Here is a 72089-nt window from a genome sequence, read left to right on the forward strand (position 1 = left end):
GCAGTTATGTGCGTGGTCGGTCTCCCTTTGTGATCTATCCAGACACCCAGGTATTTATATGCGGTGACTAATTCCAAAGCCCTCCCCTCAATGAACCGAGTGCTCATTCTTGTTTTCGAGGAGGAAACTGTCATCACTTTGGTTTTAGTAATGTTGATCTCCAGTGTGTTGGTTTTGCAATACAAGACGAGGGAGTCAAATAGTCTTTGAAGGCCCACCTGGGTTTGATCGAGTAAGAAAGTATCAAGAGGATCCCTGATGAAGACTAGACCAAGAGAGACCTGACCAAGAGACCACCGCCTATTGTAACACTTACTGAAAGTAGAGGACACCATGGAGGATATGTCCAACACCTACACTGGCTGCACAATGAATGTGGCAGCCCAACACATCATCCAAAGGAGACCACATGATGTTGTAGCCCTTCCAATCGCAAGGCCGGAGCTACGGAAGATGCACCTTGTTCCTTCTTGAACATGCCAGCTGCTTAATGTCAGGCTAGACTGTTCTACGCCATGAGGCCTTTCGGGCACTTGCAGAATTTAGCACGTAGTGCTGCTCAAATGGACTCTTAAGGTCATAACAAGACTTTGTTGCATAGTGAGTACCATGGGCCACGTCTGAAAGTCACCTCTATTATCCTATGGGTCATACTCAGCCCCATTGGAAAGGAAAAGGTGACTCAGTGACACTGCCCAGGACAATGCTAGTGCATCTGTCTCGAGACTGCAGATGTTATTTAGTGCACTATTGATATTCTTTGTTCACTTGTATTAAATACTGCTTTTGAGCAATCAGCCTATTGGGATTACTGTTCCTGCTTTGCGTCTAGCCTCTGTGTATACCTTGCACCTACCTAGCCTCTGCCATGAGAAGTCCTGAACTGCATCACCCACACTATCGCTAAGAGCCAACTGCGGAAGTGGTAGTACATTGGACTAACTGCGCAGGACCCGTAGTAGATCAGGCCCAGGTAGACCAGGAGCAAATGGCCACAACCCCCATGGTTGGGCCCAGTAATCCATGCCTGCCCCGTGGCCCTCTGATGGGGTTGTCACATTTTACATGAACCCCTTTCTCCTTAAAATTTTATTTCGCTTTGCTTTGCTTTAGTATAGGTTTTTCAAAATACATGTCTCAGCCTTACTGTCCTTATCATAACTTCTCCTAATAAACAAATCAGACCTATGGCACTTTACATACCTTTTCCCAATTAACCAATTAGACTGATAGCCGTTATCATTGGCTAGTCACCATAACCAACTCAGGCCTACATAAGTTCTGCTACCAGGCAATCATTAGACATACAGTATGAACATTACAAATATGTAGTAAATTCCAATTATCAGAACAAAATACGACCCATCCTAAGTGCAAATCTTCTACCCTTTGGGTTTCTTGTAGGTGTTATCAACACCAAAACACTTTCCTACTGAGATAATCTCTAACAAATACCTATCTACAGGCTTTAACCCCTTCCATGCGGCCACGATTTCCCCGGTGTGCTGGACACATCCGAACAGGGCGGGGCCGTGACGAACCCCAGCCGTCATCAGCACACGAGCACCGTAGTGCATGACGGCTGGGGTTCGTCACCAGCATGGAAGGGGTTAATGAAGTGGAAATCCATCCACTCTCAAATGCCTATTTGCATTAGGATATTGGTTTCTCATTAAATAAGCCAGACCCACTGCGTTGTCAATACTTTCCATAATAAAAAGAGCAGACAATTGGCATCTGACATACCTTTTCCCAATGAACTTATCATATTGATAGACTTAATCTTTAGCCTGTAACCATAACCAACTGTAGCGTATTGTATTGAGGATAAGTGTTCCTACGAGGCAGACGTCCTGCAATACAGTATTAAATAGACAAATATGTACAAAATTACACTTGGTTAACCAATGATTAACACAGTGCAAATTTTCTTCTCCTAAGTTTCGTGGGAGAGGATAACAGCACTCAAACTCTTATCAAATATTGATCTGCAGTCTGTGACATTGAGCAATAATGATTCACCCTTTCGATCTTTCTTGCTTTGAATTATGCAATTTTTAATCTATTTATTTATTTATTAAATATAAAGCGCGGACCAGTGCCTAATGTGTAAACAAAAATAATAATAATTCGTGCCAGGGTGCAGCTTGCACCACCTACTGCCCCTGCCAGCGCTGCCAATGACAGCGCCAACAAAACTACTAACCATCACACTCCTACATATTCAAACTTTTCCAGGCGCTCAATTCTAGAAGTATGACTTAGATGACAGGTATTAGTCCTTTTTCATGTATATTGAATTAATAAATGAATGTTGTGCTCACTTAAAAATTAGACGGACAGCGCCACCTTGTTGCAGACTGTCACTCAATTAAGTGCCTGATTCACAAACATAAACTTACATTTATGTGTAAGATTAGGATTGTTTGCTATTTAAAAAGGGATTAACAAGTAGAACCTTTACCAGTGCGGAGGGTCTGCACATAAAAAGATTTTGGGGCTGATTCACAATGGGCCTCTGCAATCGTGGTGGAGGCCGCAAAGTTGTGGCAGGGTGGTTTGGACTTGTGGCAGGACCTCCGGACTGCAGTTATTCATTGATGAGATCCCGCAATGAGCGCAGGCCCTCGGCCACAACTGCTGGGCCTACAAAGACTCCACACTCATAGTCCATAACCCTAGACGAAGGGGTACCTCAGGGTTCGATTCTTAGTCCCATTTTTTTCAATATATATGTATCCTTCCAGGCTAGGCTCTTTATATCATGTGGTTTTGATACCATCTCTTATGCGGATGACACACAACTGTTAATCACTATGAACACCGATCCTTCGCTAACCAAGGCCAAATTTAAGAATTGCATGCTAAAGATTGTGGAGTGGCTGAATGCAAACTTCTTCCAGCTCAACACAAACGACTGAGATTCTCTTGTTTGGAAAAGCCCACGCAGAGTGGTCTTTTAACTGGTGGCCCCCAGAATTGGGACCCACCCGATTCCTAAAAGATGCGCAAAAAATCTAGGAGTCCTCTAGTGCGCTGGCTCCACTAGCTGCCCATTATAAAACATGCCCTATTCAAGCTCTTATGTCTGGTCTTTAATACCTTGGAGGGAAGGGGTCCAGACTATCTGAAAAATAAACTTCAGCCATGTATTCCCACCCAGCTGCTTAAATCTAAGGACCAGTTACTTCTGTGTCCCAAACGTATTAACTAAATCAGACAGGGTGGTTGCGCCTTTTCCTTACTGGCACCCTATCACTGGAATAAGCTGCCACTCTTAATTCACGACTGTTCTGACCTAGTTCAGTTTAGAAAACGTCTTAAAACGTAGCTGTTCAACCTCTAAGCAGACTGTGCCAGGCTAATCTTTGACTATTTCTGCAGTGCTGGGAGATCCCCCAGGGAATGATACGTTGCGCTTTATTAATGGTAAAAATAAATAATTAAATAAAGATACTACTTGTAAATCCCTTTGTGAATATCAACAATCCTAAACTTACACGTAAGTGCAGGCTCTCAGTATTGTTGTCAAGCACCGGAAACCACCGTCTAGAATTAAGCACTAGCATGGACCTAGCCACATGGGCAGCGGAGTGCTTTACAGAAAACCAGAATCAACATACAGTGAATGAAGGAGGTAGATTAAAGGGGAGAAACATAGTCAGTATGGTATGCGAAAGGAACAGAAACTGTATAGGAGGATTAATTTATAGATGAGTTCGGAATAGGTGAGTTTTCAGGTTACTTGCAAAGTGGAAGAAGTTGGTCATTAGGTCTTCAGGCACGTTTTGCCAGAGTGCCGGGGACAAACATGAGAAGGCCTGCTTCAAGGTGTTGATTTATTTTGTTAGTTTCAGAATTTCTTTAAAACAAAAAAATATTTTTAATCATTTTTTATAACTCATGTGACCAATTCTAACAAATACATCATAAGCATCCACATCTCCCCGTCATGTCATTAGGATATGAAGAAAGCAGAGATATGCATCAATAGTGCCCACCCAGCGCACTCAGTGCACCAGAGGCACTGTTATTTCACCACTGTGGTATAAGTTGCACCAAATTCATCCTGCTGTGTCATTAAATAAACAATCAGAGGGCCCCATAAATCCTTAGGCATGGCATGGTCTCGGCAATTCCTCTGCTTACAGTTCCAGTTGAGACCTGCAATACTTCGTGTTTGACAGCCAGACCTTTCTAGAAGGCTTAACTCTACCACCCCAGGGGAGTGCCACCCTCCTTTTTGCTAGCAGGAGCTGATCCAGTGGGACACCAACCTGTAGACAAGTATCACTACAATACACACATTCGGGCCCATAATCCACTCTCACTTACAATATCCGATTGATGAATCCTCCCTGGAGATCAATTTTAGGGCTTTTCTATATGTCCTATCTGCCTATCAATTTGAGTCTATTTAATTACTAAGCCGTTTCTTTTACATGGATCTATTTTAGTTGATTATATTTGGTAATTTATTACCATAACACATGTACCAGTTTTTTTCATTAATTGGCCACAGACTCAGTTTCAATTTTAAGTTTTATCTGAAATATTTTAGTGAATCAAATACAAATTACAGTGTTAACTCCATCATTCTGAAGAGGTAGGGTTTGGTTTACCTAAATTAGACTATACATTTTAATGACGAGTACCTCAGGAAAAAGAGGACAGAGAGAAAAGGCACATCAACAAAATACACAGATTATATTTACCTAGGATGGTGCAAGATCAGACCCCTCTGGCCAAGAGTTTGGGCCCCTTGGAAAATAACAGGTAACAGGCTCAGGACAGGATTAGGACAGGACAGATCACCTCTTCTGGATTTAACACCAGCGTCAAACCCCTCTCTGATACTAGTTTCCCTCCTTGATTCTTCTGCAAAACCCCTTCCTAGTTCCCTCGCCTCCTCGATTCTTCCGCAAAACTCCTTCCTAATTTTATTTATTTAAAAAAATTCTAAGTCTGCTTTCAGGTATTTCGATCACCATTTGGACAGCATCTCTATCTCTCAGCGTTCTGGCAGCGATCAGGCTACTTCCTCTAACTAACGACCCCAATTATACCTTTTGATGGCATGTTCCACCCCCAAATATTTCAAACTCGTGTAAATTGGGAATTCTGATTGGACAAGCCAAGGGGATGATCGTCACACCATACTAGTTTATTACTTTTTCCTAAGAGCATTGTCTTATGTTCCCGCCCATTAATTTTGTTTCACCCAAGCTCTATTCCCACCAGTTTTCATATTAATTTATAACATTGTATAACATTTATACATTTGTTCTTTGAGTCTTCAGGATATTCCTTCATCTTTCAGAACATGAGAAAAGGTCCTCCTTGATCGAGTTCCAAGACTTGAGATCACGACTCCGAGGTTGTTCCTAAATGCGCCTGCGTGCACGACCCACGTGGTTATTAGCCTCGTTTCTCATTTTAGGACCAATTACAAACTAACAGAGAAGTCAGAAAGACAAGATGTTCGAATCAAATAAAATGGTTTCACGGTATACCTCTTATTTCCACTCTAATCCCATTTAAGAAAAATAATTCTTTATGCATTAGCACTTAGCATAAAATACAGTTTAGCTTCAAGCAGAGCAGATGAGTTCTAAAGCGGCCATTTCGGTGTTAGTGTGCAGAAGCAAAGCTTTCCCTCCAAGCGTTATGACATCATGCAACTGGTGCATGCACAATTCAATGCCCGCATTTTTTAGCAGCCATTTTAGTCTCATTCAAGTTGTTAGTAGACACATGGGCAAGCTTCCCCTTCCTTTACCTTGTATATGAATTTTGTGTAAATTAGTATTACAAACATTTATTAGTACTTTATTATAATTTTATGACAGGATTTATCCAGCAAGTTGCTTACGTGCAAATCTTTGCTCCATCAGAGCGCCACTGAGCCGAGATCCTTTACCAGCCCCAACAAATAAACAGGATTACATTCAATAAGCTCAGATACCATATTCATGAGAGCTTCTGTGACGTGAACCCAATACTGCATAACTAAGTGACAGGACCAGTCTGCGCCCGTCCGCGTCTGGACTGCGCCCAGAGCCAGAACGCCTGGCCCCCGCAGATGCCAGCCCACCCGCCGGACTTACGACGACGCCACACTCAACGCACTCAACACCGGCCGGATCCCCGGATGCTACCGAACCACCCCGCGACGCACCCACGGACCCTTCTGCTGCCAATCCTGCAACTTCTCCTGCATCCGGACCTGCACCCCACCCGCCAAGCCAAGCACCAGCAGCAACCACCTGAAGTGCATCCTGCTCAACACCCGCTCCGTCCACAGACACGCCGTGGAACTCTGGAATCTGCTCGACACCACATCTCCAGACGTCGCCTTCCTCACGGAAACATGGATGAAGGCCTTCTCAGCGCCCGACATCGCCATCGCCATCCCGGACGGATACAAGATCACCCGGAGGGACCGCGTCAACCAGACAGGAGGAGGCATCGCCATCGTCCACAAGAACACCATCCGCATCACGACCAACTCCGACGACACCCTCACAGCCGCCGAACATCTCCACTTCCAGATACACACCGACCCCAAGACCACTCTCAGAGGCACCCTCATCTACAGACCCCCAGGACTCCGCACACAATTCAGCGAAGACATCGCAGAATTCATCAGCCCGCACGCCCTCTCCTCCGCTGACTACATCCTCCTAGGGGACCTCAACTTCCACCTGGAGAACAACAAGGACAGCAACACCACCACCCTGCTGGACAACCTCGCCAACCTCGGACTCAAGCAACTGGTGAACACCCCCACCCACTAAGCCGGACACACGCTTGACACCGTCTTCTCCTCCAGCAAGGACGTCTCCTTCAGCCACTCCACCGGACTCCACTGGACAGACCACAGCTGCGTCCACTTCAGCTTCAGAAGGACCACGACCCATCACCACCCGCAACTGGTTCCGCGCAGGAGCTGGAACAAGACCACCTCCGACCAACTCTCCACATACCTGAACCTGAACCCTCCCGCCAGCTCAACGGACCCCAACCAGGCAGCCAACGACCTCACACAGTGGATCACCAACTGCGCTGACGACCTCGCACCCCTGAAAAAAGCATCCCAGCAGACCGAAACAGAAAAGAGGCAACAGGTGAAAGGGCGCACAGCTAGTGATTTAGGCTATATTAAAGTTACAAATAGCTCCAATTGCTACTAGGCAGAATAGGGAGGTTACCTGTCTCCCTAACTAATACCCTGATTCCAGGTAATTGAAATGATTCAAATTTCCTGCCGAGCAAATAGTATATATATTGTTTACACTCTCAAACACCAAAGTCACAATGTTCATAAATTGTCCGTTAGCCAGTTAGACACCAGAATCCTGGTATAGTTTGATCCGTGTTTATTTTCAATTCTACTTCACACGATTCAATTATTCTATCATCAGATTCACAATATTCACTGTAGTCAGATCAGCCTTATGAGCAGGTCAGCCGACACGTGTTTCGTTGTAAAAACAACTTCATCAGGGCTGCAAGCCAAAAGAGTAAAATATAAACTTTTATACATAACTAAATGCACCTAATTGTACAATGTTGAGAAAGTATTATTATTAATTAATCTAACACCTCCTAGGTGAAAGTAAAGGCACATAGTTCCCAATACATTAGTGTCTCAAAATTAAAAGAATGTGATTCCCGGTGTCAAGTAATGGTACACATCAAAAACTTTCGGGTCTATCGCCTTCAGTAAAGGGCCTGTAAACTTTTACATACATTAAACTGTTTATATCTCAGGTTTTACAAACTGAAAATTACATTAGACATTTTCTCATTATTTAAAATCTCTGGAGTGGTATGGGGAAACCCCCTGCTCTGTCCTGATAATCACCGCCATTCTAACCCCACTCAGGTAGGTAAGCTATTAGCTATAGCAGATATTTTACTCGTGAGACTTAATTATATAGGGAGTATATGAGAGCAGCTTATTTCTATGGTAGTATATAAACCAGTCTACTCAAAGTCTTTAGACCTGTTCTCCACAAAGCGGACTCATTTTTACAACTAACGGCGAAGCTCTGTTACCTTTCTATTATTCTCGGTATCAGTTCAGTAGCGTAGTCCTTCAATTTCTTTTAGATTTATTTATACGTTAATTCAGCAGGTTCTGTAAAAATAAGAGGACGTGACTATACGTCTATGTCCTTGGTAAATGAGTGTTGATAGTTTTCATATCAAACATTATAGCTTACCGATCAAGCCGCTGTGGTTCACTAATATCTCTTTTGAACGCGGTATCAGTTTCTGTATTTCAACTATAAGAGAGTAAATTGAAAAGTCGAACCTTACCACTATATTCTGTGTTGTGGTTAACAGTTTAAAAACGTATTTACAACTGTTATTACAATAGTGCTCACCTCATATGAAAATCTTAGTCTCCTTTCTCACGTATCTCTCGTATCTTTTTTGTTTATTCTCTTATTTATATGTCAAAATCTATAGAAAAAATGTTATAAGAACGATTTTAGATCTCTATTCGTTATATTGTCTAAGATATCACAGTTTATTAAAGGCTTAATAGAGGCAGTTACACTCACCTTGTAAGAGTGTCTATCTTCTCTTACATCTTCCTGTGTTCTAAGTTACCGGCGTCTATTTCGAGCGCCATCTTAGCTAAGTAGATGTGTATCCAGTCTGTACCGCGTGTTACTGTTTATGGCGGCCATCTTGTGTAAGTAGTAACGCGGTTTAATGCGCTACTTTGAAAAACTATCTACAGATAGTTTTGTTCGCCATGAATTATTTATTTACACTTATTTGTGGGCTGATATTTATTGTCTGCGACAGGAGTAAATTGAATAATATTATTTTCATAAATATTTACGAGAGAATTATTCAACACGTTAAATTCCATTTATACCTCGTGTAACAGGAATTATTTTTTACATTTCGAAAATATCATTATACCATTGTGGCTGTTTTAGTTTTATGCTATCCGCATAGCAGTAGATACCAGAACCTACTTGCGATATATATAACCTCTTTCCGCCATATTGGAGTGGTTAGTCTATCAGTATAATTCAGTGGTAAAGAAAATGAAAGAGAATTTTATAGTATAAAGTTAGCGTGGCGGTGACCTCCAGTGTCAAAGCTGTCGGTACCACATACCATTCCATTACAGTTTCTACTTGTAATAAGATGCTGATCACAACAACATAGGGGGATTAAAGGCAAAAGCAGAAGTATTATCACATCTTATCGAATTTCGCAATATGTTAAATACCAATAGTATATAACAAATTAAAAGAAATGTTGTCTATTCACTGATGGTTTCATTATCTTAATGATCACCTAAGTAGTATTGAAGCTCAGAATCTATGTTAAGACCATCTTCAACTGCTCGAAGGACCATAATCCATCTTGCCTCTCTGCGTCTTAAACTCAGTAGCCTGTTTCCACCCCGTCTATCTAATGTCACTTGTTCGATTCCATGGTATAAAAATTTATGCCTTACAGTATCATTACCATTTTGAATCAGATGTGAGGAAATTGGATACCTGGTATCACCATTCTTAAGTGCTCGATAGTGTTCGATCATACGGTCTTTAAGTTTCCTCACAGTACTGCCTACGTATATTTTACCACATAGGCAAGCAATAACATATATAACATACGGTGTTTCACAGTTAATAAAAGATTCAATACGGAATGTCCCAGTATTATTATATTCAAATGTTTGCACTTTCCTCATTGCCCATCTGCATGAGCTGCAGTTTCCACAATGATAGAATCCTTTCGGACATGTCCGAAGCCAGTCACTTTGGCTTGTTGATGTTATTAGTTTTGGATAACTTGGGCTCACAATATTAGCAAGAGACATTCCCTTTCTGTATGTTATACTTGGACGTTCTGTTAAGAAGGGCTTAAGATCTTTGTCAGAAATAAGCATTTGCCAGTATTTATTCATGATATTGAAAAGTTTGTGACTTCCTCTACCAAAATTGGTGATCATACGAAGTTTCTGATTGTTAGTAGGGACCTCAGATTTATTTTTAGGTTTCAAAGTGTCAGCTCTCTGTAATTTATTGGCTCTACGAACCGCTTTGGTAATTACAGTCTCCGAGTATCCTCTATTTACAAATCTCTTAGTCATGTCTTTGACATTTAAGTGAAAATCTTCATCTTTAGAGCAGTTCCTCCTTGCTCTAATCATTTCCCCATATGGGATCGAATTGATTTGGCTTTTTGGGTGGCAACTATCTGCTCTAAGTAATGCATTGCAGCTGGTCTCTTTTCGAAACATACGGCTGCCCAGTTTATTATTTTCCACAAAAAGTTCGATATCTAGAAAAGTCAGTTTTTCTGTGCTATAATGAGTGGTGAATGACATGTTCATATCATTTGCATTCAGATACTGAAAGAAGGAGTCTAGTTCATCTGATGTGCCTCTCCAAAATAATAAACAGTCGTCAATGAATCTACCCCAGTAGTATATGTGGTCGATCCATTGACAGCCTTTAGGGCCCCAAATAAGCTCCGCCTCCAGTCTCCCCATAAAGAGGTTCGCGAAGGACGGAGCAAATTTGGAACCCATCGCAGTCCCAATCTTTTGTTTGTACCAGGTAGATTCAAATAAAAAATAGTTGTTTTCAAGTACTATTTTAGTCATCTCAAGTAGCATGGATGTATGGTTCAGATATTCCACTGGCCTGCTATTTAAAAAGGTTTCTATGGCTCGTATTCCTTTGTCATGATCAATATTAGAGTAGAGAGATACTACATCCAATGTTGCTAGAATCATGTCATTCTCCCACATCACATCATTCATTATGTTAAGAACATGTTTCGTGTCCTCAATATGTGACGGTAAGTTCTGCACGTAAGGTCTTAGGTATGAGTCTATAAATTGAGAAAGTTTCTCAGTTGGTCCCCCTATGCCTGAGATTATTGGTCTCCCTGGCGGTTTCTCTTTATTCTTATGTATCTTGGGAAGACAGTACATGCAAGGGGCTTTAGGGGAATCTATTTTGAGAAATAGGTACTCATCGTGATCTAAAAGACAGTTCTCATACCATCCCTTCAGTTTCATATTTATTTGGTTCTTAATCATTTCTAAGGGATTAGAGTTAATTCTCTCATAGTATCTGCTATCTCCCAATTGTGACAATACTTCTCCATTATAATCATTCCGATTCATAACAACAATGTTGCCACCTTTGTCAGCTCTACGTATCATAAGTTGTGGGTGGTCTGTGAGTTTGCGTAACGCTTCCCTTTCATCCAATTTTAAGTTGTCAAGAAAGGTTCTTTTATGTTGGTGCTCTCTTTTAATCAGATTATCTATCTCCAAATTAACAGATTTATAAAAGGCGTCAACCACATTACCCGTGGACAACTGAGGTGTCCACTTAGATTTTTCTTTAAAACCACTCCTAGATGATAGGCTTGGGTTTATCTCTAGATCAAGTAAAAGAGAGTTCATAGTTATTGGGTCTTCTTCTGATTCCGTCAAAGATAGCAGTAATTTTGTATCGTACAATTCCTGGATAGTTAATTCACTCAAGACTCAACTCTGGAATCTGCTCGACACCACATCTCCAGACGTCGCCTTCCTCACGGAAACATGGATGAAGGCCTCCTCAGCGCCCGACATCGCCATCGCCATCCCGGACGGATACAAGATCACCCGGAGGGACCGCGTCAACCAGACAGGAGGAGGCATCGCCATCGTCCACAAGAACACCATCCGCATCACGACCAACTCCGACGACACCCTCACAGCCGCCGAACATCTCCACTTCACACAGTGGATCACCAACTGCGCTGACGACCTCGCACCCCTGAAAAAAGCATCCCAGCAAACCGGGCAGCAAGAAGGTTTCCTGGTTCAACAACGATCTCATGAAGTCCAAGAAGAACTGCCGCACCCTCGAGAAAGCCTGGCGAAAAGACCCGACTACAGACAACATGACTGCCCTCAAGCACGCCACCCGCAAACACCACCAGCTGATCCACGACACCAAGAAGACAGCATTCAAGGAACGACTAGACAACAACGCACACAACAGCAAAGAACTCTTCAACATCGTCAAAGAGCTCTCGAACCCCAGCGCCGGAACCAACGACATCACCCCCTCGCAAGAACTCTGCGACTCACTGGCCTCGTTCTTCCACAGCAAGATCGCCGACATACACAACAGCTTCGGCACACAGCCCACACACCCTACCACTGAACCGACGCCCACCACCACCACCACCCTCCGCGCCTGGACCCTGGTCATAACCGAAGACACCATCCACACAATGAACACCATCCACTCCGGATCACCAACCGACCCATGCCCCCACCACGTCTTCAACAAGGCCGCCTCTGTCATTGCACCCCAGCTCCGAGACGTCATCAACTGCTCCTTCATCACCGCCACCTTCCCGGAGAGCTGGAAGCAGGCCGAACTCAGCGCCCTCCTGAAGAAACAATCAGCAGACCCCACCGACCTCAAGAACTACCGCCCCATCTCGCTCCTCCCGTTTCCTGCTAAAGTCATCGAGAAGACCGTCAACCTACAGCTTGCCGCCTTCCTCGAGAGAAACGGATCCCTCGACCCCTCGCAGTCTGGCTTCCGAGCCAACCACAGCACCGAGACCGCCCTCATCGCAGCCACTGACGACATCCAAACCCTGCTCGACAACGGGGAAACAGCTGCCCTCATCCCCCTGGACCTCTCCGCAGTGTTCGACACTGTCTGCCACCGCACCCTAGTACAACGCCTCAGCAACATCGGAATCCAATAGAAGGCTCTGGAGTGGATCATCTCGTTCCTCGCCGGAAGAACCCAGAGAGTCCGCCCCCCCCCATTCAGATCCGAGGCCACCGAAGCCATCTGCGGCGTACCACAAGGATCATCACTCAGCCCCACCCTCTTCAACATCTACATGAGCCCCCTCGCGGCCATCGCACGCCAACACAACCTCAACATCATCTCCTACGCCGACGACACTCAGCTGATCCTCTCCCTCACCAACGACCCAGCCACCGCCAGAACCAACCTACACGAAGGGATGAAAGAAGTAGCCGAGTGGATGAAGAACAGCCCCCTGAAACTCAACTCAGACAAGACGGAAGTCCTCATCCTGGGACCATCTTCCTCCGCCTGGGACGACTCCTGGTGGCCCCCCGCCCTGGGCAGCGCACCCAAACCAACAGACCACGCACGCAACCTCGGCTTCATCCTGACTCCTCCCTCTCGATGACCAGACAAGTCAACGCCGTCTCATCATCATGTTTCAACATCCTACGCATGCTCCGGAAGATCTTCCGATGGATCCCCACCGAAACCAGGAAGACGGTCACCCAGGCTCTTGTCACCAGCCGACTGGACTACGGAAACACCCTCTACACCGGAATCACAGCCAAACTACAGAAGAGACTCCAACGCATCCAGAACACCTCCGCACGACTCATCCTGGACATCCCGCGTCACAGCCACATCTCCGGACACCTGAGAGACCTGCACTGGCTCCCCGTCAACAAGAGAATCACGTTCCGACTACTCACCCACGCACACAAGGCCCTTCACGACCTAGGCCCCAGGTACCTCAACAACCGCCTGACCTTTTACACTCCCACCCGCAAGCTTTGTTCGACCAGCCACGCCCTCGCCGCCGTTCCACGCATCCGAAGAGCCACCATAGGAGGAAGATCCTTCTCCTACCTGGCAGCCAAGACATGGAACTCCCTCCCCATCCACCTCCGTCAGACCCAAGACCACCTCTCCTTCAGGAAGCAACTCAAGACCTGGCTGTCCGAGCAGTAGCAGACCCCCCCTCCCCCAAGCGCCTTGAGACCCTCCGGGTGAGTAGCGCGCTAAATAAATTTCTTGATTTATTGATTGATTGATTGACCAAACCACATGTAGAAAATCCACATCTACAACCCCAAAGTGCACGCAAAGTGTATCAGCTCTCAATCCAACTTTGCAGACTTTAACAGGGGTGTAATATATTTAGGGCAGGAATTTTTAAATGAATGATTCTCAGATTGCAATTCGATGTATGCATGTGTAACTGCATGCTGCAGATCTTCAATTCGGCACTTTCAATGGGGCAAGTGAGTACCTCATTCTATTTTTATAGCGTGTTCTCTGTACCCTGAGTGCGATTTGCCCCTACTGAATTGTACAACTTAGTGATTGGGGTCCACATGTAAGAACTTTTGAAATTGAGAATTCCTAATTATAATTCCACGCAAATCACAATTGGGAAATCACAATTTCAAATGCATAAAACTTTTTAGAGTTTTATTTGCAATTCCAGGTGGGTCACAAATAGGCCTACCTCATTAATATTCATGAGGTAGTTTGCAAATTACGACCCACTGGGAATCGCTAAAATCACAGGGATGGTGGCTTGGTTGGGAAGCAGACCACCAAGTCTCTGTTTGTTTTTAAATAAAGCAACGTTTTTATTAATGCAGACTGTTTTCCTTAAAGGAAAACAGATGCGTCCCAAAAAGAAAAATGAAACTTTTCATTTTTGTTTTTTAAGAGTAGGCAAAAAACGTTTGTGCATGCATTCACAAGGGGGAAAGGGTCCCCTGGGCTTACGTTTGTGAATGGCTTGCCACTAAACTGAATTTGGAGGTAAAAAGGAAATGTTTTGCGGCCACATTTCAATCGCAAAACATTTTTTCGGTATGATAAGCACTCGACCATCGCATTTTCCTCTTACATATTTTCCTTTGCATTTTTAGAAGAAACCTGTCAACACAGATTGTCGTGTCATATTTCCCCACTAATTGACAGCTCTTTAAATGGATGCAATATATCACAGCTACTTTCCATCCATATTTATCTCTTCTCTGAAACAGTGCCTGGCTGGGCCCCATGTGAGTAATTACCTCCTCCCAATACTACTTTTTGAGTCACTTCCAATATTGGTGTGCACTTTACCACTCTGACAGTGTATTGTTATCGATTCAGGTAATCGGTTCATCACACAATGTTATGAACCACCGCCGTCTCCACAGTGTGGCAAGCCTCAGTTCCTGAGTGGGAAATTCTCACACATTCCTAATGTGTAATGAATGTGTTTCCTGATGGCAGGATTTTCACATAGATTCATTTACGATAAGTCAGTATTGATTAGATTACGTTTTCTTAATGTACTATTTTTAAAATTTTTGTAAGCATGATGTTGTTGTCTTATTTCTTCTTAACACTACACTTGTTATCCTGCTAAATCATTGCCATGCCCATCCTCAGCCTTTGTGACAGCACTCTACTGCTGAGTATCACCATGCCCTCCCTTCATTGTTGACAACTCCCCTGCTTACACATGGGTAACTCATCTTCCTTGCACCTGTCATTACATGGGTGGGTCATCTTCTTTGCACCTGTCGTTAAAGCGTGTAGCAAGCCCCTGACAGACACACCCTCACGTGCACAGCTTCCAGCAAGTTCCAGCCTCCTATATAAGGAAGCCAAGTCGCCCTAGCCCTCGCTTTGCCTCATTGCTGCAACACTTACCTGGATTCCAGTGCTCCTGTGCCATGGGGGTTATGGGGGGCAGCCCAGCACCGCGAGGTCTGCCCCCCGGGCAGATTGGAAGGTGGTGGGGGCGAGACGGGAGCAGCCATTTTGTGGCTTTGGGCTGCCTTGGGAGTATCCGAAAGGCAGCCCAATTTCAAAAAGTAGCCCAAGGCTATTTGAGGGAGTCCAGCGGTTGCCCAGCCACCATTTTAGGTTCTGGTGACCTGGTGGCTGGGAGCGCTGTAGGTTAGGCAATTTTTGTCAGGCCTGTGTCGTTTGTGGTGGTGCTTTTGCATAGATTTGCGATGTCTGCTGAGGATTTCCGAGTGCTGGAGGCCATCCGCCTGCTCAGTGAGGCAGGACGGATAGACTTATTGGTGGCCCCCCCAGGGTGGGGCGTACCCCGTGAGGAGCGCGTCGGCATGTGTGTGGCGGTGGCTGTTTTGGCCTGCTCGCTGCCCCGCAAGAGTGTCCGTGTGCAGGTGAGGGGCAGGGCCGCGCGGATGCCAGGGGCGCGGCCTGGACGTGGGGTCAGGAGGCGCGGGGAAGGAGGGGGCCCACGTGAGAAAATAGCAGCTGGGGAGCGCAGTGGGCGCTCCCCGCCACTGACGCGGGATCTCGCTGACCGCCCCGCTGCTTTGGGGGCGGTCGCAGTAATGCCGGGGGTCGCGCTTGGGGACGGTGTGGAGGCTGTGGGTGAGGTCCTGGTTTGTGGGGGCGGCCCGGGCAGGGGATTTCGTTGCAAATACGCTGGAAATACAGGTGCTTTTGGGTCACCTCAATTTCGCTTGCAGAGTGGTGCGTGTGGGGAGGACCTTCTGTAGGAGATTGGGCAGAGCTTTGGCAGGACGGAGGCCACCGCATCACCACATACGGCTGTCTGCAGGCAATCGAGAGGACTTGTGGATGTGGCAGTTCTTTTTGCAGAATTGTAATGGGATCCCCATGCAGAGGGGGGATGACCTGGTCTGGGATGTGCAAATCTTTTCAGATGTAGCGGGGAGCGACGGCTTCGGTCTGTACTGGCAGGGGAGGTGGTGTGCGGAGAAGTTTCCCCCAGAGCTGTCTTGGTTGGTAGGAGCATTGCATTTCTGGAGCTCTTCCCATTGGTGGTGGTGGTATCGCTTTGGGGAGACTTGCTAGCCCACAGACGGGTGACCTTTGGATAATATGGCGGTGGTGAAGGTGGTAAATCGGCAGTCGGCCAGGGATGGGCAGGTGCTGAAGCTGCTGCGAGTGTTTGTGCTGGGCTGCTTGCGCCATGATATCGCTTTTCGCGCGGTGCATGTGCCTAGGGTCAACAATGACATAGCAGATGCTTTGTCTCGTTCGAAGTGGGGGAGATTCCGTGGGTTAGCCAAGGACGTGGATTGGGACCCGACTGGCATCCCGCCGCAACTGTGGTACGTAGGCAACACAGGATGTTGCAGCTGGTTTTAGGGTCCTTGGCGGTATCAACGAAGGTAATACAAAATAGGGAACCTCAAGTGGACTATATTTAACGGGGTCCAGTGTACATGAGCTGTTCCACGCCTCCGCCGAGGCGCTAGACGTATGGGTAGGTCTCCGGACCGGGCTGCTCTTGATAGAGGCACTATTCCTCACCAAGCAGCCCCACGGGAACAGACTGCGGGGCCCACTAGGGATTCTCCTGGGGTTCCCCTGAAAGAGCAGGACCTTCTGGCCTGTCTCCCCACTGACCCAGAGAGGTTGTATTGTTTATCCTTATCTTTTCTGTTTTTTATACACCGTGTAGTACCAAGCACTTTTAGGTCCTAAAGAATTGCCAACCAGGCAAGAAACATGTCGACCACTGTAGAGGGTTGAGGTAGACCACTGTGCCTCTTGCAGTCCCTATCTCCCCTCCCACCCTTTTAACCTAGGGAGCCAGCCACGCGAATAAAAGTTTTTGTGGACTGACACACCTAATTTTAAATCACCCCACCTTCACGACTACACCTTCACCAGACCCCTCACATGCACTCAACCATTGGCTGGAACAAAAGATCTCCAAAAAAGAGCGCCTCCTCGGCGCCCGTCGGACATTGCAGCGCCCGTCTGACGAGGAGCAGGAGACCGATGATGAAGCATGACATCTAACTAACTGGATGTGTGAGGTCTTCTAGTTCCAAAAAGGGAACACTTGTCCCCTGTCTTTGCTCTTCTCCCATTGATACACCTATTGCTATTACATTTCCCTGGGGAACTTTGTGGTATATGGTATCAACGAAGGTGACTTATATGACAGCATGGGGGAGTTCGTAGCGTCTGGTGCGAGATGGCGACCTTCAGGGAGGGGGAGACAGGAGGATGTTATACAGTTTATCCTGTCGCTAAATGAGAAGGGGCTCACGTGCATTACGATAGCGGGGAAGCTGTCGGGCATTGCTTTCATGGGTAAACTCCTGTGGGGTTACGCACCATCTGCGGGGGAGCTCGGCTCTCGTATGCTGAAGGGTTGGGCCTGAGAGTGAGGGAAAGGGTGCTGGGTCAGACAACCATTGTCTTTGGATCTGCTGGAACAGGTGTTAGGGGCATTGCCTGGGGTGTGCTCCGACGAGGGAGAAAACCGCTTTTTTGCAACATTAATGTTGTGGATGTTTGCGGGGGCTTTTCGGGTGTCTGAATTGTTGGGAGCCAGGGGAGATGCTGGAAATCTGTGGTCGGAGGTCTCTTTTAGAGGGACTGAGGTGTGCCTTTGGCTGCGTAAGTCTAAAACAGACCAGCGGGGCGTGGGCCGTTGGTTGTCCTTGATGACTGCTGGTGTAGAAGGGATATGCCCTGTGAGATGAAGGTTGAGACTGAGGGCTGGGGCGCAAGCGGACGGGGAGATTTTCAGGCATGCGGACAGGCGGAAGGTGACGGGCTCACTGCTGCTGGAGATCTTGCCCAAGGCGTTAGATAGGCTGGGTTTGGATGGCAAGCATTCCTTTCCGATTGGCGCGGCGTCGGAGGCGCACAGTTGTGGGTGGGGGCGAGGCGACATCATTCGTTTGGGTAGGTGGTCGACGGACTGCTACAGGCGCTACGTGCGTTGCGTTTCTAGCAAATGATTGCGCAGTTGGGTGTTGCTCCTGTACTTACTCTTATTTCTCGTTTCAGGTTCGGTGGCGGGTCCCCTCGCCAGGGATATGGCAGTGTGGATCGTGGGCCATTCCTTTGTTAAAAGGGCCAGAGTGCAGCCCCGGTCCAGTTATTTCGGAGAGAACCTCGGGTTTAATCCTAATGTTTTTAATGTGTGATGGAAAGGGACTGGGGGCATGCTTTGGAGGGATTTGATGGCAACACTTAACGGTCTGTTGGTGGAGGGTAGGTGTCCAAATGTTTTGGTCCTCCACTTAGGGGAGAACGACATGGGCCGAGAGACGGGATTGGTGTTGATGAGGGCCATCAAGAGGGACCTGGAGGAGATTAAGAGGCAGTGGGCAGGTTGCACTGGACCTAATGTATTCCGCGCCGAGTGTGGAGAGGTGCATTATTATTATTATTATTATTTATACATCTTATAAAGCGCTTGGTTACACTAGCAAGTGTGTCCCCACGCTAGTTGCTTACAGCTGCTTCAATAGAGTCTCGGCATGATTGAGGAGAGTGTTTTAGGCCGAACACTATTCTTTGGGGAACAGGGCTGTTTAAAGCTCTCTTCGGAAAATGAGCTCGGAGGTTTCCAGACATAGCCTCTCTGGCAGCTTGTTCCATATTCTAGCAGTCATGACTCTGAAAGATTTTCCACCCATTCTAGCTCTTTTAAACTTCGGGACCTGAACCTGCCCAGTGCCACAGGATCTTAACTGGCGGGTAGGCTCGTACCGATTAAGAAGGCTATGCAGATACCTGGGGCCTTTTCCATGGAGGGTACGATGTCCTACACAGAGGGCCTTAAAAGTCACCCGTTCCCTAATCGGGAGCCAGTGGAGGGTCCTCAGTGCGTTTTGTGCTGATGCCCTTCTAGGCAGTTGTAGGATCAAGCGGGCAGCTGCAGTTTGTATACGTTGTAGTCTCAGGAAGCATTTTACACTGGCCCCTAGATATAGCACATTTCCATAGTCCAGCCGGCACGGGCATGAGGTCCAGTGTTTTCCTAAGGACCCGTAGCATGCCAAAACAAGTGCTTGCCACTTGTTTGGTCTGGTGGTCGAAGGATATGTTTTTATCTAGCCAGACGCCTAGATTCTTTACTAGATTACTGGGTGTGGGCAATTCACCCAGCTCGTCTGGCCACCAGGCTGAGGTCCACACTGATGGGGATTTGCCTACAATCAGTACCTCCGTCTTATTCCCATTAAGTCGGAGGCAGTTGTCCGCCATCCACTTGGCCAACTCTTGCAAGCAGATCGCAAAGTTGGCGGCACATTGCTCCTCTGGTTGCGTCAAGGTCACAATCAGTTGCGTGTCGTCTCCATATGACACTATCTCAACCCCAAATTTGTCTGTGATCACTCCAACTGGGGCCACATACAGATTGACTAAGGTGGGGCTGAGACTGGAGCCTTGTGGCACTCCCTGTTTAAGTTGTATTTCTTTGGACCTAAAATGTCCCTGTGTGACCTGGAAGCTTTGGCCTGTTAAAAATGATTCGAGCCACTCCCATGCTTTGCCTCTCACTCCTCCCTCCCTCACTCCTCCCTTTTTAAGACACTGTAGCAGTGTGTGATGCGCTACAGTGTCGAAAGTGGCACTGAGGTCGAGGAGAATCAATGCCGCCGTCCGGCCTTTGTCTGCATATCTTGGTAGGGCTTCCGTTGAAGATAGCAGGGCTGACTCAGTCGAGTGTAAAGCGCGGAATTCCGATTGCGAGGGGTGGAGCAGTCCGTTAGTCTCAGCAAATGCAGAGAGTTGTTTATTGACTGTTTTCTCCGCGATCTTGGCAAAGTAGGGGAGAAGGGAGATGGGCCGCAGATTTTCCAGTTTCGCTAAACTAATGTTGGGTTTTTTTCTCAGAGGAAGGACTATTGCTTTCTTTCATGTAATAGGTACTTGTCCTGATTCGAAGGAGAGAGCAAGTAAGTGACTGATATAGGGCTCCAGAGTGTTTATGCTGCCATAAAGTCTTTTTGGAGGTGCTGGATCACTCGATGATCCTGATTTAATGCTTCCTGCTATGAGGCATATTATTTCCCGTGAAGGTACTAGAAATACCGAGAGGCAATTACTATCCTGTCTAGTCATGGGAATTTCCGCCCTCCCATCACCTACTCTAGCTGCATCCGGAAAAGCAGAGTAGATTTTGTCTACTTTACTGGCAAAAAACTCTGCGACTTGATTGCAAGCTTTGACTGATCCATTTATAGGGGCTGCTAGTGGGGCGAGATCTGATAGTTCCCTGTATACTAGAAACATTTCCTTCATGGAGTTGTCCGCATCCTTGATTCTAGTGCAGTAATAGGTTTTTCTAGTTTTCCGGATAAGGGCATGATATTCCTTTAAGCCCTTCTTATATTCAGCTCTCTCTGTCTCAGAGAAATACCTCCTCCATTTTCTCTCTAAGCGTTTACATTTCGTTTTTTGTCCCCGCAGTTCAGTGTTGAACCAGGGGGCAGATTTTGATTTCCTCACCGGAGCATTCCGAGTCCATGGCGCCGTGTAATTTAGCGCCTTTTGGATTCGCAGGTCTAATGCTTCGCAGACAGAATCTATTCCCTCACCCTCGGGAGGGCCTCCTAATGTTATTATTTTATTAAATGCCTCTGTGGAAAACTTTGCCCATTTCCTGCGTTTGTTTAAGGTACTGGTCCCATTCTGAGGGCCGTTGTCCGGGACCGCTACCCGAAAAGAGACTAGAAAATGGTCTGACCAAATCACAGGAGTAGGGGGCGCTATGGTCAGGGTGTCCCAGTTAGCGTAAATAGGGTCCAGAAGATTACCTTGGCAGTGAGTGGGCATTTCTGATTTTAACAGCATCTGTATGCCTGCCAGATCCTGTCTGATTTCCTGAGCTTCAGTGTTCAGAGGATCGTCAAAATGATAGTTTAAGTCCCCTAGGAGAAGGAGTCTCTCATGTTTGAGGGCAGAAAGCGTGAGGATCTCCATCAGTTGAGTAGCAAAACTGGCTCCAGGCCCTGGGGGACGATATATCAAAAATCCCTTGAGACAGTACCCATGGGGCACTGTGATAGAGAAGAACCCTGTCTCACTGTTTGCAATATCCATCTCTTCTAGGGTGCAGGCCAGATCTTGTTTGTGTATTATCGCAATTCCTCCCCCCTTCCCCTTCTTCCTATCTATTCTCTGTATATCATATCCCGGAGGGAGGGCAGCCCGCACATCTGGTGCAGATGTGGTGTTAAGCCACGTCTCCGTAAGGAATAGTACATCCACCTGATCGTCCGTCAGGTAGTCATATACTTCCATCTTATGTTTCCCTAGGGAGCGGCAATTTAGAAGGGCGAGATTTAATATTTTTCCCTTACACTTAGTCCTAAGTTGTCTGTTTACGGCGGAGGAACAGTGCGCACACTTTTTGTCTCCATTCTCAATGATTATACTGTGCAGAAAGGTGTTGTCTATGTGAGGACATAAGTTTCTAAGCTCTAGGGAGCTATAGTGCTTTCGGAAACTGAAACCCACAGGGGTTCCTGCCCCTGGCCCCGGTCGGTCACGGACGGGCACAGATGGGCTTGGCTTTGGCGCGCCTTCGGCGCGCTTCCGCCGCGCCCGCTGCGCCCGTCCGCTGCGCCTCCGGTTTGGGTCAGGCATTTAAAGCGGAAGTGGAAGAGGGTGGGAGGGGCCAGGCAGCTAAAGCGCTCCCCTTACACCTCCCCCAAGATGGCGGCTGTTCCTCGGTTCCTGCCCCGTAGCAGCACCTTAATCGGCTGCGGGGGGGCCAGCAGAGGTCTATGTGCACCGGGTGTGAATCGCGTGCAGAAGCAAGTACTAAACAGTTATTAAAAAGCTCAAAGTCACAAAATCGACGATCAGCCAGCACAATATTTAAAAACAACGTGCCTCTTTACCTCCCGGCTTTCCGCCTCAAGAGGGAAGAGTTTCAAGCATTAACACTGCGCAATACAGATGACGTTTGTATATGCTCGCCAGAGGGCGGGAGGGGCCAGGCAGCTGAAGCGCTCCCCTTACACCTCCCCCAAGATGGTGGCTGTTTGCTCGGTTCCTGCCCCGTAGCAGCACCTTAATCGGCTGCGGGGGGGCCAGCAGAGGTATATGTGCACCGGGTGTGAATCGCGTGCAGAAGTAAGTACTAAACAGTTATTAAAAAGCTCAAAGTCACAAAATCGACGATCAGCCAACACAATATTTAAAAACAACGTGCCTCTTTACCTCCCGGCTTTCCGCCTCAAGAGGGAAGAGTTTCAAGCATTGAATCCCAGGGCAATAGATAAGGCAAGAAAGAAGGTCAACGTCGAAATGCTGCGGTTTTGCAGGCATTTAGGTTTTTCGAGAATATTGCACAGGGACATTCGGTATGATGCGCTAAAGTTGTTTAGGGGCGACAGGGTTCACCTTTCACGTCTTGGCATGGATCTTTACTTGTTAGAATTGAGAGAGGTGCTGTCCAGACTGCTTGGAGTGCGTAGAGAGTGAGCTGGGGGTTTTGGTGGGTTTAACGGGGCAGTGAGGGGGGGCAGGAAAAGGGGGAGGCGGCGTAGCCACCTATCTTCCCGCCTTTTCCTGGGTGGCGGAGTTGTTTTTGAAGTTGGCCAAGTTTGGCTGTAGTTTGGTAGTTTATCGTTAAGTTTGGGGAGTTGGTGTACAGTTGCGGGGTAAGGTTAAGCAGGTTGGAAGTTTACATTAGAGGTTCGTTAGTTACAGTTGCAGGAAGGCAGATAGGATTGTAGGTCTTGGGAGGGTAGGGTTTTAAATGTTATGGGATAAGATTGTGTATTATTAAATGTATTGGAAGTTATGCATTGTATGTTGCAGGGTGTTTTTTTTATCATGTGGGGATCGTAGGGGTGGGAGGAGGAAAAGGCAAGGGGTCAGGTAGTTCGATGTTTAGAGAGGTTTTAGTTTTGTAAGGCAAAGTGCCTGTTGGACTTGGCCCTTCTGGCAGGTTCACCCCTAAACTTTTTGCTCTTTAATTGTGACCTGGTGATAGTGATTTTTGGTTTCTGCGCACTTTACCACTGTGTCCCAGGGTAAAGTGCGTGCTTGTAGTGAGGTTGGCCTGCCCTCCCATAGGAATGCATGGGGAATGTATGTGTCCATGTCAGTTCCTGATGCATGGGGAGTGCAGATGCGAGTTTGGTATGTGCGGACTCGTGTGATTAAATGCTGCGCGATGATGTGTGCGGCATGATTGTGTCTAGTATGGAAGTGCCACTTCTAGAAGTTGGCATGTTTGGGTAATTTAGGTGAAATAACTGGCTGGCTTGTGATTGGCTGGAGCAGGCTGGTGAGCCTGGCTCCATGAGTCATGATGGGTCTGCCCCGGTGGTGAGTGGAGAGATCTGCATGAGTGATGTGAGGGAGGAGTGCACCTGGGACCTGAATAGGGCTGGGCTTTCCCCACACAATGCTGGCCCTGCCCCCCGTGGTGTGGCTAATGTCCCTAGCCTGGCCAGTGAATGAGAAGAGGGGGTGAGCACATCAGAGTGCTCCAAAACCAGCTGCAACTGGTTTTCCCCCCACCCTGCAGAATGTTGTTCTTGCTGATCCTGTCTTAAAGGGGGCCTGCTGCTGCTGCTGGGCACTAGGAGGACCGCCACAGGGACTGCCTCCCTGCCTGGAGGGCCCTGTGAGCTGGCCCCTGGGCCCAGCCTTTGCCCCCCTCATCTCCTAGAAGACGTTTGCTGGACTTATGCCTTTGTTTTCCTGAGACGCCTGGGCAGCGCTGGATTTGTCCTGGGGGAGCGCTTCTGCTTTTACCTGCAGCACGAAGCTGAGATCGTCCTGCAGAGGGAGTCCCCGGCGTGAGGACCCCGCCAAAGAGAGCCGGGTGAGTGAGGGCTCCACCTCCTTTTTCCAGGTTTCACTGAGCAGACCCGCGGGTCGCTCCGACGTCAAGGGGGCATTTGTTGGCTCCGACGTAATTGGGGCAGCACCTCTGTTTTCATCCGAAGAGTTACGCCGGATCAGAGGCAACTCTCTTACCTGCTCGCTCCTCGACCCATTAGCAAACGACCTGGCAAAATGCCCTCATTGTAACTTCGTATTCAGTCATGAGACTGTGTCTTCAGTGCCTCTGATTCTACCTTACAAGTTTTGGAGCATTAATTGCCGCTCTCTGCCAAAAAACAAAGATCACATTTTTGACCTCTTGACTTCCGCCCCAGCCAGATGCTCTGTTCCTGACAGAAACCTGGCTTCATGCCAGCTTTGGTCCGGATGTGGCTAGTGCTCTGCCACCCGGCTATGTTATCGTCAGACAATACAGGGATTCTGGGAAAGGTGGCGGGCTAGCGATCATTTTCAAGGCCACTTACTCTTGTCAATTGGAAGCTCTTCCATTCCCCGACTGTGAAGCCGCTTCATTTAAACTTGCAGTCTCCTCCCAAATTACACTTTCGGGAATACTTATCTATCGCCCCCCCCATAAATCTACTCAGTGGCTATCATCGTTTGCCGAGTCAGTAGCCCCACTCGCATTGAAGTCAGCCAATTTTACGATCCTGGGGGACTTAAACCTTCACTTAGAAGATACTCAAAATAGCTTAAGCAGCATGTTCTTATCCGACTGTGAGGCTATTAACTTAATACTTTGCAATTATGGTCCGACTCACCAGGCTGGTCATTTACTGGACCCAGTTATTTCAAACATCTCGCTCGACTGCAGTGCCCCTGCTCTTCCTCTTGACTGGTTAGACCATTTCGCCATCTACTTCAGCCTGACCGTAGAGAATGTCAGGAAAGCACCTCTACCTGTCACTACGGGCAGTTACAGAGCCTGGTCTAAACTGAATATTCCCGCGTTTAATGCCACACTACTTGCCAGCCGCCCTAACTCCAAGCTAATGTGTACTTCGTTGAATCCACTGGCTGTCCTCTAACATTAACCGCCATCTGCCGTTAAGCTCCAGACGACCCATCACACATCTCCCTCCAGCTCCATGGTTCCCGGAGAGATCCTGGAGAAAAACATATACCCTAAGTGATAAACTGATTTATAGTGATAAACTGATTTATCGTTCAGCGCTTAGGAGGTACCACCGAGCCTGCAGGAAGGCGAAAGCCTCCTACGTCTCGGAGTCCATCAATAGTGCCACTAGCCGGCCAAAAGCTCTCTTCTCAATGGTGAAGAAGCTATCAGGCTCAAATTCATCCCCCACCCCACTGGCTTTGGGGGAATCCCAATGTAATGAAATCGCCAATTTCTTTATTTCTAAAGTTGATACGATTTATAAATCGCTCTCCTCGGCTCCCTCTAGGACACTGCATGCTTTTTCCATCTCGGGCACACATGGCTCTTCATTCCATGTGGTACAGATTTCAGAGTGGCCCCAGTTTCATCAGAGCTCACTTCGTGACTGCATGGCCAAGGTAAACTCAGGTTCTCCCCTTGACCCAATTCCCATTGATATACTTCGACAGCTTTCTCCTGACCTACTCTTGGTCATCCAAGAGCTCTTGAATTCCTCATTACGAGAATCCATTGTCCCAGAGGAATGGAAAAGAGCCATGGTGATTCCACTCTTAAAAAAACCTGGTGCGGATCCCAAGACATTTTCTAACTACCGCCCCATCTCCTTGCTGCCTATTTTCTCAAAGATCTTGGAGAGGCATATCAATACACACCTTACCTCCCACGTCGAGGCTACAGGCTTCTTACACCCGTCTCAATCTGGGTTTCGTACCCATTTTTCCACAGAAACCCCCCTCCTGGGGGTTACCGAGAACTTGCGTTCTCGCCTCGACCAGGGCAAAACATCGGCGCTTATTCTCTTAGATTTAAGCACCGCATTTGATACGGTTTCGCACCCTGTTATTTTGAAAGCATTGAAGGCATCCGGGGTGACTGTCCCTGCACTGGCCTGGCTTTCCTCCTTTCTGAGCGGTCGTTCATTCCAAGTCTTCTCTTCCAATTCATCCTCCTCTGTTCGTTCGTCTGCGCATGGGGTGCCCCAGGGGTCCTCACTGAGCCCCATGCTCTTTAACATCTATGTGAGGCCCCTGGCAAGCATTGTGGAAGACGCCGGTCTTTCCCTTTACTCATACGCAGACGACACTCAAATCATCTTCTCCCTCTCCCCGGCTAAGTCGTGTGCCCCATCCGCTCTCAAACTGGGGCTTAGCCGAGTGGCAGAGTGGATGAAGACTAATCTCCTGAAATTGAATGGTGATAAGACGGAGGTGGTCATCCTGGGCAAACATAAACATCTCTGGGGTCGACAACATTGGCCGCCTGAAATGGGCCCACTACCCCTGCCTGTTGCGCAGGTACGGAACCTGGGCTTTGTCCTGGATGATTCACTTTCTATGCGGCACCAAGTAGTCAGAGTGGCAGCCTCCTGTTTTTCCATCCTAGGGTGGCTTCGCAAAATCCTCTGGATGCTCCCGGACTCGATAAGGCGCACCGTAGTCAAGGCTCTGGTCATCTCGCGCCTGGACTACGGTAATGTGCTCTACCTTGGAGTCACCGCGGAGTCCCAGAGGAAACTCCAGTTTATTCAGAACTCGGCCGCCCGCCTACTCTGTAAATTTCCATGGAGATCCCCCATCACCCCGTATCTTAAAGATCTACATTGGCTCCGCATTGAAAGCAGAATCAAATTTAAGGCCCTTTGTTTTATGCACAAGATCAAGCAGGGGTTAGCTCCAGCTTACCTCCGGTCTCTTGTCCAACTATACTCTCCTTCCTGTCTTCTCAGATCCTCTTCTCAAGGGAACTTTCTGATTCCACGTTTCAAATTGACAAGAATGGGCGGACGCTCCTTCTCCTGTCTGGCCCCCAAACTGTGGAACTCTCTTCCAGTTGCATTGAAACTTGAACCTTCCCTGACTAAATTTCGTAAAGATCTTAAAACCTTGCTTTTCCCTCAATGATAACTGCTAGACTCATGTCAGTGCTACCTCTAATCGGCGCCGGGAGACCCCATGCGGGTAGCTGTGCGCATTATAAGTTTAATTACAATACAAGAGAGCCCCGCCCGCCACCATTGTCACCACCCAGCCCCCCAGGAGCAGGACCGGGTGAAAAGGAGGGCGCCGCCCTCGCCGAGAAGCAGCGCCGAAGAGAGCCGGGTGAGTGAGGGCTCCACCTCCTTTTTCCAGGTTTCACTGAGCAGACCCGTGGGTCGCTCCGACGTCAAGGGGGCATTTGTTGGCTCCGACGTAATTGGGGCAGCACCTCTGTTTTCGAGCCTGAGAGGCTCCAAGGACCCCGGGGGCAGTTGTGTATTCCGAGTTCCCAGGAGGGGGACTCCAACGTCTGGGGGCATTCTTGTTTGGAGCCACAAGGCTCCTGGGGGCATTTATTGAGTTTTTAGTCCCCCAAGAGGGACTTCAATGATAAAGGGGCATTTCTGGAGGTAGAGCGGCCCCGGCTGGCAGTGGGCCGCTCCACCCAGTGGTGGCACATTTGTACAGAGCCACGAGGCTCCAAGAGGGGCATTGTTTTCCCGAGTCCACAGTGCGGGACTCCCAAGTGATTGGGGCCATCCTATTGCTGAGAGCCACGAGGCTCCCCACCTCCTATGTTGTTTTGGGCCCCCTTGCCTACGTGAAAAGCCCAGAGGAGTTCTACAGCTGCCCAGCACTTAGTGGACAGCTGCTTCGTTTAGGCTTGCCCCTATGCGCATTCCTTCTGTTGGCAGCCTGCCCTGACATTGTGGACACAGGGCGTTTCAGCCCCTGAGAGGCCAGTTGGCCTGTGGACAGTTCTGGTGTTGTGCCCTTGCGAGGGTACATGTTTTTGGCCCGATGTGATCCTTGCGCAATTTGTAACGACCTGCCTAGTGTGATTTCTGCATCATGTATAATGTCTTTGTGCCTATACCTCTGAATGTGTTTTTATGCTTAGGTGGTTGTTTTTCCTGGTATAGTTATACTAGTCAGTTCATGGTTCCCTGCGTGATATTTTCCTAAGGTGGTTAGGGTTGCGTAGGTGGTACTTACCTTTGACCAGTGATTACTGGTTGTGTGCTACATTTGCTATTTGGTGCTACAGTTATTATATGTTCTATGTTCTAAGCGTTATTCCTACACGTATTCTATGTTCTACAAAGTGCTAATTCTACCAAGTGCTAGTTCTAAAAGTGCATATTCCTGACAGTGGTCCAGGTGGCCCTGTCCCATGTGTATAATCCCCTGTAAATTCTGCCCGTGCCTCTGGCACATTGTAAAGTGTGTGTTTCTTATCTAATGTGTTTGGTATAATACAAAGGCGATTTTTATATATAACCTTGTTTGGAGTTTCCTTTGTGGTGGGCCTTGGGTGTTGTTGCTGGGTGCGCGCGCAAACACTTAACCTACATTGCCTCCGGGATAAGCCTTACTGCTCGCGTCACGTTACCTAGAGGGTGAGCAGGGGTTATCTTTGGCGTGTAACTCCCTTTCCCTGACTAGAGTGGTGGTTTCTGTCTGACTTTGGCGCAAGCCTTAGCCAACCGGGTACCCCATTTCTAACAGTGCCAGTTTAAATAAAATTGTGATGTGCACCTGTTTCAATAAAGTGGCCTTTTACACACACAAATGGTTGTCGGTGTGGCTTGCCCCCTCATCCCTCCCAAGGAGGGTTTGGGGATCAGCCGAGCACCGCGAGGTCTGCCCCCGGGCAGATTGGGAGGGGGTGGGGGCGAGACGGGAGCAGCCATTTTGTGGCTTTTGGCTGCCTTGGGAGTAGCCCAAAGGCAGCCCAATTTCAAAAAGTAGCCCAAGGCTATTTGAGAGAGTCCAGCGCTTGTCCAGCAACCATTTTAGGCTCTGGTGACCTGGTGGCTGGGAGTGTTGTAGGTTAGGTAATTTTTGTCCCTGCCCACCCTCCCCGGGCTTTTGGGGTTTTTGGGGGAGTATTTTAGGGTAGGTTTTTAGGGCCGTGTTTGGAACAGGTGCAGAGGGGATGATATTATTGTGGTTATGTCGCTTGGAACAGGTGCTGGCGGAGTTGTTTTTGAAGTTGGCCAAGTTTGGCTGGAGTTTGGTAGTTTATCGTTAAGTTTGGGGATTTGGTGAACAGGAGCGGGGAAAGGTTAAGCAGGTTGGAAGTTTACATTAGAGGTTCGTTAGTTACAGTTGCAGGAAGGCAGATAGGATTTTAGGTCTTGGGAGGGTAGGATTTTAAATGTTATGGGATACGATTGTGTATTATTAAATGTATTGGAAGTTATGCATTGTATGTTGCAGGGTGTTTTTTTTTTATCATGTGGGGATCGAAGCGGTGGGGGGAGGAAAAGGCAAGGGGTCAGGTAATTCGATGATTAGAGAGGTTTTAGTTATGTAAGGCAATGTGCCAGATTAAATAAAATTGTGATGTGCACCTGCTTCAAAAAAGCGGCCTTTACACACACAAATAGTTGTCGGTGTGGCTTGCCCCCTCACCCCTCCCAAATTCTTCTGTCCTCGACTTCCTCTTTGGAACTCTTTCAGCTGCTTTACTTCATCGTCCAGCGCTTCAGCTCACCCGGGTTCGCAGCAGCGCATCGGAGCGGTCTCCAAGGAAACGAAAACAAACAGGAAGAAAACTATAAAACAAGATAGAGAGAGTTAGTCTTGTATACTACTCTGATCTAGAAGAACATTTTATTTTAGTGTATTGCGCAGAGAGGCTTTTATCACAACCTGGTAAAAACTCCTATTTTTATTTTATCGCCAGAGCAAGAGGTACATTTATTTTTTTGGGTGGCGCAGAACTTCTTCTTTAGAAAAAACGTGGTTAAAGTGGTTAAAGACTATTATTGACTTTGTGATTCAATTTACATTGTTTTATGTGCCTTCTCTGTATAAAGGAGCAATAACGGTTTCACTCATCCGCTCAAGAGAGACAATCATTAACCCTTTCCAATAAAACCAGCTGAGGAAAACTTGTATGTACTGCAAGGAGCAGTCACATCTTCCAGCAGTAATATTTTATTTTCAATTTTGATGTTATTTTGATACCTTATTGTGACTTACTTTATTGACATAACTTTATATGTTTGCACTGTATATTGAAGGACATTTCATCCTCTAACACTTCCCTGGGAATTCCTACATCTTCACATGTTCATACAGTAAGTGCATCTGTGTATTCTATTGAGAATATTGATGAATACGCGTCTTGTGATTGCAGATGTCAGCTTACGTATGTCATTGCAAATTAGTGACTCTGTTGTCCCCTCTAATAGAAGTTACAGTACTCATACCATGCCAAAATCCAGAGTATAGTCCAACCCTGTCCTGAGCTGCAAATTGTAATTATAATTGTAATTTATATTTATATAGTGCGTTATCACCAATGGTCTCTAAGCGCTGAGAGAGAGGAAGTTCTGCATTAGGTTGACGATGGGGAGGGTAATTTACTGTATGCCCCAAAGTCAGAGAAGGTGCAAGTCTTCATTCCGGAGACTCACTGATCCAGTGCAGTTGTTTTTCTCTTGTTTCTTTCCTCCAATTTCACCCTCTCCTTGTGGCCTTTCGGGGCACCAGTGTTTCTTTGTACATTGTTGCCAGATTAGGTCGCACGTGGCGTGGGTTCTCTCATCTCTCCCCAAAGGAACAAACTGGAATTCAGGTGAGTGGCTGACATAACACACAATTACCTTTTCCTTAGATTCTTGACCTTCCAGTTGACTGAACCTTTCTTTCAATTATTATATTTCAGGTGTCCCTCATTGTTAGGTCCTGATGAGACCACCTATTGATTGTGGGTTCGAACCGCCGCTGACGCGTACTTAAAACAAACCATTTTACCCAGCTCTCACCAATGTTTCAGAAGGCTGTGAATAATTATTGTATACTTACCAAATGGTCGTTTTTGTATATTATGAAACCTTATCGTATGTCACAATTTGTCACTTTAGTATGTAGGTTCTAAGTTCACGTGAGACACCAAGCACTTCCTTCTTGATTTTGCATACATTTTTTACATAAATAATATTGCATTTTATTCATTGGTATTCTGTGATTCTTCTTCTCTATCCCCGACTCGACCCCTGCCTTTAAGGGACTTTTCTTGAAGCAAGGAGGTGGCTTAACATATACAGCTGCCGACTTTAGAGTTGGAGAGCAGGGTTCGAGCCTCAGCGTGGGCTGTATCACCTAATCATAAATAAATAAACAGCTATTTTGTAGGGGTGTGGGGAGAGACAAATAAAAAAAATACAACACACCTGGAGGGGCGAAACAGATAAAATTAAAACAAACTGTCAAATGTAGCATCTGAAACAAATGGTGCACAGAAGCAAACGGAGGAGGTGGCTCAACATATAACGCTGCCGACTTTGAAGCTGGAGAACAGGGTTTGATTCTCAGTGTTGGCTGTAGTAATCATAAATAAATAAACTGAAAACTCGGGTGGGGAGAGACAAATAAACAAGCATTGGCAATGTAATAGAGGAGGGGTGCAAGAAGGCATCGGAGGGGGAGGCAAGTAAAGAAAGTAGTCTATGCAGTAATGGGGCGAATAGCCGTGGAAGGACACAAATGAAGACACGTTCATCAAAAGGAGAGACTAACAAGCCTACAACCAATCTGAGGCAGCATTTCAGACTCAAGCCAATGGAAATGAGGGGTCGAGATTGGGCGGAGCTTCCAAGAAGCTTCCACTCTATAGTGTATACTGCATGTCCAAACGAGACAGCGCAAGCGCTGCCTAGGCAAGGCCTAAAAATATCCCTGGGCATGTAACGTTGTTGATTTAGCGTTATTTTAGATTTTATGGGCCTGATTCACAAAAGCATTTATGAGTATGGGAAGTGGTACTACAGTAGAAATCATTTACATACTCTTACATGCCATTGGGAAACGTCGAACTCCCTCTTAGTAAAAGTATAAAAATCAAGGGCCTCGTTTACTATATTTTTAAGCACAGCAGCGCATTAAGTCTTGCTGCTGCGCTGCCGTTTGTAAAAATAAAAGGGCAGGAAAGTGCCATGTTGAGAAAATACGTCCCTTTTCTTCTCCCCTCCCCTGGCGCACAAACAGCGACTTGGTGCAAGGGTACCTGCATTGCAGGGATGATTGTTTATGTGCAGGACAGGAAGCTTTCCTGCATATAAACAATCGTTAAAGGCGATTTGCTCCTTCAAGAGTGGTTGCACCACTCCCCTGGAGAGGCGTAGGATGCTGAGGCATTCCCAGGTTTACGACACTTTGTGAATTTGGGAATGTGTCAGGTTCTATGGATGCTGTGTGGGACCACCCACAGCAACACCCATGGAACAAATGCGCCTTTCACGCAGAGTAATGTGTGAAAGGGACCTATATTTACAAGGCCATGAAAAGTCACGCAGGGTGACTTTACGTGGCCTTGTAAATATGGGCAGGCACACTGCGCCGTCTGTGCGTCTAAAAACGTGAGGCACCAGCAGCGCAATGGGCTTCTAAATGATGCCCTCAGAAAACACAGTCCTTTCTGTTCGTATTATTTGTGAAATAATATTTCCTGAATATTCCCATATTTGATGCTTTAGAGCCAACTCACAAACTCATGTAAGTGTACATAAAAGAGTATAACATGAGTACTTCTTTACATAGTTTACAATTCCTTAGTGACTAGGCCACAGAGTATCTACTGCATAGAATACATACATCTATGTTAGTCAGTTTTATGAGTCATTTTATTTATTCAACATGTATTTTCTGAAAGATTATCCCTTTTATTTATAAAACGTATGCTATCATTGAGGGGGCGGGGGGTGGGTTGACCCCTGTTCTACCTCCCAGTTTTGAAGAGTTCAGATCGTCATTTTTAAAAGTTGCCTGCTAGGCTACTGTTGAGAGCCGATGCCCGGGCTTCAGTACAGGCCACAGTCTATCTCCCATGGACACATGCTCTATACCCACGTACTTTCTCATGCCAGTGCTACCACCTATTGAAGTGATAGATGGGTTATATGATATGACCAGACTATAATGCATGTCATGGTGAACAAATAGCTTGATGTTTCTCTATAAGATCACTGTTTTGTATGTCCTGTACTATACAATGAAATGCCAATAAAAACGATTTTACAAAAAAAAAGTCATTGAGTGGGGGGGGGGTTCTAAGGTCATATTGTGGTGAGCATCTGACAGGAGAAAGGAACATTTTCGTGAATGAGGGAAGCAAAATTCTTCGCACCAGCCCAAATTTGATCTTTCTTGAGAAGGGATCTGTTCTATCTTCCAGCCAAGCTTTTTGTGGTGGTGGTTCTCCATACAGCCGAAAAGTCTCAGAAACAGGTGCTCCCTTTTATTTCATTTACTTAGTTTTTATATAGTGCTTCATGCTTTCATAAAGGTCCCTTGCAAGCACAAGCGCTTTGGGTAAGGGATTCCAATAAGTGGGGAATTTCTTCAGGTTTGCTTTGACTTTCATGTCCATCTCGTCGTTCACCGACACATCTTCAGTCAAAGAAGGCTTCTCAGGCTAAACAGCATAGGATCCAAAACATGACTACGACAAATCCCCATTATCCAATTGGAACAGCAGGTTTCTCACCACCTTAAGCATCAGTAGCATAAAGAAAACAAACACGCAGAGCCTCAGGAACATGAGGCCCCAACGACCAGATTGCTCCGGATTAGGAGGAGTCAGGTTATCCACGAGACTCAGCAGTACAGCTGGAAGAGGGTCGGAATCCTGGCACGACTCGTCGTCCTCATCATAGTTAGGAATTGGTAGGGCCATAACGAACAAGAGGAAGAACGATGCGTGGACAAAAGAAGTCCAAGATTTAGTAAAGGCTGGATAACAGGACCCTGGAAGTCGTGAGCACTGCTTTTAATGACCGATTCCAGGGTCTAATCTGACCCTCTGAAGGAAGAGAGTTTCTCTCTATAAGACTTCCCCCTCTCCTTATCCCATGTGAGGCCCAAAATTATCCCTAAAATGCCTTATCCCAGGTCCTCATGGCGAGCTGGCCATAGAATCTGTTGTGAGACAACAGGCCCAGTTTAACAATCCGGGCCAGTGTATCTCCATGTGCTTACAACCATTATGCATTAAAGTACCCGGGCTGGGAATAACTACTCAAACCCAGAATAACCGGGTAAAAAAGGTGAGGTTTTCCAAGAGTCATTGAACTTTAACATTCACATTTACCACCTACTTTGACAAATCTGGTATATATGAGAGGGGCTGTGGGCAGGGTAGGTTCAGGGGCTGCTGGGGATGAGCAATGCATGTTCTCCTATGCAGTAGGTGGCGGGTGAGGTTGGGGCCAGGCTGTGCCTCGGTGGTTTTACCAGGTTTGGAATTCCACCTGGCATAATTGGGCCCAATATTCTCACACTCAGTAATAGTGAGTGTGGGAACAATAGGTCACTCAGAATCACACAGGATAGTATTCCCTATGCAGTTACTACCCCTCCTGACTCAAATGAGGATGTTGGTGTCTTCCCCATGTAGGAAAGCTATCGCAACCTGCAACAATAACACAGGAATCACCAAGTACCAGCTCCCACTCGCTCATGTGGTCCTTTCAGGAGTCAACAAGACCTCCTTTGTACAGCTTTGAGAAATACTCATCAGAAAAACATCAGTTTTTCGAAAAAACTACTGCAAGAAGAGAAGTAGAGAAAGAACTCTGGCCTCCACTCAGTAAAATGACCTCAGAGCATACTTGTCAAATTTTACTCGTTCCATACCAAGTCAAGGGAAACATATGCAGTGGAAGCACCTCCGCTAAGGCGGAGGAGCGTCGCCACAGTGCTTTTTGCAGTGGAAAATTAAATGATAATAACTCTAGGTAATTAAAATTGTAATTTTCCTGCTGCAGCGTCTAGTCGGGTGGGGCGTTGGGTGGGGCTGATCTGCTCTGCTCTCAGAGCAGGTGGAGGAGTGGTGGGCACTATGTAAGTGTGCATGAATATTTGACCAGCCCTCTGCACCTGGCCAAACATTGATGCACACTTTGCGTGTTCTCTAAGCAGGCTGCATTACAGCTTGCATTAGGAACATGCACAGCCTCCCACTCTGGCTGAGCACCGATCCACAACGCTCAGACAAATCACAACACTGCATTGCAGAGTTGTGATTGGCTATCGGGAGGCTGGGTGCTTCCTGTTACCTGCTTCCTTTACAGAGAAGAAGCCAAGAAGAGGATGCAAGAGAGGCGGCAGTAGGTGTTTTTTTTAAAAACCCTCCTCCCCTTCTTCTCCCCTCCCACACTCCCCACCCCACTGCTGCTTACCAGGAGCAGCCGCGCCTGAACATATGCCGCATTTTCTGGCTGGAACCACCAAAATATTGAGATCACCTCTCAAGTCTAATGCAGCAATAGTAAAGTCTGCAGAGGACGAGCCAGTGACATCTGGCAGCACCAGTTCTACTCACGTAATTCCTACTGGTGGGGGAAACCACAAAGAACATCACTCTGGTCAGAGGAGGCAATATAGTCAAACCAGCACCCACCCATGCACACAGGTAGCTTAAATCCCTGCAGCAAGTTTGCCGGTGTGAGGTGTGGTACGGCAGCAGTTGGACTGCGTCCAAGGTCTAGAGGCTTAAGGAGTGCTGCAGAGTATCGCTGGGCCGTGATGGGACCAGAGATCCTTGCGCTGGGGCAGCACAGGCATGGACTGGGTTGCCATTTTGCAAGCCTGCTGCACACGTCCGATGCTCGTCCATGATGCAGCTGTCATTCAGTAGGTCTTAAGAGGTGGTAGAAGTCGAGGGTGCCATAATGTTATTTCCTGTGCTGAGGGGTGATGGGCAATGAAGTCCTCTTGCTTGACTTCTTCTTTTAAAGACTGCTTTGATGACAAAACCTGTAATCTACTTGTGCCCAGATGTATTTTAGGACATTTGTTGACGTCACTTCCTCTGCAGGTGGATGATGGGAGATCCTGTGATGTCACTTCATTTGCTGATTGGTGATGGGAAATGAAGTCCACTTGCTTGGGTTCATCTTTTAACCCCTTCAGCGCTCATGACGAGCTGAGCTCGTCATGAGTTGTGCCGCTCGCACGCTGATGACGAGCTCAGCTCGTCATGTAACGCAGCTTTTTGAAAAAAGCAGCGCTGCGCGAAAATAGCCGCCGCACGCATGCGGTTAAAGAGATCATATCATTAATAACATCACTGAAACATTTACAATTAAGTTATTGATGATAAAACTGTGCATGGTGGCGTTTGATTTATATTGCATGAGTATAATATTGCATTCACTAAACAGTCTTAATAACACCACAGGGTAACTCTAGGTAAGTCTCTGTCAAGTTCAGAATGGTATATATATATATATATATATATATATATATATTTATGTGTATGTATATATATATATATATATATATATATATACATATATATATATATATATATATTACAGCACGGTACAACTTAATCAAGTCGCAAGAATGGTCAGCATGCTGGTTTCCGATTTCCAAAATTATTTATTGCAAACCCCCCTCGCCCAGACAGACGCGTTTCGCTCTACTAGCTTCGCAAGTGTCTAAAAAAAATAAAAATAATAATAATAATAATAATATATATATATATATATATATATATATATATATATATATATATATATATATATATATATATTCGCAATAAGACTTCAATAAAGAAGACGCCGCACACCACTTGAAGGTGATTACTTCAGTTATTTATTTTCCTGTAGGTTCCCCACCTACGCGTTTTGGACCTGCACGGTCCCTGGTCACGGTTAACAAACATTTGTCCATCATTAGTGTTCATTATTTATACACAAGACTCCATGTAGCTTTTTATGATGCATTATGGGCTTTGTAGTGATAAAATCGTGGCTCTGTTTAGAGCTTATCTTTGTGTTTTGGATTACCGGAGTCCGACAGTTTACACCATGTGATCATAGGCGATCATTAAAATGATTCACCTTCGCGCAATAGTTGCGACTCGTTGATCCATGTAACGTTTCAATCCAGACTGAGTGTCAATGAGTCTATATTGGCTAAGTGCCTGTTTGTGACTCTACCCATGATATTGTTTATGCCGGGCTCACAGTTTTCCAACACTTAGATAACAAATAAAAAAGGTAAAATTGTAGTTCACATATCTCTCTCTTTTTATCTGTTCTTACACCTAGAGTTTATAAACATTTTATCTATATATATAATTCACTGAAAAAACCATAGGTTTCACACCAGTTATAGTTAGCTGGAAGTTTTACTCGCATAAAACCATTGAAATTCCCACGTTATAGTTAGTTGCACTCACTATAACTTGCGCGGGCAATGCACTGCTGATGACGTCACATATTACATCACTCATGACATGGTCAGTGACATCACTCATGACATCAGTAAAGAGAAGGACATTGAAAGAAAGGAAATGAGGGATAGTAATGGAACCAGAGAAAAAGAAATGGGATGGAGAACTATGAGAGAGGAGCAGTGAAGTAGTTGTAAAAGAAATGATAGAAGGTAGATAAACACAAGTGAACATAACACAAGGAGAGTGAGGCACTGAGGACATAGAGGTAGTGAACGAAAAATAGAGAGAAAAGGTCAAAAGAAAGGAGCAAACAAAGATAAGCGAGGGAGAGTGGGTGATTTATAGTGATAGAGTGCGACAATACTGCTGAGTGAGTAAACAGGAATTACTAAAAGAGCAAAGGAGGAAAATACGGAAAAGGGAAGTAAAGCAGAGAGACTGAAAGCTGAAAAGTTATGCAATGGAGAGAGGAGATGCAGACAGTTGAAATGAGAATGAGGGGTTGTCAAAGAAGTGGAGTAAAGGAACGGGGGTTACAGAGAGTGAGAGAAAGGCATTATAAGTGAGTAAAAAGAGCTGAAAGAGGATGGAAAAAGGAAAGTGAGTGTCAGACAATGGGAATACAATTTAATGTACACAATCCAAAGTATAGAATAACTTGTACAACATGTTACATAGTTTATTTTAGCTGTTCTCAGAATATATTGAATTTCACTTAAAACAGTGAGTTCAAATTACTCATCATATGACAGCGGGAAAAAAAAACCCTTAGATACTGACAAATGACAAATGTACACTAATCTTTGATTGACTTACTTTTCCTTTAGGCCAAATAGTATATCATGGAGGTCCTTTTCTCGTTGCAAAGTACTCTGCTGTTTACTAAAAAATCCATTTCATCGACTTTCTAGAAGAAAAGCTCCAAGAACATCTGAAATATTTTCATTATTTTCATATACTCCTTTTTTTCAGTCATGACTCTTTACTCATTCCTGTACCTTTCCTTTTGGACAAATAGTGTCAGATGTATGAGTATATTTTCGGAAAAGGGAGATGCAAACGAAGCCGACACAGGCAGGCTGCATCTGACCCCAACAATGACAGCAGCAACATATCAATAGACCGTAGCAATGCTCGTCCTTGCAGACCAGGGGCTCACGGTCCTAAATACGGATTTAAACGCTGCAACACGAACCGAACTCAGAAACCAGTAACAAACCACACCCTGTGGAAGCTGTGGCATTCAGGTTATTTACAAAACATGCCAGGATGCTGGATGAAATATTGTAGGATATCGACATTATGAGTTGCTTGAAGGAATATGAGGAAATCAAGATAGAGTCGGTATAGAGTCCACAAGATGTTGCCTTGCTCGCAGTTTCACCACCAAAAGCCATCGACAATAAAATAAAAATGGTGAAAGCTTAGAAGAGTTGCACATTAAAACTTAACTATGCAAATAAAACCACATGCTTAAGATAGGAAATGGCCATCCACTCTACTGGTGCTCGTGCAAGCTGTGAGCACCCATTCAACAAATTCAAGAATAAAGAAATTCTGGTGGGCAGGGCCCTTTCAAACTCATCCATTCACCTTCTGGTTCCTACTTGAAACTTTTCAACAGAAGAAAGCCAAATCTGTTGGCAGGGAGTGAAATGGAGGCTCTCGAAGTTGACGACATTAGACAAAGAGGCTACTGAAGACTTCTTTAGTTCATTTGATAACAAACTGGAAAAACCTGGGCAGCAAACCGATGTTTTTGGGATCCAGGAGGTCCCGGAACTCTTGGGACATGAAGTATTGACCACGTTGGCAGATCGCAACAATGCACGGAATGACAGCTCTTCTCTGGGCAGAGGTAGTACTGTTTGGGAACACTGTAAGAGTAGCTTTCTGGACACCAAAACACAGAATGGCTTTCCTACCAAAGATCAGTTTGTCTCACCTAGGAACGCAATCCCAGATAACATTGCCTTCGCGGAACAAAGAGAGCCTTCTTCTTTTAATGTCTTCAACTTGTGTCAGCGCCGGAAGGACCGGCCTCATTCTGTGAATGATACACTAGCAAATACAAAGAAACCCTCAAAATTTAAGCGAGGGCACAACCGATCGCGTTCAGATGCTAGCCATGTGAACTGGGGAATGGTCATCAAGCCAGCACCTCTGCAGCGCTCCTCAAGCCAGGGTACGCATCGCAACAGCCTATCTGTAACATCACTTCGCAACAAGGAGATTGCCTCTGTAGATGCTGAAGGAAATACAGAACAAGACAAGCCTACGTTCCCAATTATTCTGAAGAAGGGACATGTGGAAATCAGAAAGAACCATGACAACCACTGGCAAAATTGTTATGCTGAGCTTTCGCCTTATAAATTATACCTCTACTGCCTCGACAGCAGTGGCAACCAAAATCTCTTCACTGAGTTCCCGCTTTCACATTTCCAAAGCATCACTGTCACAGGTAGCCATGAAACAAAGTTGGTGGATGCAGTCTTGCTGGATAACACTCAACTGCAGCTAAAGGCGGATTCCCCGTGGGAGGCATTAGACTGGGGTCAGAAACTTTGGGAAGGAGTATGCTCTTTGGCTGTAGTGCCAGATTATGTCAATCATGAGCAAAAAGCAATGGACAGTTCCCAAATGTTAGGTCATAACAGTGACTTTACTGAAGTTCATGATCTTCAAAAGGAGTCCAGTAGCATTCTTCAGTCAGCATTCTTGACCAACAGGCCAAAAGAGTATCCAAAGAATATTTTCAAATTGGGTACACTCTACAGATTAACGGTTCAAAATAACTGGAAAGCCTTTACATTTGTTCTAACCCGGTCCCACCTGATGGCATACAAGCCCAGTAGACTGGATGAAGATCCCCTACTGAGTTATAACACTGATGTGTGCCTGGCTGTCCGAATGGATGTTCTCGATGGCTGCGACTCCTGTTTTCAGGTTGTTTTTCCTCAGGATACTCTACGCCTCAGAGCCGAGACTCATCAAAAAGCCCAGGAAAGGATGGAAGCCTTAGCATCTGCTGCTAGTATTGCAAGACGTTTGGATCAGAACTTGCAGGTCACACTTAGACCCAAACCCAAAGACCAGCCTAGTAATATTATGAGTGGAAAGAGCAAGCGTCAGTCAGTTACCACAAGCTTCCTTAGTATCATGACCACATTGGCCTTGGAGCGAGGACTCACTGCTCAGAGTTTCAAGTGTGCTGGCTGTCAGAGACCCATCGGCCTGAACAACGGAAAAGCCAAGGTGTGCACCTACAGCGCGTGGTACTACTGCACTACATGCCACGTGGACGACAGCTTCCTCATACCAGCGCGCCTCGTGCACACCTGGGACACGAGTAAACACAAGGTGTCCAAGCAAGCAAAGGAGTTTTTGGAATACGTACACGAGGAGCCGTTAATCGATATACAACAAGAAAATCCAATGCTGTACAGGCACGTTGAGCCGCTTGCAGTTGTTCTACGTCTAAGGCAGCAGTTGAAGTCTTTGCGGGCGTACCTGTTCAGCTGCAGAGCAGTGGTGGCAGAAGACCTATGAAGAAGAATTTTTCCCCGGGAATATCTTCTCCAGCAGATCCACCTGTATTCCCTTGCAGATCTGCAACAGGTAGTTGACGGTAAATTGGCTCCTTTCCTGGGGAAGGCGATCAAGTTTGCCACCTCGCATGTGTACAACTGCAGCCTTTGTAGCCAAAAGGGTTTCATCTGTGAGATTTGCAACAACGGCGAAATTCTTTACCCCTTTGAGGACACGTCCACAAGCAGATGTGAATGTTGTGGCGCTGTCTTTCACGCCGAGTGCAAGTCGAAGACCGTCCCTTGCCCGAAGTGCGTTTGACGGGAGCTGCAGAAGAAGCAGAAGTCCTTCTGGAAGCGGCTCGACATGGACGAAAGCTTTGAGGAGGCGTGCAGCAAGTTTGAGCTGCCTTACCACAACACCTGACTTTTGGTCCTCCTCCCAATCACCTGCTTCTTGAAAGCTCCCAGCTCTTCACTTTTTCACCGACTGCTTCTTAGTTAGTGGTCTAAGCTGAGATCTCAGTTGGGAAAATAATCCAGTCGGTTACACTGGAGTCTGACCTGCCTTCTCTTTCCTTTCGGACGGGGAAGCCTGGGTGGCTTCCCTTGAGGGCCAGCTGAGTTATACTTGGCAGTGGACATCAGCGACCACTGCCCACCCATTAAAAATGTGTCTCACTTGCACTGCTTCCATTCCCTGTGGCACGCGTTTCCAGTCCATATTACTTTGGTTGACCACAGAAACTTCGCTGCAGAAGACACTTGCCTTTTTTTGCACCATCAGCAATCCCTCAACAACTTAGTTATGTAACTTATCTATTCTTAGTGTGCTCCAGAGCAGCATTTACAGAAACCACTACGAAAAGGCATGCCTCCCAGACGCATTATGTAGCATTGTACCGTACGGCTTCCTCCTCTTTCTAATATAATGTTTTAAGAGCAGCACTTTACTTGTACAAGACTGTGCACCTTCCTCCCCTGTTCTCCGCCATAGCTCCTGAGGAACGATCCTTGAAATGTGCAAACTCGTGACAAAGTGATTTTTAGTTCATTGCCTGACGTTTGTCATCTGGCGGTCGGCATTGGTGTTGAAAAAAGGGTGGCACTACCAACCAGAATATACGATCCTTAAGTATTGCCCGGCGGTGTCGCCTCTTGAACCCATAAAGAAGTTAAACTATTGAAGAGGCAGGCGCTGGAGACTGGAAGGCAGGAAACAAGATTTTTATTCTCTCCGGAGGAGAACACAACGAAACGGACAGAAGGTATCGTTCTGAGGTGCTCTAACTGCATCCCTGAGGCCTGGCCTCTTATACACAAGTTTATCTCTTTATTGCACGTAACACATTCTCGTCGGTACTTTGATGTACGGAAAGACATCCTCAGACTCCCCCCTTCCCAACCCGTTCCCACGCAAGGTTACAGTGGAAGTCCCTGCCCCGTTCACAACAGGTGGTGATCATCGCGCAGCTGGATATTCCGCCGATTCATGGAGTGTGTGGGGTTCGATCGGATCTCGTAGGGCGGGGGGGCTTTGATCAACCCGGGGATCCCTTGCTGGGGGGAAACTTTCTATTGTACGGGGAGGGGCAAGGAACAGTATCGGCAGAGCTGGGTATCGGCTTGGGAACGAGGAGGACGAACGGGCACACGGGAAAAAAGGGGGTTTGCATCAAAGGGCCGGGGATCATAAATGGGAAGAGGGGAGGTGTTGCGCTGAGAACAGGACGAGGGCCCGGGGCAGAGCAGCGCTGAAGAGGGGTTTTATGATTCGCGGCAGGTGCAGGCAGGGGGGTTGTCAGTATGCGGGGGATGCCGGCGAAGCTAGGAGGGGGAGAGAGGCGCGCTGGCTCTCGGCGAGAGCAGGGAAACCATGGTGTTCAAAATGGCGGCTGTTTTACGCGCACAAAAAGGTTAAGGAGAGCAAGAGGGCGCCGATAATGTTGACGGTCTCAGCCCAACTTTCAACAGTCCCCCCCTTTTCAACATATCTAGCCAACTTGCTTTACTCAATGTCAATTTTCATCAAATTCCTAACTTCGGTATCATACAATGCTCTCATGTGTTCGCTTCCAAAGTCCACAGTTTTGGGAAAAATACAACTCGCACATAAAGAACACATAGGTGGCAGACATTGAATTCCCAAGCACAGGCCACATATTACAACTACGGGAATCATGATAATGGTGAGCAGTCTCCAGCCCCAGCTTTTGACGGTGTCCCAGAACCAACCACCAAGCGACCATTCTTCTTGCTCTTAGTGAACTTCCGAAGAGAGTCTGTGAAGATGTTCGATGGCTTTGTACACTGAGGGTGAGTTGTCCGGTATGTATGTGCAACAACTGGACCCAATAATGCGGCATGCTCCTCCACGGTCCGCCAGAACCACATCTAGAACGAGGCGGTTCTGAAGAGCCACCAAACGGACCGCTTGGAGCTCGGCAGTGTTGTTGGCAAAGATGCCCGCTGTGATGTTCATGGTCGTCTCGACTGCCTGAGTCAAATGTCGGATGGCACGGCTGTTTGCCATCGGGCCCCAGAGGGGGACGAGTCCTTTCATAGCATCGAGGAACTGCGCCCCTGTTGAGTCGGCTTGTTCAATGTCTTTGGCTCGTTTTTGCCTGTGGTGATTCGCTGGGGCTACATAAGTCGGAGGAAGGACGAAGGAGATGTAGCAAGTGCCCCCCCAGCCTTTGGGGAGCCAGGTGTAGGCCTTCGTGCCGCAGATGAAATACATGTTTGGGGATGACACAAAGGAAGGTGGATCCGTGGAATCCAAAGTTCTGGTAAAGCGGCAAGCGCTGTGACCCACCAGCTGTGTCCCAAGTCCTTCTACACACATGTGGCCTGTGACGTTGATGACCGACAGGGCCACAGTCAGAGTGGCAGCCGTTCGTTTCCGCAGATAGGAGAAGGTGGGTCTGGTTGGATTGTTGAACACCTGCATTTCGATTCGTTCTTTAGCCGGGATGTCCATTTGGATCGAGTCGCTGGGGGTCAGCGGGCAGAAGTGTGTCTTTGTCTTGTTTTGCCCGGCCCCGTGAGAAGAATGTGCTGCAGTTCTGCTGGAGGTGGCATTGCCCGTATAGCTTTCTTGCAGGAGGATCAGCCAAGCAAGGCAGGAGCCGTGGACAGAGAAGGGTGAAGGGATGAATGGTATTGAATGTCCAGTGGCATGGGGTAGCAACCCACAGATCCAGCAGTTGGTGGTATTGGTGGCAAGATTGTGCTGGTGAAGTAGCTGCACGAAAGAGTTGTTCCAAAACTCCTTTCGCCTCTCTCTTAGTTGAGGAGAGAGCGAAATTAGATAATGGTCCTTCATGGTGGTAGGCTGAGCAGTGGTTAGGAATGTTTCGTGAGCAGGTGCATGTTCTTCCAAAATCCAGAGCGTGGTCATGAGGAGAAAACAGAAGAGGATTGTGATGAAGAGTGCAATTGTCTTTGAGCTATGGAGTCTGTCTGTTCTCGGATTTCTGTAGTGGGTATTTCCTGCTGTCCCCGTCGGCTTCTTGTTTGGCGCTTCCATCATCTTCTTATCTGGCGCTTCCATCATCTTCGTTTTCAAGGTGCTCGGTAGTGGGCAGGACCACAGACTTAGTTTTAGCTTCTCTCCAGGTAACCCTTGGTAGTTTGGGTCACCGTTCTGAGATCCTTTAACCTAGTCCGTGGCCTACTTAGCCGAAGCTCCCTCCTTTCGACGCAGGAAATACCCTTCTCGAGATGGCACAGTGGGGTCAGGATGTTTTGAAAGTTCAAGTGTCTCAGTATCAGGATAGCAGTTCAACGATGGTCGGTCCTGGTTCAGGAGCTCTTCTTGGGTGTTGACGGTGTCTGTCGTGGCCAGGGCTGGAGAGACCTTTTTGCAGTGATGAGCGTGCAGCCAGTGTTTCTTCCCCTCCACTCGAAGTGCGGTCCGAGTGGTGATCAGCACTTGCCAGGGGCCCGTCCACCGGGGTTCCAAACTCTTTGATCGCTGAAAATTTCGGATCAGCACGAAGTCCCCCGGCTGGATGGCGTGACCCGGACCCCTGGAAGCATCGGGGATGGCCTGCTGCACCTGCTGATGAAGGACAGACAAAGTTTCAGTCAATTTGTACAGATAATCAGACATTAGGACGTCCGGAACGTCATGAATGGAAGTTGGTTTCGGGGCAGACCAGACGCTCATGGGTCGACCGAAGACAACTTCATAAGGGGTTAAGTGATGTCGGGTGGGGGTAGAGCGCATCGATAGCAATGCCAATGGGAGGGCGTCTGGCCATTTCAGGCCCGTGGTAGCCACTATTTTGGCCAGTTTAAGCTTTAGTGTGGCATTGTGTCGTTCGACAAGCCCAGCAGATTGAGGGTGGAAGACTGCGTGGAATTTCTGGTTAATACCCAGCCCATTTAGGATGAGCTGGATAACTTTGGCTACGAAGTGGGGGCCATTATCACTCCATAAAACACGACAGAGGCCATAACGGGGGAAAAACTCCTTTAACAGAACCTTTGCAGTGGCCATAGCGGTGTTGTCACGGGTTGGACACATATTTCAAGCCTTGGCATCTGTCTAGCTGGATGTAGTCCATCTGCAGGACTTCAAATAGGTGGTTTGGGACCCCAAATCCCCCCCGGGGTACTACAGTTCCTTTCCCGGGGTTGTGTTGCAGGCATATTAAGCATTGTTGGACCAGGCGTTTGGCGGAATCTGGGATCTTGTCATTGTGCCAAACCCTGGAGACAAGTTCGATCATGGGGGCTGATCCTATGTGGGCAGGGGAGTGTGCCATGGTTAATATGGGAATCAAGTATGAATCAGGTAGCAACCATCTGTTCGTGTCTTTTGTCCGCCAGCAGCCTTCATCGTCTTTCAATCCCACCCGTGTCCATTCAGTCAATTCGTGTTGTGTGCTAGCCGTTTGTATGTCTCTAATTGTGTCCTTGGCGTCAGTCCAGTTTTCTGCTTGTGACCTGGTCACGTACATACGTGTTGTCGTTCTATTTTCAGCTGTCGTTCGGGCGGTGATGTCGGCTAGTGCATTTCCCTGTCCAATAATGTCTGTCACTTTCTTGTGTGCCTGGCATTTGATAACGGCAAGTTTGTTGGGGAGGAGGACAGCTTCGATTAAGGCGGAGACTAAATCCCCGTGCAAAATGGGTGTGCCGTGTGAGGTCAAGAATCCTCTCTCCCTCCAGAGGAGCCCAAAATGGTGAACCACCCCGAAGGCATACTGGCTGTCGGTGTAAATGTTCGCTGTGGTTCCTGTTGCCAGGATGCAGGCTCGCGTCAAAGCAATCAGTTCCGCTGCCTGGGCAGATCGCTGGGTGATGCGGGCTGTTTCTACTACAGTTTGAGCCGTGGTGACTGCATAGGAAGCGGAAGTGGTACCATCGGAGAGTTTGATGCAAGAACCGTCCACCCACAGCTCCCCGTCGGGGTCAGGGAAAGCCGTGTCTCTGAGATCGACCCTACTCCTGGTCTGTTCGTCCGTAAGAGTCACGCAGTCATGTACGGGGTGCACATTGGGATCGTTCTCTGGCAAGGGTAACAGGGTTGCTGGGTTCAGTGTGGTGCATCTTTTCAGGGTGATATGGGGGGCAAGCAAGGTCAGTTCGTATCCAGTCAGTCGTGCACTCGTCAGATGTTGCGTCTTGGTTTGGTCCAGGAGGGTGTCGACTGCATGGGGTACCAGTACCGTGAGGGAATTCGAGAGTACAATCCCCTCACTCTGTCGGATAGAGATTGCAGCAGCAGCTACAGCTCTAAGGCAGGCAGGCAAGGCTCTGGCGACAGGGTCAAGAGTGGCAGAGAAGTAAGCGCACGGTCGTTGCTTAGGGCCGATGGCCTGGGTCAGTACAGATAAAGCGCACCCCTCCCTTTCGTGAGTATAAAGGGAGAAGGGCTTTTTGTAATCAGGGGTACCTAGGACAGGGGCTGAGCAAAGGGCATCTCGCAGTTCTGTGAAGGAAGTTTGACACTCAGGGGTCCAAGGGAGTGGGAAAGGGACGTCTTTGTTTAGCAGCGAAAGCAGTGGTTTTACAACGAGGCTGAAGTTTGGTAACCATTGTCGGCAGAAGGAGGTGAGGCCTAATAGGGAGCGAACCTGCTTCTGGGTCTTAGGGACAGGGGTATCTAGAATGGTTTGGATTCGATCAGGGGTGAGTTTTCTTCCATCTTTGGACAAAAGGTGGCCTAGGTAAGTGACCTGGGGTAGGCAGAATTGCAACTTCTTCTTGGAGACCTTGTGGCCATTTTCCGCAAGGAAGTGCAAGAGTTGAATGGTGGCGGTAACCGCTAGAGGGGTGGTGTCGGCTGCCAAAAGGATGTCATCGACATATTGTACCAACACCACTCCGTCGGGTAACTGGATTTGGTCTAGTTGTCTTTTGAGGGCCTGGCTGTAAATGCTAGGGCTTTCCGTGTAGCCTTGAGGCGCTCGGCAAAACCTATATGAGCGGGCTTTTAGGGTAAAGCCGAAGAGATATCGGCTGTCTGGGTGGATGGGGATGGAGAAGAATGCGTTCTTGAGGTCGATGACGGAAAAGGTGGTGGCAGTGGATGGAATCAAAGTCAGGATGGTGGTGATGTCTGAGACCACAGGGTACTGGGGTACCACCACTTTGTTGATCTCTCGGAGGTCGATGATAAAACGGTATGCTTTCTCATCTCCCTCTCCCTGCTTCTTGATAATGGGCAAGATAGGGCTGTTGCAAACGTTGCTAACCACTTCCTCTACCACTCCTGCGTCTATCAGTGACTGGATAATCATTACCAATGCCTTCTCGCCCTCTGGCGATATCCGATATTGTGGGAGTTTTGGGAGTGTTGCGTCTGGTCGGACAGTAATGTGCACTGGGTCAATTAACATACGCCCTACGTCCGAATCCGCTTTGGCCCACAGATACGGAGGTAGAGTGTCAAGCAGGGACGCGTCAACGTCGGTGATGGAAAACATGTGTCGGGGAGAGCAATGTCTAAGCAGAACGGGGTTGTCGTAAAGAAACACTCGAACTCCATCTTGAGAACACCTGATCGTCGCTCGGAAGTGTTTCAGTAAGTCAAGTCCCATAATGGCGTCAGGGCTATTGGAGGAAAGCAAGAACGTGGTGTCGGTGGTGTTGTTTTCTACGTCAAAGAGAATCGGGGCAGACAAAGGGTTGGTGGAGGGCGTTCCATCGAAACCTGTCGATGTTATGAGTGAGCCAGACAAGGGTGCCCTTGGAATCAGTCGTTTAGATAACGCACTACGTGTTGCGCCAGTGTCTACCAGAAATGGAGACTTGGTACCCAGGACCTTAGCAGTGACATAAGGGCCCTGCTGGTCAACATAGAGCTCAACTGGATCCCTCCCTCGCCCTTGGCTGTCCTATGCGAAGGTGTGAGTGTCGTCATAGTCAGATTGTTGATATTGGTTCTGCCTGGGTCGATCGAACGTATTTGGTCTGCTTGATCTGTCGTTAGTCGCGTCATTTGGGGGCCCTCGTTGTTGTCCCTTAGGTCTCGGTCCGTTTGCTACATCCCTGGGGTCTTTGTTTCTGATCATTTCCAGAAGAACTGGGCACTGGGATTTCCAATGGCCAGTCCCTTTGCAGAAAGCGCACTGGTTTTCTCTAAGGTCTGTGCGTCCACTGTAGGAAGTCAGAGTGCGGTCCTGGGGAAATGTAGTCTTAGGGACGTTTGTCTGGTAGTTTCCCCGGTATTGGTCTCGTCCTATAGTCACCCCTTGCAGTTTGGCAATCATCACCCTCTCTTTTAAGTCCTTCTTCTTTTTCTCTGTCGCCCTATCGTTTTCATTTTTCTGATGCTCATAATATTGGGCCATTTGGAGAATCGCTGTAGGTTTGGAGGCTGCCCAACTACTCTCGCTGGCCTGTAGTTTCTGGGAGATTTCCGATGATAGGCCCTTAACATAATTCTGGACAAACAGATGGTGTCCGGTTGCAGTGGTCATGTCCTGGCCGGGAGAAGTATTCCGATACATCCTCCTGGGGTTTTTGGCGACAGGCTGTCACTATCGACCAGTCCACTTTCTTTTCTGGGATTAGGGTTTTTAATTTCTCTACGATTTTATCTGGAAGGTCTAGAATGGATTTCAAAGGCTTTTGTCCTGGTCCCCGTTGGTTATCCAGGTCATTGAGTTGTGACCAGGTATGTCCAAACAGCTCAAGGTGGTCGACTTTCCGGATTTGCTTCCACACATCAGCTGGTAGACATAACCCGAAGAACAAGTCGATGTCAGCCAGGGTCATAATCGTTGAGCCCAGGGCTGTACCCAATTCAGTATAGAAGGCAGTGGGGTTTTTACGTAGGTCGGGTAGAGATTTCCGGAATGCCAGTATCTCTTGCCGGTCCCATGGCTGGTAGACCCAGTTGTACACTACCCTTCCCTTCGCATCTTGGTTGTTTGCATCATCGTGAGTCCCTGTACCCCGAGGAGGAACCCAGTAAGGGGCAGCCTCTCGTATCGGCATCATGGTGTTAGATTGCTCGGTTGGTGGTTCGGTCACTACGGAGGTTGCGGATTTAGCTCCCGGCTTTCGTTCAGTGAGGTGGTGGAAAACCTCAAGCGTACGCGTAAGGAGGTCCGACACATCACACTCGCCCTCATCCCCGATATCGACCTTCCGGTACAGAGTCCTTAGGCTCTCGGGACCTTTGTCTCGATATCGGTCCTCGTATGCATTCAAGACATGATAACACAGTCGTACGGTAAAATGTCGTCTGTGACTCCCTGTATACGAGCTGAACATATCTGTGATGTACTCTTCATCATCCTTCCTTTCTACCAGTGTCCTTGCTATTTTGTCGATCCCCGCTCGCTCATCTTTGTCTAGTCTGTTTGTTCTTGCAGGGCCAGCCCCTCGAGTCTCATGGTCGTCTAACGTTGTTGTTGATGCGGGTTTTAATACAAGGGGTTCGGCTGGCACAGAGGCCATTGGGGCCGACGCTGTGGCGGTACCTTCGTTTGTACCTAGGGGTGGCGCCTGCTGCGCCAAGGGTTGAGAAGGGGCATATGGAGGGGGCATGTAGATGATAGGAGGACCTAACAGCAGGTCCTCATTGGCTCGTTGTTTCGAGGGTAAATCAGGGTAGAGCATGGAGGGAGTTCTAACCGGACACTGGCTTGGCGTTTCCATTTCTAGTTTCTGTTTAGCTTTCTCTCTTTCCTTTATCTCTTTTTCTAAGTTCTGGGCAGCTAGGTGGGCTGCTTTTCGCAGCTCTTTTTCCAGCCTACTCTCAGTTTTCTTTTTACGTTGTTCAGTTTCTTTTCGCCACATGCCGAAACTGTCAAGCATAGTGGGTGTTGTCTTGTTTTTACCCAGGGCAGTTTCTAGCATTTTTATTTTATCATCATCGAAGGATCCTATCAGGGGCCACTGACTTTCTTGACCCTTTTTCGTATATTTATGCCATAGTTTACTATAGGCTATGGCGGTCAATCCATGCTTCATGAACATGTCCTTATTAGGGGTGCCTTCCAGTGGGGCTGGATGGTCCATCTCTAATAAGCGGTCCGGGCTAAACAGGCTACTAATCAGTGGGGAGAAGACAGACATGACGGCTCGTAACGAGGGACTAAAAAGTCAGCACTGCCTATCTTATCACTAGGTGCAAAGACTGGACAGAATATTTCTATTCTACGTTGTTTGCAGGCAGTGAATACCTCATGGATCAAAATAACAAAAGACCAATAAATAACAATGGGGAGAATGAGTAGGTCCGCAAAGATCTGCGTTACCTACCCTTTTCACTGTCTGCAAAAAGGGTGGTCTCTTCCCTGTTTGCAGACAGGGAATCTCCAGGAAACAATAGTTTTGCGAACAACAGTTCAGTTTCAAGTAATTATTGAGTGGGGGAGAAAAAAATAAGCACGGCTGCTGCCCTACCTATCCTCCACTGCTTGCAAAGAGAGAGCCCGTTGTTTCTCCGTTTGCAGACAGTGAATCTCCAAATAAATAAAAAGAGCAATACTAGTATTTTTAAACAATCAAGCAATCAAGCAATCATTTCGCAACTTGTCGTGATTACACGACCTTACCCGGACCGCATGGACAGTTTCTTGTCTTCCGAATCCAGCGCCCGATCGTCCTCTCTTCTCCGTTATCCTCGCGGCACTCCTTATGGTTCCCAGTCAGGACCGTAGATCACCCGAGAGAGGTCTGTTCGGAACCAGTGAAGTTCGGATGATCGGCTGTCAGACGAGGGTCTATCGGACAGACGCGTTCCCGATCGTTGCAGTCGTTCACTTTGTCGTCAGGACCTCTCCCACTGGATCCATGGGTCGCTGATGGGCCCCACGCTTGGGACGCCAATTGTTGAAAAAAGGGTGGCACTACCAACCAGAATATACGATCCTTAAGTATTGCCCGGCGGTGTCGCCTCTTGAACCCATAAAGAAGTTAAACTATTGAAGAGGCAGGCGCTGGAGACTGGAAGGCAGGAAACAAGATTTTTATTCTCTCCGGAGGAGAACACAACGAAACGGACAGAAGGTATCGTTCTGAGGTGCTCTAACTGCATCCCTGAGGCCTGGCCTCTTATACACAAGTTTATCTCTTTATTGCACGTAACACATTCTCGTCGGTACTTTGATGTACGGAAAGACATCCTCAGACTCCCCCCTTCCCAACCCGTTCCCACGCAAGGTTACAGTGGAAGTCCCTGCCCCGTTCACAACAGGTGGTGATCATCGCGCAGCTGGATATTCCGCCGATTCATGGAGTGTGTGGGGTTCGATCGGATCTCGTAGGGCCGGGGGGGCTTTGATCAACCCGGGGATCCCTTGCTGGGGGGAAACTTTCTATTGTACGGGGAGGGGCAAGGAACAGTATCGGCAGAGCTGGGTGTCGGCTTGGGAACGAGGAGGACGAACGGGCACACGGGAAAAAAGGAGGTTTGCATCAAAGGGCCGGGGATCATAAATGGGAAGAGGGGAGGTGTTGCGCTGAGAACAGGACGAGGGCCCGGGGCAGAGCAGCGCTGAAGAGGGGTTTTATGATTCGCGGCAGGTGCAGGCAGGGGGGTTGTCAGTATGCGGGGGATGCCGGCGAAGCTAGGAGGGGGAGAGAGGCGCGCTGGCTCTCGGCGAGAGCAGGGAAACCATGGTGTTCAAAATGGCGGCTGTTTTACGCGCACAAAAAGGTTAAGGAGAGCAAGAGGGCGCCGATAATGTTGACGGTCTCAGCCCAACTTTCAACATTGGGGTCCAGGGAGTGACTAAAGGGCGAGGGCCCTGTTTCTTAAGATATTTAATGGAAGTAGTAGTGCCTAATAGTGCTTTGCTAATTTCTTCCTTGGGTGTGAACACAGGCGAACTCGGAGTATGTGGGCGAGAAATATCCTGGTATAACCATTTTCAGTGGATGAATAGAGAGAGACACGTACCAATATTTGCCTACCATCATAAAAAAACTTTTTTTTGTCCTCAGGTACTTTCAATATTTTTCAGACTAATAGAGGAGCAAATAAGATCATGTCTTCTCCCATGGCCAATCGAAGGGCATTGACATATTCATCAAATATTTCCAGCCACAGTTTAAAACCATCCAAAACTCCTCTGTGCATGTCCCACCTCACAGAAGTTATAGTGCTGTACAACAGACAGAATAGGACTTTGGCCCAAATTCTGCTTCATTTCCATAGTACGTCGGCTACAAAAGCATATCTCCACTCAATGTAAGATCTCCATTAATATTTTTATTTTAAAAAAAAGCCTTGTAATGCGCTAATAAGTGAAATAGCTCACCCTGATAAATGTGGATGGTTCCTCCATCTCAAAAGACAAATGTATCTTGGTAGTATCATTTCCCCGTTGCAAAATATACATAAGGAGCATTTCGCTGATTGACATGTCTTTCTGTGGAAAACGTGCCTGCGCATGAACCTCACTCATCTGATGCAGGGGTGTGCCATTTGCCCTGTGCAACGAGTAGTCTTGGGCCCTCACAGGTCACTAGTCAACAAGCCCCTGTAGAAACACCTTAGCCTTGGTGACTGGCAGTCGCTGGAGAGAGAAAGCTGTCCCGCAGGGGAGAGGGAGGCTGAGAGATGTTCTCACACTGCAGGCAGTGAGTGCACAGGATGCCGGAGGGAAACAAATATGAAGGCGCGACTGTTGTACATGTAGCAAATATAACTTTTGGCTTAGGTTTGTGCTTGTTCTTGAAAACCTCTGCTTTAGAAATGGAATGTTTACAGAGTCGACACATGCACCATATAATTTACTATGTATTTGTGGAATTGGCGATCACATCAAATTGCAATGCACCAGTGGTGTGTCATTTCGTTCAAATTGCTTGGTATTGGATTTTATAATTATGAAGGGATTTCCGAGGCTGGAAACCTAAAAATACAAGTGCCCATTATACTATTTAAATAATTTGAAAATTCAGCATTTTAGACATTCATTGGCAGCCTTTCGCGTATTCGCTGATGTGATTTTACCCTCTCAACACTTTAAAATGGTGACTGAGATGGTTTCAGTAATCATTTGAAGCATGGTCTGATACATGTGCATAATGACCGTTTTATACATGAGTTTTTCATCTAATGACTTCTCATTAATATTTGTGCGTTCGTATATATATGTGTGTATATATATATATATATATATATATATATGTATATATATATACATATATATATATATATATATATATATATATATATATATATGTGTGTATATATAGATAAATAAAGATAGATATGTGAGAAAAAAAGAAAAAAAAAAGAACATCTGAAATATTTTCATTATTTTCATATACTCCTTTTTTTCAGTCATGACTCTTTACTCATTCCTGTACCTTTCTTTTTGGCCAAATAGTGTCAGATGTATGAGTATATTTTCAAATTAATTCTAAGAAACTCTGAAATTACCGTTTTTCCGACGTTCTGAAAGAAAGGCTCATACAACATTTTCACAATATTTAAGTATTTGTAAAACCATCTCTGACTCACTCATGTTCATCATTTTGTATAATACTGATATCACTTACTATGAGATCCACTTACAGTACCTATATGACAAGTCAATTTTTTATATTACCTGGATCACTTTTACTCAGAATATATTTTTAAACAGCAAAATACCCTTTATTAACTGCTCCCGTCTTCATAGGCCAATTACCTTTACTTAAATTTTGGTTCTAAAAACACTAGGTATGAATTTTTTAAGTCAAAAGGCAAACGTTGTTTGAAAGTCAAATGACTGTCATTACAGTGGGTCCAACCTCTACGACTTTTTAAAAAGCATGTGTAATGCCCTGATGTTGTTGAAGGACCGTCATGATAAATAATAGCTACAGTTGCAAAGGTTCTACCTGAAATTGATAACTGAGAAGCCACAACATTTTTAATAGAAGTTGACAATTTACTTCCATCAGGTCTACATCGTTGGAACATTACAATCACATATTTACCATAACTTTGTAAAAATAATTTGGACAGCATTGCAGACTTACATTGGGTACACACCATATTGTGATCAGCTGCTTTAACTAGATTATTAAAAGGCACTGATTTGCAGTCTGGTAAAGTCAAATATATAAATCTTTCAGTGTCTATTCTAGTACTACTTGATAAACTACAGTTGTCGCAGTCATGCTGCCATTGATAAGAAAGGCTAAAAAGATTTTTTATATCTACATCTTCATCTTCCAAAACATCAAACATATACATTAGAAATTCCTGACAATCCTGCTGAATAATCTGTGAAAATTGATTTTGACCCGAACATATGTCTAGAATATTTCTAATTTCTGAAACACTTTCTATTTTTGCTCTATCACTGCTACATTTCTCAAACACAGAATTCAATAAACAGCAGAATGTTTGATCCCGATTTTCAACAATCTGTTCTTGTAAATTTTGAAGAAAAAAAACAACATTAAGCACTACATTAGCATAGCAGTTGACACCAGAACTGTTTTCAAACTGAAATCTAACAAAATCTTCAACAGAATCCTTTTTCTTTCTGCTTACAATTACAGTTTCATCTACTTTTTGTCTTTTTGCTACTACCTCACTGCAATTATTCTCATTTCTTCTTTTTCGGCCTACCACACGTTTTTCAAACAGAGGATATTGAGGCAAATGTGGAGCATACTCTCTTCTTAACCTATTGTATTCTTTAACACAATCTAGATCAGCACAAATCTTTGTTTCATCACACTCAGTCAAGTACAATCCTGATAAAGTTCTGACTCGTGATAATGCCACATATGCCATACCCGCTTTAAACACAGAAGTTCCAATGTTCACCAGAGCGCTATCTACACTTAAACCTTGAGATTTATGGATTTTCACCGCATATGCCAAACAAACAGGAAACTGTTTTCTGCGAACATATAAGTCTTTCACAAGCAAAAATCTAGCTGAACAACGACAAATTTGTTCTATTTCGTCAATGCCATCAAATTTAATTTTTAAAGTTTCAATTCCATCTCTATTTTTGTAATTCACAAAACCAACAACATGACCCATTGCTCCATTTACCAGACCTCTTTCAACATTTAAATTCCTTCTCAAAATGATACGACAATTTAAACACACATTCAGAGTCTTTTCAAAACCAGCAGTTTTGGATATAGTCTTCTCTAATGAATCCAATTTTGATTTCAAATTTTCAGACAAAATAATGGTTGCTCCCATATGCTCTATTTTATCTATAGCTTCCAGTTTCACTATCCCTTCATTTTCTAACTTTAACATTTTGTTGTTGAACATGGAACATTCTTTCAGAGTTGGCATCAAACATATGCCAGATTTCTTCTCGTTAATTTTCCCAAAAATATTCTCTGGAAGAATGTTTTCATTTGGGTACAAATTTGAAATTAATCGTCCATGTAAAGCTTCTTTCCCATTCTGACTTACTTTTCCGATTCTTACATCTTGTAGAATATTTTTATAATCTTCATCCTTTGCCTGCCGCATATTTTGAAGCAGTTCTGCATATTTGAAGTTTAACCATATATTAACGTTTCCAATGCTTCCTAGGCACTTCCTGGTATCTTCATGCGTGAGCATTTTGAACACAGGTTGTCCTTTCCCTGCAGTCAACTGCAGTAGATCTCCAAAAACAATAATATGTTTTCCTCCAAATAAGACATCATAGTCTGTTCTAAGAATTTCTTGCATTCTCAAATGCACAAAAGCAAGCATTATATTTGACACCATGCTTACTTCATCAAAGATAAGAAGTTTCATTTTCTTCAGGACTCTCGAAACTACGGAACACGCATCTCCAGATAGCTTGTGGTATTGCAATTTGTTATCATGCTCCACTGGCAGCATCAGTAAACGATGTAAAGTAATCCCTTTAATATTATGTGCTGCCAGCCCAGTTGGAGCGGTAACAACACAAGATAGCGGTGATTCAGTCTTTTTCTGCAGATAAGTTGCAATTGCTTTAATCCGAAAACTTTTTCCAGTTCCCGCTTCTCCACTCACGTACAGTTGGACAGGTTTAAATGATGTACATGAGCACTCTTTTTTCTCATGAGTGAATCCATGTTCAATCTGTTCTGTGACTTCGTCATATATTTGCTTCTGCTCAAGATTTAGTTGTTTCACCAAATCTTCTAAGTTAACTACATCATCTTGAGCTTGTTCCATAGCTCTTTCCACCTCATCCATGGCAGTGGCAGCTTCATTTTGGATAATTGGTCCTCCTAGTGGATCCTGACTCAATGAAGCAGAACTCTGACTGTCTTGAGAACTGTCTCTAGCAATCTCTACAGCAATTGTGGCTTCTTGCTCCATTTCTTCGTTCAACATTTGCAGATAATTTGGAAAAACCGGACATTCTATGGTATCCTTGGTTGCATTAAAAGAATCTTCGTAACAGAGAAAATCTCCAAGTAGTTCCTCTTCTGTACGCCATGGCTTAAAGAGTTGTAAAATAGCTAAATAGTAAAATTCCCTTTTCTCTGGATTTTCGCAACTCATTTTTCGATGATTAATCAAATGGCCTTTTCTCTGCTTCACTAGACATCCTTCACACCCAATGATAGCATATATTCCATTGTTGATATCTTCTCTGATGGTTCTCTCATAAATATAGTTTTGCAGAACTTCATAGAGACAAGTGTTCTCAAGGTAAGGACTTCTATTTGGATAGTATGTATCCAACATATTTGTCTTCAAAATATCTGTACTTTCTGGTTCTTTCTCCGCCAAATACTCTATTTCTTGTACAGATTTCAAAACTCGGTTTCGTGTTGCAGCAAGACCTAGACTCACCCAAATGATGGTTCTAGATTTGGCATAGAGACTTGCTGATGACAATCGATCAGAACATTCATATGCTCCAATTTCTCGATGCGACAACATCTTCAGACTGTAACTGTATAATTTCTTGCGTAGACTCTTTTCATGTGAAATGTCCTCCCACATTTCCTTCAGTTCTGTCTTTTCTTTTTTTGTGATGTAAGACGTCACATATCGAGTCACAGCAATAGAGTTGTCAGCAATGAACTGAATATCCATGTTAGCATTCCACATGGAAAAAATCACTGGGTTGTAGTCGTTGATGTACTTGGACTCTTCGTTTCTTTTTAAATTGTATGTATTTTTTGGTGATTTCCTCGTCACAGTATGTCGCAGAGAAGACATCAAATTATTTACTCTTCCTTTAGAAATCACTGGTCGTGGAAAGCCGAAACAAAATTTTGTGTAGAACTTGTCCTTGTTTCTGAATTTTCGACAACAGTACTTTCCACAACGATGGGATTGAAAGCGTAACACTTGTTACCTTAAACTGTTTTCCTCTGTAGTTTTCGGAACAGCACATGTTGAATACTCTTCAATGAACCTCATCACTGTCTCATCCGAATCTGTTCCAAATTTGGGTGCATCTTTAATCCACAACAACATATGTATGTGAGGAGCACCTCTCGCTTGATACTCCTTTCTCCAGAAGAAATCCAAAACCTCTCCAAGGGGAGGATTTTTTTTGTTGGTAATAAAAGACATCATAGCTTCAAATCTATGATTGAAATATCTGCATACATTCACTGGATCCAAAGAACACAGTTCTCCAGATGTTTTGATTTCTATATTTTGTATATTTGCATTTGCCTCTCGCAGAAATTCAAGTAAGTCGTCCCATGCATACTCGGCACAGCTAAGAGTGAGGAACCATGTAGGAGTTCCTAAGTTTCTTAGCATACATTTCAATTCCCCATGACGACGGTACAAATACTCATTTGTACCACGCTGACATGCCATGAGATTGATTAGATGAGATTCCAAAATATTATCTTGCAGATTCACTTTCTCCATAAAGTCCCTCGCCGAAACATTTTGCAGATGTGCTCCACTTTTCAGTTTATGGTTTACTGCATAAGAAAGCCCAGACAAGTCACTTCCATACAGTAGATGAAACAAATAGGGAATGCATTGACGAAACCTTGGATCTTCAGCATATAATCTTACAGTTCGATATTCAGATGCAGGAATTTGAAGTGGTCGATCGTCATATCGTCCACCTCGACCTGTTGGAAATAGCTGTGGAAAACAACGAGCTTCCAAACTTTCTTCCCATACACTAATGGGACTTCCTTTTGCTGCTTTCATTTGAAACAATTCAATTGCATTCCCCATTACTTCTTTGGAATGCAAAGGATGAACAGTATAATGTTCATATATTTCTTCACTTCTAGACACATCAACTTTTTCAATTTGGCCGGCTGAACAATCACTGTCTTCATCTGCAGCTGTTTCCTCTGCTGCAACACATACATGTTTGTAATACTCATTGTTTTTCACTAAATACAACGTTGCCTTTTTGACTTTCCTAACATCCACTAAATCTTTCCAGATTTTCTTACTCTTTGTCGGAACCCCATTAACCAGAATAACTAAAGGTTCCTCTTCTACTTTTTCTATACCAATTGTATCAATATTTTTTTGGAATCTAGAGGCAAATAAACAACTCTTCCCTTTAATCCTCTCTGCAAATCTGTAGGAGGCAATTTCCCTATCTTAGGCTCCATGCGAACAATAGCCTGAAAAGGATGGACACATTGAATCAAAATAGACTCATATGTATTTAAATCCATCAATTCACGGGGAATGTCTACCAACTCCAGATTATTATGAACAGCTCTAGCAGGCATTCTGTTTTGATTTAATTTATCATAACAATATTTACAAATACGCTGATCAGAACTCAAATCAAAACAATTCTCCACCCACAAATAAGTTGCAAAATCCTTCCACTCATAATTATTTATCTTTTCACTTTTTACGTATAAATCAACTAATCTAGTTTGATGCTTATAATGACTTCGTCGACAACACACACAAGTAAAATTCGGCCTTTCACTTGATTTCACCTTAAACCTGGTAATTTCCTGGTCAAACTTTTCTGTACTTGAAATCTGTACATTGTCTTCCACATTACCTTGAATTTCTGTGTCAATTTCTACACTGTCCTCTTTTTCACCAAAATAACAAATCTCAATTTCTTCACAAATCTTCTTCACATCTAATTCAGTTCCATGCAAAAGAGCACTGTTTAATTGTTTAAGCTTAAGTGCTGGACTTTTTGCATAATACAACATTCTCACTAATTTCCTCATTTTGGTATGATGCACTGCTAACATCCTAAAATGATGAAAAACACTCTGACAGACTTTTCTAGAAAGACAAGCCAGTGAATGCCCTTGCAAACCTGTGTTTTCTCTCACTCTGCAAGCATCTGAGTCTTGCAACAACTTCATTTTCTGCTTTAGACTTTTCTTACTATATGTACGTAAGAAATTACAAAACAAATCAATTGATTCCTGTCGCACACTACAAATACGACTACACTTCCAAGTGTACACTGGACCCTTACTACATCTCCCTAAAACTTCATCAGTTAACACCTCTTCTGGTTCTCTAGGCACAAGTTTCTATTTTTCAATCGGACAACCGTCTTTCACCTCATATGCTCGACCACTGGTGTCAACTGCATGCACTAAATCATTCTCCTGGAAGTAACTCTCCTCATTAAAAAATGGCTCACAACTTGAACTGTGCATCCATTCTCCTGAAAAAACTTTACAAAAATTAGTCCGATTAATTACTCTTTTCCATCTACTGTTTGATTTGAAAACATCAATTGTCTTGTTACGTGTCCTAATTCTATTGATTATTAAAATAAATAATTTTTTCTTAACTTCAAAAGCCTGATCAACAATTTTCTCTACACTTTTCTTTTTCTTATAAAAAGCAGCTCTCTGTTTACCTTTCCTAATGTTTTTTAACAAATTTAAAACCACCCTATTGTGAAACATTCGTTTACGAATGTCTCTAAACTGATTCTGCCTTCTATTCCTATACATATTATTCTCTCCTGCTCCAGTAGTAAGATTTTTTGAGGGCCTCTCCTTTCTTTTCAAATTTACTCTCTCATTGTCTTTTTCTACATGCTGTCCAACATTTTTTTTTGATCTACATATGTTCCATAAGAAAGACTTGGGGCCAGATGTAGGAGCCCTAATACCGGTCGGAAACGGCCGATTTCGGACGTTTCCGACCGGTATTAGGGTTTTCTAATGTAGGAGCATGCTTTACAGAATCGGTATTTTACCGAATCTGTATTTACAGATTCGGTTGAATTACCGAATCGGTAAATACAGACTCGGGAAAAATACCGATTCTGTAAAAGCACATGTAGGTAGCACATCTTTGAGTGCCGCAGGCCTTTCAGATTCGGTATTTTACCACCCAATCCAATTGGGTGTTAAAATACCGAATTCAGGTGTGCATGCACATGTGTGCATGCACACCTAGCCATATGACAGACAGACATGCCCTTAGGGCATGTCTGTGTGCCACATGGCGCACATGCATATTTTTGGGGTGCCAGAGGGTGTCAAAGTGACACCCCCTGCACCCTTGCAAAATTCGGTATTTACCGATTCTGTAATTACAGAATTACAGAATCGGTATTGCCCATTGATTCCTATGGGCTTCAAGGCCCATAGGAATCAATGGGCAATACCGATTCGGTATTTACAGATTCGGTAAATACCGAATCTTAACGATTCGGTATTTACAGAATCTGTAATACCTACATCTCCCCCCTTCATATTTACCGACTCTTAAATACCGAATCGGTAAAATTCGGTATTTAAGAGTCGGTAAATATGAATTACCTACATCTGGCCCTTAGTTGTCTTACCAGGATCTTTTTTCCTGTTTTTTGAAGTATTTGTTGTGGAAGAGTGCTGTAATTCCATTGCTGTTTTTGTTTGTTGGCGCTTATCATCTTTTCTTCTCCTTTCCCTTGAGGGCATCTTTCCTTACTCTTGAAATCTTGATTTCAATCTGTGTTAAAGAAAAAAATTATAGACCACTATTACCAAACAACTAAGCAATGACAAAAAGCAAACGGTCTATTCAGGGTTACAGATCAGGTGAGGATTCTCCAGGGGTGCAGAAGAGGTGAGACCTGTATTGAAGAGTGTAGTGGAAGAGAGGTCTGTCCACAGGTACAAAGAAGGTGAGACCTGTGTCTAAGAGTGCAGTAGGGGATAGGCTTCATGAAGTCTAGTCCACTGCACTCTTACACACAGGCTTCACCACCAATGCTTCCCAGGAAAGGCCTCTCTCCCACTACAGTCTTGAACATAGGCCTCACCTCCTCTGTACCTCTGGACATGCCTCACCTCAACTGCAAAATCTACTTCCTAATCTGAGGTAACCCAGGTGACATTATATTTATATATATTTATTTAATCATGCACACACTATTTATTCCTTCTCAAAAATGTAAAAGCCATTCATTTCCCCCAAAATCGTTATTGACTTCACATTTAAGAAACACAGCACAGGTCCTATGTACAACCATTCCATGTCACTATTGAAACCTCACTATTTTACAAAATACAATTCCTCTATGCAAACAAACTCAATGTCCTTCCTACACTGAGTTAACACAGGTAACATCATTGTGAAAGAGTCAAATTGACGCCTGTGTCCAAGAGTGCAGTGGACAAGACTAAACTGGAGTAGTGTGCAAAAAAAGATGAGCCTCATTTATGAGGCCCTGCGTCAGTTTTGCACTGCTGATGCGTCACTTTTTGTGACGCATCAGCGGCATAAAACATGTGCCTTGTTATGCCATATTTAAAAAGTGACGCATGTAGGTAGATGCGTCACTTTTTAAACCTCTGCGTCACATTATACCTCTGTCAGATGTAATGTACACAGAGGGGGCATTCCCCCGCAAAAAGCCTCGTAATAGTGACACACTCCGTCACTTTTAGGAAACTATTACGTCAAAATCTTGCGCCTGCCTCACAGCAGGCGTAAGACTGAGGCAAACGCTTTCACATGGGGTTTTCCCCATGTGAAAGGATGCATTGCTGGAGTTGCGTCACTTTTGTGACACACTCCAGCAATTCGTCACTTTTGCGCTTACAGATACATCAGAAATACTGACTTATCTGTAAGTCCTTGCAACATGATGCGTCATACATTAAATATAACGCATCATTGGTGTCACAAGGAGTGCGCAGTGAAAAATTACGCATCGCTGTTTTCATAAATAAGTCCCTCAGTGTGCTTCCTAATCTGAGGTAACACAGCTGACATGATTCTGAAAGGTTCATATTTTTTTATGTAATCATGCACACACTATTTATTCCTTCTCAAAAATGTAAAAGCCATTGATTTGCCCCCAAATCGATTTTTCAATAACAATTTTGGAAAGACAGTGCAGGTCCTATGTACAAGCATTCCATTTCTGTACTGAAAAGTCTCTATTTTACAAAATACATTTCCTATCTCTTGCAAACATTCCTACCAAGCATTACCCAAAAATGAAACAAACCAACAGCAAAGAAACTCAGTTTGCTTCCTAATCTGAGGTAACACAGGTGACATGATTGAGAAAGGTTCAAATATTTTTATGTAATCATGCACACACTATTTATTCCTTCTCAAAAATCTAAAACCAATTGCTTTGCCCCAAAATCGTTTTTTGAATAACATTTTACAAACAGAGTGCAGATCCTATGTACAAGCATTCCATTTCAGTACTGAAAACCGTCTATTTTACAAAATACATTTCCTCTCTCTTGCAAACATTCCTACCAAGCATTACCCAAAAAATGACACAAACCAACAGCAAAGAAACTCAGTCTACTTCCCAATCTGAGGTAACACAGGTGACATGTTTGTAAAAGATTCGAATATTTTTATGTAATTATGCACACACTATTTATTCCTTCTTAAAAATGTAAAAGCCATTGATTTGCACTAAAATCGTTTTTCAATTAACATTTTAGGAACAGAGCACATGTCCTATGTACAAGCATTCATTTTCACTACTGAAACCCATTGATTTGCACTAAAATCATTTTTCAATTACCATTTTAGGAACAGAACACAGGTCCTATGTACAAGCATTCATTTTCACTACTAAAACCCATTGATTTGCCCTAAAATCGTTTTTCAATTAACATTTTAGGAACAGAGCACGGATCCTATGTACAAGCATTCATTTTCACTACTGAAACCCATTGATTTGCACTAAAATCGTTTTTCAATTACCATTTTAGGAACAGAACACAGGTCCTATGTACAAGCATTCATTTTCACTACTAAAACCCATTGATTTGCCCTAAAATCGTTTTTCAATTAACATTTTAGGAACAGAGCACGGATCCTATGTACAAGCATTCATTTTCACTACTGAAACCCATTGATTTGCACTAAAATCGTTTTTCAATTAACATTTTAGGAACAGAGCACAGATCCTATTTACAAGCATTCATTTTCACTACTGAAACTCATTGATTTGCACTAAAATCGTTTTTCAATTAACATTTTAGATACAGAGCACATGTCCTATGTACAACCATTCAACTTCACTACTGAAACATGACTATTTCACAAAATACAATCCTCTATCTTGCAAATATTGAAACCATGCATTTTCAAAAAGCATCACACAAACCAACAGCAAAGAAACTCAATGTGCTTCTTAATCTGAACTCTCTTTCTATATTGAATGAATCATAACTCACCTTTACAAATGCTTTGGGAGATTGAGAACAGTGTCAGATACACACACCAATATTTCTTTAGCAGAGCAAAAGGTATGTTCTCCAGGCACTGTAACCATTAATGGCACAGAAAACCTCTAATTCTACACACATATTGCTCATGGTAACCAATCAAAACACTTCCCTCTCTATTTTCAAACCAACACCCTTCCCTCCCCTCAGCCCTTTCTACCTGTTACCATAGCAACTCCCTCCTCACTGAGCTCTCAGGGTTACAAGTTTATTCTACAATGTTGCAAATGAACTCAGCAAGGATGTTTGACCTCTCAATACACCAGCTTATCCGCGGCAATCTTTCTTTAAATGACTTTTTCTTAACCATTCAAATTACTTCTTTCACAGAACAGAACCATGCACCCAACTTCCAGTTTTCAACTATCTGAATCCACCAATCATTGCTTGTGATTCGAGAACACTGAAACTCCACAGTTTTTTTTACAAACTCCTACTTTTCTAACTGCCATTTTATTCCTACACTTCATCTGACTGCACCAGAACCTCCTCTTACCATGTATTCTGTCTGGATTATTGGACATAGCTACATCCACTGGGCTCAAAGGTATGCAGCTACCAGAAATTTTCACAACCTTGATTTACCAAATGTGAACATTAAATGGATTGGCCAGAGAGGATTGAGATGTCATCAATTGATACCATTGGTGAAAACCTTTTTGCATCTGCCACACCCTAACCTCATAATTCTGCACTGCGGTGAAAATGACTAAGGCACTTTGACTGGGGTAGGTCTGGAAATGCTTTTAAAGGACACCTTTGAGCAATTGATGGCACTTTTTCCTCAAACTGCCTTGGTATATTCCAATATATGCCAAAGACAGAAATGGAAGTGGTCCACCCAATTTTGTGCACAATTTGAGAAAGCACGGAAACATGTGAATAAATCTGTTTCTGCTTACATGAGAGACTATGGAATGGGTTCAATATACAACAACAACTTGCGTTACAACATGCAAGATATCTATAGAGGAGATGGTGTACACTTCTCAGATGAGGGGAATAGAATATTCCTCCTGAATATAAGACTGTGCATTGGAACCTACTTGTAGGTACCTAAATCAGCCACAGAACCCAAAAGCTCTTTTCAGAGCTACCCTACCTCTGATCACTCAAAATGATTATTTTTCTCTAACTTTTTTCACTGTTTTTCACTAAAGTACGCTCCCCGGTACGCTTCCCGGTTCACGTACCGGGCGCTCCCCCGCGAAAATAAAAAAAAATTGTTTTTTTTGGGCCTATATGGGCCTCCAAAGCCCCCCTCAGAAAACCTAGGGGGTCAGGGAGTGTCTACCGTGCCCCCTTTTACCCATTTCCAACATTGTTTGTCCTCCATCTTGTGTCTCAATTCTTCCGAAACACAAGATGGAGGACTCCCGTAGCGCTGCCGGTACGCGTACCGGGGCGCGCACAGGGATGCGCTCCAAAAATTTTTTAAAAGTTAATTTACATAAAAACCACTGGAGACACTTTCACCAAATATAGAATAGGCCCTACTACATACCAATCCCTACCATTTTCCCAAATTTGGTGGAATTCCATTGAGCCATTTGAGCTGTAGCATTGTCTAAATATCCTGAGGTAAATTACATGACAAAAACACATCTGAAGTGTTAGAATTTACAACCAATTAAAATGTTACTTTCATTTTCTACTTTTTTTTCCTGACATTTGATTGGCTATGTACATGAATATAAATGAAAAATGAGAGGGAAACACGGCCATTTTGACTACAACTACCTGAGGTACATCTTGAAAGGATTTTCACATTTTTTCTACTTCACCTCTCTGTAAAGTAAGTTGTTAATTTGTAAGGGGCACTTTAAGTTAATTTGTAAAAACGTTTTCTGATAGTTATTTACTGTCCCTCTGCTATAGTTATAGATAGAGATAGGCTCCTCTGTTATATTTATGGATTGACTTAGGCTTCTCTGCTATAATTATGAATTTACTTACGCTTCTTCACAGGCACTTTTTTATATTTCTACTTCCTGCCTGATACCATACACTGCCCAAAGTTAACTTCACTGTTAAAAAATCAGAACTACCTGTCTGAACTTAAACCCAACACTGCCCTAACTCTACTGATATATTTATTTTTAATGCCATTTACAGCAAGAAAATGGAAGGAGAAGCAAATATTTCTTTCGAAATAGTTCTTCAAAACAATCCTGAGGAAGACTTGGACTTTATGGATCAGTCTCTAGACGAAGAATTAGTTAATTGTGTGGAAGAAATCGAATCATGGACTGAAAATGAGGACATTCCTGACGAAATGATGTTGGAAGTGTTATTAAATTTTGAAAAATCAGAGCAATACATTTTTATTTATTAATTAAAAATTGCTCCAGACATTATTCTTTTTTATATGTAATTCATGAAATACTACCAAAATGATTATGTTTATATTATAGTATAAAGTGAAACTTACAGTATACTGTGCAATTTTAAAACATCACAAGGGAGCAGGGTAGACTACCCATGATCCCCTAGGTCTTCTCAGGGAGTACTTAAAGGATCTGTTTCTGGTTTCCTGACAGACTATGGTATGGATTCCATATACCACAATAACTTCTGTAACAACATGCAAGATATCTACAGAAAAAACGGTGTACATTGAATTTAAGACTCTGCATTGGTACCTACATGTTGGTACTTAAATCACCCTCACAACACAACAACTCTATTCAGAGCTACCCTACCTCTAAGCACTTTAAATTATTATTTTACTGTTTCACTGAGTTTTCCCCATGTGTTGGGGGGGAGGTGTGTGTGGGGGATGTGTGGGGTGTGTCTGTGAGGTGTGTGTGTGTGTGTGTCTGGGGGGGTGAGGTGTATAGGTGTGTGTAGGTGTGTGGGGTATGTGGGTGTGGGTGGGGGTGTGGGTGTGTAAGGTGTGTGTGTGGGTGTGTGGGGTGTTTGGGTGTAGGTGGAGGTGTGGGTGTGTGAGGTGTGTGTGGGGTGTGTGTGGGTGTGGGGGGTATGTGTATAGGATGTGTGTGTATGTGTGGGATGTGTGGGTGTGTCTGTGAGGTGTGTGTGTGTGTGGGGGGGGAGGTGTGTTTGTGGGATATGTGGGGTGTGTCTGTGAGGTATCTGTGTGTGCGTGTGTGTGTGTTGGGGGGGTGAGGTGTGTGTGTGAGTGTGGGTGTGTGGGATGTGTGGGTGTGGGTGTGGATGTGTAAGGTGTTGGTGTGGGGGTGTGGAGTGTTTGGGTGTGGGTGGAGGTGTGCGTGTGTGAGGTGTGTGTGGGGAGTGTGTGGGTGTGGGGGTGTGGGGTTGTGTGCGTGTGGGTGGGACGTACTTGTAGGTACCTAAAACCGCCACAGAACCCAAAAGCTCTTTTCAGAGCTACCCTACCTGTATTCACTCAAAATGATTATTTTACACTATTATTTTCACTATTTTTCACCAAAGTACGCTCCCTGGTACGCTCCCCGGTGCGCGTACCGGGCGCTCCCCCCGTGAAAATCGGAAAAAAAATGTTTTTTTGACCCGCGGGACCCTTTTATGGCCCCCACATCAAACCTAGGAGGTCAGGGGGGGTCTACCCTGCCCCCTTTGGGTTATTTCCCCCTTTGTTTTTGCACCTCTTGTGTCTCGATCCTACCGAGACACAATATGGTGGCCGCTCCGGACTGTTTGGAATGTTTACAGACACCCGAGAGCCAATCAGCTTTCCGTGCGCAAGTCGCGTGGCGCGCCCGGAGCGCTCCCCGGTGCGCGTACCAGGGCGCGCTTATAGATATATATATTTTTTTTAACCTAAATTACTCAAAATCTACTGGAGCACATATCTTGAGACATAGCAAAGGCAAATTGGGCTACCAGTCCCTACAATTTTGCCAAGTTTGGTGGGAATCCATTCAGCCGTTCGGGCTAAAAGTGAGTCCAACCGCCCTATGGAAATTAACATGGAGAAAACACGTTTTGGGACCCCCCTTTTATCTCGGCCCCCGCTTGACGAATCCCCCCCAAACTTTCAGGGAAGGAGCGGAGAGCCGCGAGGCAAATGTGAGGAAAATGTCAGGCAGAGTCTTCAACCGGCGCCAAAGTTATTCCCAATAGAATGTTGCCATTTCCCTATGGAAAACAATCCTAACTATAACTACCTGCTGGCGACCGCTAGTAGGTAATGAAAGAGACTCTCAGTACAGAATCAGAATGAAAATTCAGGGAATGAAAAGTATGTAATTTCAGATTATTCACTAAGTCCTTAGTAAGTTAATAAGAAGCATTACAGATGCACATGCATTTCCTCGTCCCTGTGCAATCCCCATGGGCTTCTAGTTTTAAACCGGATTATTAGCTTTGATTCAAGTCTTCTTAGTTTTTGAATACGGTTTCCACCTCGAAAGAGAGTTTTAAAATACGACAAATCCTAACCAAATACTGGAGTGTATTAAAAAAGGACTCGGAAATTGGCACTCTGATAGGAGACAGACCACTCATATCATTTGGAAAGGCTCCATCAATCCAAGACACTTTAGTTAACAGCCACTTCAAGAAAGACAAACCGGCAACATGGCTACAGAAGCGACAACAGGGCTTCACAAAGTGCCTATCATGCAAAGCCTGTAAGGTCGGACAGAATCTCAAATCTATCAGGGATCAAAAAGGTAGAAACTTTGAGATACGGGATAAAATAACATGAGAATCCCAATTTGTGGTCTATCAGATACAATGCTACTGTGGCAAGAAATACATTGGATTAACGATCTGTACTCTTAAAAAGAGAATATTGGAGCATATAGGATCAATCCAAATCAATGACTATAGCTATGCCATTTCGAAACATCTGAAAACTCATCCAGATAAAACTTGGAAAGAAATTAAATATGCAGGCATAGCCATGGTGAAGGAGAATGAACGAAGCGGAAACCGTATTCAAAAACTAAGAAGACTTGAATCAAAGCTAATAATCCGGTTTAAAACCAGAAGCCCATGGGGATTGAACGGGCACGAGGATATGCATGTGCATCTGTAATGCTTCTTAGTAACTTACTAAGGACTTAGTGAATAATCTGAAACTACATGATTTTCATTCCCTGAATTTTCATTCTGATTCTGTACTGAGAGTCTCTTTCATTATATATATGATAAAATGTTTATAATCTCTAGGCGTAAGAACAGATGAAAAGAGAGAGATATGTGAACTACAATTTTACCTTTTTTATTTGTTATCTAAGTGTTGGAAAACTGTGAGCCCGGCATAAACAATATCATGGGTAGAGTCACAAATAGGCACTTAGCCAATATAGACTCATTGACACTCAGTCTGGATTGAAACGTTATATGGATCAACTAGTCGCAACTATTGCGCAAAGGTGAATCATTTTAATGATTGCCTATGATCACATGTCTACATTACTCTTATGAATTTAAAAAGCGTCAGGCATATCCCCATGATGGTGTAAACTGCCGGACTCCGGTAATCCAAAACACAAACATAAGCTCTAAACAGAGCCAAGATTTTATCGCTACAAAGCCCATAATGCATCATAAGAAGCTACATGGAGTCTTGCGTATAAATAATGAACACTAATGATGCACAAATGTTTGTTAACCGTGACCAGGGACCGTGCAGGTCCGAAACGCATAGGTGGGAAACCTACAGGAAAATAAACAACTGAAGTAATCACCTTCAAGTGGTGTGCGGCGTCTTCTTTATTGAAGTCTTATTGCGAAAATATTAAACGCGAGGCTGTCCCAAACCTCGCCGCCAGCACCAGCTAATTAGTCGCTCCCCCCGCCTGGGACATTTGCTCGTGTATATATATATACTAGCAGCCCGCCCCAGCGTTGCCCGGGGCAGAAGGGGCAGCATTTTAGGCTTGCAGCAGCGTTGCCCGGGGCAGAAGGGGGCTGGGGTCACTGTTTTCTACTTTCCTGTAGGGAACCATAAACAATAAACGAACTATCTTAAATAAATACTTTGAACTATTTGCGAGGCAGGAGGTGTCTGGAAATAAAAGCCGCACATTAAGCTCCCTTAATAAGCACTGCGGCCGATAGGTCCGGAGCACGAGAGTTGATATGACCCTTTAGACGTCTTTGCCAGTTTTGGGCCTTATCTGGCGCACATGTGTAAAAATAGAGGGGCAGGTTCTTTGCCAAGGTTGGGTATATTTCTGGAGTCGGGAGGTAGGTGCGGGCTGCGCCTTCAGGAAAATGAGGGAAGCGAGGCTTTGATTACGATTTGAGCCCGAGGATAATGGCTGCAACTTTCTGATTTCTCGATGCAAGTTCAAAGGCGCCGCCATGGCGTTATCACGCAAAAGGGGGAGACTGATGATAAAACTTAAAAATAAACACTTAAGAAATGATTATCTTCGAGGCTTCATTACCGCTTGTCCGCCGCTCGCCGCTCCTCCCCGCATGTCCGCATCTCCTCCCCGAGATCATGTCCTCCGCTCTTCCTGTTGCTCCTGAACGCCGCTCCTCCCCGCGCTCTCGATGTCATGACGCAGACGTCGTGGCCGGCGCTTCTTTCAGGGGACTACTTTGTTTTTAAAGTTAATTTTTTTAATTTACGTTTTTTAAAATTTTTTATGTAGCCTATGTCCATCTACACACCCTGACAATTTCAAGGATGTATCAGGTGTGTGGATTGGCGCTGTGGTTCCCGAGTTTACCTGGCTCAAAGGGTTGTGTTCTCTCTTCATAATAGTAGTATAGATATATTTGCTGCTCCACTGCCAAACAAAGTCGACACACCAGCACTCACAGTAAGTTAAACCTAGTTAGGTTTATTGCACAAGAAAAAGTAAAACAGACGCGTTTCAGCACTTGTCTTCGTATATATATATATATATTACCTACTGGCGGTCGCCAGTAGGTATATATAGTTAGGATTTTTTCCCTATGGGATTTTTGAAAATTCTATGTCTAATAACTTTGGCGTTTGTGGACGGAATTGGCTGAAATTTTCTGGAAAATGGAACATTTTGTTTCTGAGCAGCCCTTGGAAATTTGGGGGGGTTTCGTCAAGGGGGGGCCGAGAAAAAAGGGGGGTCCCAAAACGTGTTTTTAACATTGAGTTTTCCATAGGGCGGTTGGCCTCACTTTTAGCCCGAACGGCTGAATGGATTTCCATGAAACTTGGCAAAATTGTAGGGACTGGTAGCCCGATGTGCCTTTTCTAGGTCTCAATATATGTGCTCCAGTGGATTTTGAGAAATTAACGTTTAAAAAAAGATATATATCTGTAAGCGCGCTCCGGGCAGCGCTCCGGTCCGCGGACCTTAAGCGTACCGGAACTTCGCGTAGCTAAGCTGATTGGCTCTCCGGTGTCTGTCAACATTCTAAACAGTCCGGAGCGGCTGCCATCTTGTCTCTCGGTAGGATTGAGAGACAAGAAGAGGCCAAAACAAAGGCGAAAATGACCATAAGGGGGCATACTAGATCCTCCCTGACCCCCTAGGTTTAATGTGTAGGTTTTAAAAGGGCCCCGCGGGGCAAAAAAAACAAAAAACAAATTTTATTTTTTTTGCGTGGGGAGCGCCCGGTCCGCGAACCGGGAAGCGTTCTGGGCAGCGTACTGCAATGAAAAATGAATGATAGACTTTTCAAATGCTGTATGTTAATTGATTGTTGTTTTTGTTGATTATTTTTTATTTTCTTTATTTTTTAAGCATTTTTTTTTAATGTGATTGTGTTTCATAATTTATTAAACTTTCTAACATTTCATTGTCAGATATTTCATAATTATCATGGAATATACATTGTAGTCTCTGAGGGTGTAAAATGTCCTCATTTGCAAGGAGGTTATCTACTGCTTGTACACATTGCAGT

The 72089-nt window shown here is 45.1% G+C and overlaps 1 pseudogene; it reads left to right on the forward strand.

Moving 5' to 3' along the window:
- The first annotated feature begins 39315 nt into the window (after window positions 1-39315).
- Window positions 39316-41667, forward strand: LOC144761270 (pleckstrin homology domain-containing family M member 3 pseudogene; annotated as a pseudogene).
- Window positions 41668-72089: the final 30422 nt, after the last annotated feature.

This window comes from Lissotriton helveticus, chromosome 6, assembly GCF_964261635.1.
Source record: "Lissotriton helveticus chromosome 6, aLisHel1.1, whole genome shotgun sequence".
NCBI lineage: Eukaryota > Metazoa > Chordata > Amphibia > Caudata > Salamandridae > Lissotriton > Lissotriton helveticus.